The 54863-nt window shown below is 44.6% G+C and overlaps 1 protein-coding gene across 2 annotated transcripts; it reads left to right on the top strand.

Annotated features, from left to right (window-relative positions):
* The first annotated feature begins 7141 nt into the window (after window positions 1-7141).
* Window positions 7142-43224, top strand: man2a2 (mannosidase, alpha, class 2A, member 2). Of its 2 annotated transcripts, XM_078532345.1 has the most exons (23): window positions 7142-7494; window positions 12233-12487; window positions 15226-15370; window positions 16347-16518; window positions 16990-17117; window positions 18445-18618; window positions 18872-19058; window positions 20525-20702; window positions 21196-21398; window positions 25086-25268; window positions 25859-25973; window positions 26933-27000; window positions 27095-27260; window positions 28104-28340; window positions 28754-28876; window positions 29716-29830; window positions 32615-32748; window positions 34324-34465; window positions 35303-35436; window positions 36612-36692; window positions 38372-38566; window positions 39662-39772; window positions 40779-43224. In XM_078532345.1, exons 1-23 carry the CDS (start codon window positions 7309-7311, stop codon window positions 40926-40928), a joined length of 3582 nt encoding a protein of 1193 aa, XP_078388471.1. In that variant the 5' UTR covers window positions 7142-7308; the 3' UTR covers window positions 40929-43224. The 2 variants fall into 2 exon arrangements, with proteins under 2 accessions (XP_078388471.1, XP_078388472.1); XM_078532346.1 differs by lacking the exon at window positions 36612-36692 and having other exon boundaries at window positions 7144-7494.
* The last annotated feature ends 11639 nt before the right edge of the window (window positions 43225-54863 follow it).

Below are 54863 nucleotides of genomic sequence, written 5' to 3'. Positions count from 1 at the left end.
CCAGTTCAGTGTCCAGGTTTTTTAAAATGTCCAATTTTCCTTTAACCTTCAAACTCTTGATAATGCATCCGCGAACAGGTTTTCTCCACCAGCAACTTAAATGGTTGTAATAATAGACTCCATCTGAAAAGTCTTGCACTTTTGTCTCGAAACTTGTCCAAAAACTTCAAAGGATTGTGGTCTGTATAAACAATTGTTTCAGATGGATTGTTTGCTACATAAATTTCAAAATACTGCAACGCTAACACCAAACCCAAGGTCTCTTTTTCGATCATTGAATATCTTCTCTGTTGTACATTCAGCCTCCATGAAAAATACCCTGTCGGTTTTTCAATTTAAAGTGTCATCTTCTTGTAACAGTACGGCCCCAATGACTATATCACTTGTGTCAATGGTCAATTTAAATTGCTTAGCATTACTGGATACTGCCAAAACTGGTGTCACAGTTAATACAGTTTTCAAACTATCAAATGACTTCTGGCACTCTAGTGTCTATTGAAACTTCTTGTTCCTTTTTAATAGTTCAGTCAGTGGAGCAACCACACTGCTAAAATTTGGTACAAATTTCCAGTAAAGCCCACTCATGCCCAGAAATCCCAAAACTTCTCGTTTTGTTGTAGGCACTAGGAAATCCATGATAGCCTTGGCTTTCACATCTCTCGGAGCCACCTTACCATGTCCAATGGTATGGCCTAGATACATAACTTGCGCTTTTGCAAATTCACTTTTAGCCAAGTTCATCACCAAATTAGCTTCTGGTAATTGAGTAAATTATTCTTCCAGATGCTGTAAATGCTCCTTCCACGTAGGACTGAAAACTATTAGATTGTCAATATAAACAGCACAATTGCTTAGGCCTGCAATTACTTTGTCAGTCTTTGAAATGTCACAGGTGGATTCTTCATACCAAATGGCATGACTTTAAACTGATATAGTCCACTTGGCGTTACAAAAGCCAATATCTCCTTTGCTCTATCTGACAACGGTACCTGCCAATATCCTGTTAGCAAGTCAATTTTTGTGATAAATTTCAATTGTCCCACTTTCTCAATGCAATCTTCCAATCATGGTGTAGGATATGAATCTGCTTTTGTCACCACATTCACCTTTCGATAGTCCACACACAAGCTTTGTGTTCCATCTGGTTTGGCACAATAGGCAAACTCCAGTTACTGCAACTAGACTCAGTGATATCATTTTGAAGCATGAAGTCAATTTCTTTTTGTACTTGTGATAACCTTGCCGGATTTAATCTATAAGGATGTTGCCTTATGGAAGATGAAACCTGTTCAGACACATCATGTATAGCTAAATCTTTCTTCTCCAATTTATTTCCACAAATAGGTTTGTGTGACTGCAATAGCTTTTCCAAATCACTTTGACACTTGTTTGGAAGGTAACTCAATATTTCATTTAAACTTTCAAGTATCCCCTCATTATCCAATTTGATTAGAAGAAATTCAATTTCAGAGCCCTGCACTTCCACCTCTTTCTCATCATCCACCATCATTAATACTTCTTCTTGTTCCTCTTTCCTGTCAAAGAACTCTTTAAGCATATTTACATGACACACCCTCTGCTTCTTTCTTCTATCTGGAGTATTTATTAAATAATTTACTTCACTCAATTTATTTTCAATCCTGTAAGGCCCACTAAATCTTGCATTTAATGAATCACCTAGTACTGGTAACAAAACTAGTACTTTTTTTCCAGAAACAAAACTGTGAGCTTTAGCTTTTTTATCTGCCTTCACTTTCCTCACTTGCTGTGATATCTTTAAATGTACCCTGGCCAACTCACATGCTCTGCTCAATCTTTCCCTGAAATTTGATACGTAATCCAGGAGAATAGTTTCTGAATCTTGACTTACCAATTTCTCAAGGATCAATGTCAGTGGTCCCCTTACTTCATGACCATAAACTAGTTCAAAACAGCTAAAACCAGTAGATGCATTAGGAGCGTCCCTAATAGCAAATAATAAGAATGGAATTCCCCTATCCGAATCCTGTGGATAATCCTGACAGTAAGCTTTCATCATGAGTTTTAAAATTTGATGCCATCTTTCCAAAGTTCCTTGTGACTCCAGATGAGCAGTCCATGTCCAAATTCAGCAAGACCTGGACAATATCCAGCCTTGGACTGACAAGTGGCAAGTAACATTCGCACCACACAAGTGTCAGGCAATGACCATCTCCAACAAGAGAGAATCCAGTCATCGCCCCTTAATGTTCAATGGCATTACAATCACTGAAACCCCCAGTATCAACATCCTGGGGGTTACCATTGACCAGAAACTGAACTGGACTAGCCATATAAATACTGTGGCTACAAGAGCAGGTCAGAGGCTAGGAATCGTGTGACGAATAACACCTCCTGACTCTCCAAAGCCTGTCCACCATCTACAAGGCACAAGTCAGGAATGTGATGGTATACTCTCCACTTGCCTGGATGAGTGCAGCTCCTACAACACTGAAGAAGCAGGACACCGTCCAAGACTAAGCAGTCCGCTTGATTGGCACCCCATCCACAAAAATTCACTTCTTCCACCACCGATGCTCAGTAGCAGCAGTGTGTACCATCTATGAGATGCACTGCAGGAATTCACCAAGGCTCCTTAGACAGCACCTTCCAAACCCATGATCACTACCACCTAGAAGGACAAGGGCTGCAGATAGATAGGAACACCGCCACTTGTAAGTTCCCCTCCAAGTCACTCACCATCCTGACTTGGAAATATATCGCCATTCCTTCACTGTCGCTGGGTCAAAATCCTGGAACTCCCTCCCTAACAGCACTGTGGGTGTACCTACACCACATGGACTGCAGCGGTTCAAGAAGGCAGCTCACCACCATCTTCTCAAGGGCAACTAGGGATGGGCAATAAATGGTGACCCAGCCAGCGAAGCCCACATCCTGTGAATAAATAAAAAAATTTTAAATGATAAGCTGTTAACTCAAACTATTTTATCCCCAAATTGTTCATTACCTCCTTAAATAGCTGTGACATGAAATTTGAAACCTTTCTGATTTTATTTCTTTAGGTAAGCCATATCTTGTAAAAAAATTAATTAGTTCCTTCACAATCTTCTTGGTTGTAATATTTCTTAGAGATATCGCTTCAAGAAACCTGGTAGACACATCCATTATTGTCAGTAAGTAATAACTTCCCCTTTTAGTTTGAGGGTGGGGTCCTACACAATCAATCTTAACCCAGTAAAACGTTGTTCAAATGCTGGTATTGGGATTAAAGGCGCCGACTTAATCACTGCTTATGGTTTCCCTGTTACTTGACATGTATGACAGGCTCTGCAGAACTTGACTACACCCCTATGTAATCCTGGCCAAAAAAATACCTCTTATCTTTTCCTGTGTTTTACTAATTTCTAAATTTCTCCCTCCCTCCATTGGAATATCTTGAACAATCCTTAGAATCTCATTTCTATACCCTAATGGGATAACAATCTGATGCACCTCACTCCAGCTTTCATTTGCTGAGATATGATCCGGCCTCCATTTTCTCTTTAAGATATCTCCCTTAAGGTAATAACATACTGGAATAAATTTTGCTTCTGTTTCTGAATAAGCTTTCTGATATAACTATTTTAATTACAAATCATTTTTCTGACCTCCTTGAGTTAAACACTTCAGCTGAATTGTCCTGTAGTCTTTCCTCCTGAACAATGTTATCAAACACAGTGCCAGCTAATTGGATTTTAGCACCTTTTTGCCTTTGAACTGCCTTGCCTGCCCTTGTTGTTTTTCTGGTTTCAATCTACAATCCTGAGATCTCGTTACCACACAATCTGGAAACAATCCAAAATGCTTCTTCTGTAACACCTCTGTTGAAAACACTTCTACTGGCTGCTCAACTACCATAGGCATCACCCACATTTGTGACCCAGCTGTATCATTACCCAGAATAAACTGAACCCCTGCAATGGGCAATTGTTCCACTACTCCAACATTAACTTCACCTGTCCTCCATTTGCTCTTTAAATTTACCTTCCACAATGGAATAGATTTAGCATCTCCATGAACTTCACTTACTATCACCTGCTCCTGCAATACTCCCTCTGAACAACAAATATCACTATCCCACCACATTAACGATTTACTAGCCCATGTCTCTATCCTTTTCCAATTTAAAAGGGTGACAATAAAAGGTTTAGTTCTATGAACTAACTCATAATCACAGCCATCTCTGCTGCTTGTCTTATAGTTTGAACCCTCTGTTCCTCCACATGATTTCTCACTACCGAAGGGATTCAGTCTTTAAATTCTTCCAAAAGAATTACTTCCTCAAGAACTGAATATGTTGTCTTTATTTTTAATGCCCTTATCCACCGGTCAAAATTATTTTGTTTTACTCTCTCAAACTCAATACAAGTTTGCCCAGGCTGTTCTCTCATATTCCTAAATTTCTGCCTGTATGCCTCAGGAACCAACTCATATGCACTCAAAATAACCTTTTTCACCATATCATAATTCACCGATACTTCTTCAGACAACAAAGCATATACCTCATGCGCTCTACCCAGCAACTTAGACTGTAAAAATACCGTCCAGTACTCCTGTGGCCATTTCACCTGTTCAGCTAGCTTCTCAAGTGAAATAAAGAATGCTTCAATATCTTTTTCTTCAAACTTCGGAAGAGCTTCTACAAATTTAAATATCCCTCTACTGAGTTTTAGGTTGAAGGTTTCTTCATCATCAGAACTCTCCTCAGAATCTGAGGTCTCTTTTTTAACATCCAGCCCTTTGAGTTGATGTTCTCTGTCTCTTTCCTTGCTTCTCTCTTCCATAGCTAACTTTTCTCTCTGGAGGTCAAGTTTTCGCATTCCCATATCTTTTGAAATAATCTTTCTTTTTCCCTTTCTTGTTCTGCTGCCCCTAATTCCAGTTTTTTTTCAATTCCTTTGCTTGTTCAAATTCAAGCTTCTTCATTTCAAGCTGAAGTCTCACTACCTCCAGCTGTGACTCACTAGCGTCAGGTATCACTTCCAACTTCAAATGCTGTGATATCACTTCAATTATATCTGCTTTCCTAGCCCCTGCAGGTAACCCCAATTTTAACTTATCTGCCAACTCTGTTAACTTATCCTTGGATACTTTTTGTAACCCAATCAGTCATAACTTCTGCTCCCAGACAAGTCTTAGCAATTGCCAAAGTCATCTTGCAGTCTCACCACTTCTAAAAATACCTCACCAACTCCTGAATTCAAAGTGCTTCTCATAGTCGCAATCTTGAGACTCACCAATCAAGGAATTACAAATATTATCCCGCCAAGAGCCCCCAATTGTCCTGACACAGCAGTTGGCAAAGGCTGAGTTATTTAAAATCCCTGAGGGAAACTTTAAACAACTGTCATAACCTATATTTTCAATTGGTATGTTTGAGATGCATCTCTGAATTCAGGAATAAAACCACCAAGCCTCAACAGATTTTTTTATATACATTAAATTAAACATTTATTAACTTAACAAGAAATTCAACACATACATGTGACTACAAATTACTACCACAGTAACTTTTAAGCAAATCCCCAAATTAATCACTCCCAGGTAAATCTTCACCAAAGCAACAAAAACCCACAGACTTTAAACAGACACCAGACAAAGTACATTTGGTGGGAGTGTCATTTTAATGTGACAAAATACATCCGCAGTTATCCTTAGAAATATGATCAAAAGATTTTTTAAAAGGAACATTAAATGTATGAGTTTAAAATGGTGATTGAATTAGGTGGACTCACTTTGGTCCAAATATCCTTGCTTTCTAACTTTGCTTCACTGAAAGACAACATTTGGTTCTGTGTGCATTGCTACAGGAGATTGATTAGTATATGTATATTCACCCAATTCAAAAGCTTCTATGAACTACAGCATTGGGCATCCGACAGAAAAGACCTCTGCAAGTCAACACAAGTCCTAGTGTACGTAGCAGTAATTGTCACCACACTCCTGTACTGCAGTGAAACCTGGATGTCGCATATGTGACACATAAGAATGCTTGAGAAATTCCATCATTCATGCCTCCACCACATCCTCTGAATTCAATGGTATGACCATCGAATAAACACTGGTGTCCTTCTTGAAGCCAGTTCCAAAAGCATTCAGGCAAAACTCCTGCAAAATCAACTTCAGTGGACTGGACACTGTATCCAGCTGTCCAAAAAGCATTTCCCTGCCAGGGCCTGTTTTTTCTAATCTCAAATGGGCAGTGTTCCAGGGGAGGACAAAGAAAATTCTTCAAATGCTGTACCTGAAGCACGGCAGCATTCGCATGACTGGGAGGAGCTTGCTCCCAATCGTTCAAAATGGCAACAACTTGCCCATCAAGCTGCATCACACTTTGAGTCGCAACATCTTAATGTTGAGGTAGAGAAGGAAAGAAAAGGAAGCAAATCCTGCACTCTGGATCCCAATACCTCATGGGATGTCTTGCCTCTTGTGCCCAAAGATCTGTGGGTCAAGAGTCAGCCTGTTCAGTCACATGAAGACCCATGGCAGGAACTTGCAACCTTGCCATCCTCGGATCTAAGGTCAGCCCCAACGATGATGATTCACCCAATCGTGCACAGCGGGCACTGGCCATGGCTCAATGGGTAGGACTCTTGCTTCTCAGTCAGAACATCATGGGTTCAGAGACTTGAACAGAAAATCCACGCTAATACTCCCAGTGCAGCACCGAGGGAGTGTTACACTGTCAGAGGTGCCACTTTATCAGTGCCATCAGGTGAGACATTAAACAAGGGCTCCTCTGCAGATGGATATGGTATCCCATGGCATCGTTATCCTGACATTGTCTCAGCAAAAATCATTTTTAATAAATATCGGGCTACTTTTACATGGTTATATTGGGATTTGCTGTGTGTAAATACTTCTTTTAGCTGAAGAATGCTTTGGGATGGCCTGAGGTGGTGCCAGGCATTCGAGGGACGTGGTCCATTCAGCGATGGGGGGGGGAGGGGCTGCCGTCTGCTCCTCCAAGCCGCTAGGGGCGCTGTAGCGAGTCCGCCCACTGCGCAGTCTCGGTGCCGGGCCCGCTGACTGCGCAATCTCGGTGCCGGGCCCGCTGACTGCGCAGACTCGGTGCCGGGCCCGCTCACGGTGCAGGGTTGCTGAGCTCAGGAGAGTCTTCGGCTGCCCGGCTTTCCCCCCCGCCAGGCCGTCCCCGAGGCCGGGTCTGTCCGAGCCCCCCCGAGGCCGGGTCGCTGTTAACAGGAGAGGAGCCTAGTGCCCCGGCCTCGAGCTGTCGGGGAGCCCAGGGGCGATCGGAGCCATGTCCCTGCGCGGCCCGGGGCTGGGATGCGGCCGCTGAGGCCGACCCCCGGGAGCGCGGGGCCTCGGGACACCCGCAGGATGAAGCTCAAGAAGCAGGTGACGGTTTGCGGCGGCGCCATTTTCTGCGTGGCGGTCTTCTCGCTTTACCTGATGCTGGACCGGGTGCAGCACGATCCGGAGCGGAGGCAGAGCGGAGTCAGCTTCCCCCGGGTAAGAGTAACACTGGGAGGGGGGGTGGGTGAGAGACCCCCTGGGTGGGGGGGGGCAGGTGAGAGACCCCCTGGGTGGGGGGGGGCAGGTGAGAGACCCCCTGGGTGGGGGGGGGCAGGTGAGAGACCCCCTGGGTGGGGGGGGCAGGTGAGAGACCCCCTGGGTGGGGGGGGCAGTTGAGAGACCCCCTGGGTGGGGGGGGGGGGGCAGGTGAGAGACCCCCTGGGTGGGGGGGGGGGGCAGGTGAGAGACCCCCTGGGTGGGGGGGGGGGCAGGTGAGAGACCCCCTGGGTGGGGGGGGGGGGCTGGTGAGAGACCCCCTGGGTGGGGGGGGGGGGGGCTGGTGAGAGACCCCCTGGCTGGGGGGGGGGGGTTGAGAGACCCCCTGGGTGGAGGGTGGGGGGAGGTGAGAGACCCGGGGGCGGGGGCGGGGTAAGGGAGGGAGAGATCCTGGGGCGGGTGATGAGGAAGGAAGAGATCAGGGGGGAGAGGAGGGGGGGTGGTGAGGGCTGGAGAGACCCCGGAGTGGGGAGTAAGGAGGTAGTGATCCTGGAGGGGGACAGGGTGCAACCCCGGAGAGACCCCGGGGGAGAGGGAGGGAGGGAGAGACCCCGGGGAGAGGGAGGGAGGGAGGGAGAGACCCCGGGGGAGAGGGAGGGAGGGACCCCGGGGGAGAGGGAGGGAGGGAGAGACCCCGGGGGAGAGGGTGGGAGGGAGAGACCCCGGGGGAGAGGGAGGGAGGGAGAGACCCCGGGGGAGAGGGAGGGAGGGAGAGACCCCGGGGGAGAGGGAGGGAGGGAGAGACCCCGGGGGAGAGGGAGGGAGGGAGAGACCCCGGGGGAGAGGGAGGGAGGGAGAGACCCCGGGGGAGAGGGAGGGAGGGAGAGACCCCGGGGGAGAGGGAGGGAGGGAGAGACCCCGGGGGAGAGGGAGGGAGGGAGGGAGAGACCCCGGGGGAGAGGGAGGGAGGGAGGGAGAGACCCCGGGGGAGAGGGAGGGAGGGAGGGAGAGACCCCGGGGGAGAGGGAGGGAGGGAGGGAGAGACCCCGGGGGAGAGGGAGGGAGGGAGGGAGAGACCCCGGGGGAGAGGGAGGGAGGGAGGGAGAGACCCCGGGGGAGAGGGAGGGAGGGAGGGAGAGACCCCGGGGGAGAGGGAGGGAGGGAGAGACCCCGGGGGAGAGGGAGGGAGGGAGAGACCCCGGGGGAGAGGGAGGGAGGGAGAGACCCCGGGGGAGAGGGAGGGAGGGAGAGACACTGGGGGTGAGGGAGAGGGAGGGAGAGACACTGGGGGTGAGGGAGAGGGAGGGAGCGACACTGGGGGTGGGGGAGAGGGAGGGAGGGAGGGAAAGACCCCGGTTGCAGTGGGGGGGAGGAAATGGACGGAGGACCTGGGGGGGTTGTTGGGAGAGAAGAAGTGAAACCCTGGGGACGGGGTGGAGAGATCTCTTTCTCCCCTGAACCTCCGGGTGCTATAAGCAATTCTATACCTCTGCCTGTGGCGCTGAACAACACAGTCCAAGGATTGAACCTGTGTGTGACTAAGTGCTGATTATGTGGGCCGTTTATCCTTGAATCTCGCCTCTGAACTTGTGAACAAACTCTTTATACTGAATGGACAAAAGAGTTGGTCCATCGCTGATGTAGTGACACAATCACTAGCAGGTGAATAAATCTCCTGTCTTTAAGTAGATACGATGGAGTTCTTAGTTTATAAAAGCATTCTTGGATGTACTGTTTATGTGCTACATGTAGTGTGCATAGTGTGATCCATATACCCAGTGCTATTCATTCCAATGTAATAGTGTATAATGAATCTAAATTCTCCTTTCCTTACGTGATTTTCACCCCTCTTCCTCCCGGAATCTTTCTGTGCTGCGCTTTTGGGACCACCCTCCTGTACCTTGTCTAAGTGACCACTCTGTGTGAGCTGACAGTAAGTGTAGGCAGACTGATTGAGTGGGGAATGTCACAACACAGGAGTTGCTGAATAACCCAGACTAGTTTGTTGATTATCTCTGCTCCCTGCAAGTGTGATGAGGTTAGTTTTCATGCCAGACCAGGAGTTGGGTGTTCTACTTCATATGGCTTAGTGCTGCACCAGACGTCCCTTTACTGCTTATGCTGATGCCCAGTATTAAATTCCAGGCTCAGTATTTGATTATTCTGGTGCTTGATTTAATAAATTCATTCCTCGTAAGTGTGCAGCCTTCGCCTTTTACTGTCACAGTCCCTTTTCATACTGGCTTTCTGTGATTAAAAACCTTTGTGCAAGTTTGAGTAATCATACAGTGCAGATTTTTTAAATAGCAAATAGGTGGGGATAATAATGGGCTGGGCGGGGAAATTAGTGGTTAACATGACTGCTCCTCGTACTGCCCGATATTTGGATAAACTGGTCATGGAGAGAAACTCATCGGTCAGCTGAGATGCATCTCTATGTATCAGATATACAGAGCATTAGTCTATTTAAAGTACTGTCAGAATCCTGTGAGCTGCATTGTCCTTTCTCCTATCAGAACACCTATTTGTGATTACCTCCCCAGGGAAGCTTGTCTGACCTTTAGTTAGTTTTGGTAGCTAACTGATTGTGTTCTCCAAAGTGCTGCCCACTTATTGAATCATAGAATGATACAGCACAGAACGAAGCCCATTGTGTCTGTTTGAAAGAACTGTGCAATTAGCTGAGCTGATGAGCCAATGCTCATAGTGCAGAGAGTTATTAAGAGTAGAAGTTCAGAATGGATATGTGTGGTGGTGAGGAGATTAAGGGAGGTAAGGAAAGTTTTGAACCCCAGAGTGAGTGAACCAATACAGAATGCAGGGATATTTGGAGCACAGCATATGTGAGGGAGGATCCTGGTCATGATGTGCATTACTACATGCTAGGGTCATTGTAGATAAGTTAACATCACATAATAGAAGCCATTGAGATTTTCTGTTTCCATGCTGCAGAAACCTGTGAATAATGAATGACCATATAGTCTAGGCTCTAGGCTAGTGGTGGGCTCCTCTGATTAAAACCATATCTTTCATTTTATACTTTTCGAGCTGTAGTGTCTTATTCTTGAAGCGGCTGTAGATGTTTTCCATGCCAATTATGGCCTGTTGCCAAGTGTCAGCCAATGACACTTGGCCAACAATTTATTTCAAGGTCTTAAAATACAATGTCAGGATCCGGATATGGTTTACATAGACAAGTGTGCAGGGTTTCAGTGAGACCGCATCTGGGGCACTGTGTGCAGTTTTGGTCTCCACGTTTAAGAAAGAATATGCTTGCATTGGACGCGGTACAGCAAATGTTCTCTAAATTGGCCCCTGGGATGAGGGGGTTATCCTATGATGAAAGGCTGAGTAAATTGTATCTATTTTCTCTGGAGTTGAGAAGAGTGAGAGGTGATCTCATTGAAACCTACAAAATTCTGAAGGGATTGATTGTTTCCGCTGGTCGGGAATCTAAAACACAGGGCCGCGGTCTCAGGATAAGGGCCAATCATTTAGGACTGTGATGAGAAATTCCTTTACTCAAAGGGTTGTGAAGCTTTGGAATTCTCTGCCCCAGAGGGGTGTGAATGCTCCATCATTGAATACATTTAAGGCTGGAATAGACAGATTTTTGGTGTCTCAGGAAACCAAGGTTTATGGGGAGTGGGCAGGAAAATGGAGTTGAAGCCCAAGATCAGCCATAACCTTATTGAATGATGGAGTGGGCTCAATGGACCAAAGGGTCAACTCCTCCTATTTCTTCTGTTCTTGAGTAATTAAACTGCATTTAGCTGGCAGGATGACTAATCTAATAATTATTAACAGCAAATCAAATAAGTGTCAGATTTTTCAAAATGAATTGCATACGGTCACACTGGGTAAATTTTCATTTTAAGATGGATGTTTTATTGCAAAAACTGCCTGGTCATAGACATTTCTACAGGTTAAAAAAGTGCTTTTCTTCAGGAGAGTTTTCTAGCACTAGAGTGACTAGCCGTCCGAAAGGAAGATAAAGTTGTAGCTAGAAGAAAGGAAGAGAGAGCCTGTGCAAGGGACAAATCATTAAATCTGGGCCGCAAACCTTGGTTTATGAAGACGATGGAGAATGGGCCAAGATTCATTACTTTTAATTTAAAAAAAACTAAACAAAATAGATTCTGCATTGTATCCTTTTTAGGGAGCTTGGATGATTCTAAGGACAATAGTATTGTATAATGTAATTTATGGCCTATTCTGCTGAGGTACACTTGTGTGCCTTTAATGCTGCAGAGTCTAATTGGTGTTAAGTGAGTCTCAGGTCATTCGGCGTTTAATTGTTGCCTCCTGTGGAGTAAACTGCAGATTGGGAAATGCTTGTAAATTTCAGGTGCCCGGCCAAAGCACCCCGCATTAAATAAAGCTTACATGAGGGTAAAATGTTTCGAAACTGACTGACTATCTTGTCTTCTCTTTAAATGAGTATTGGACCTGATGCTTGCATAGAGTTCTGCATTTCCACCCAGAGAATGACATGCTGCAAGCAGTACACCTTGGATCCATGGGCTTTGTATTGTTTTGCCCAGGCCCAACTATCAGACCAGTATCTGAGCCCTTAAAGAGTTATCAATTATTATTTTAGGAGTCATTTTGGGTAGTTGTCCAATAGATTTTACTTTTGGCCATTCTGAGTGCCAGCAAATTAGGAGGGTAAAACTGGAGTCGAATCCTTAACAGTGCAACGTTTCTTTTCTTCCCCCTTTTTGTTTTTTCTATGCAGAGTCAAATCTCGGTGCTGCAGAATCGCATTGAGCAGCTGGAGCAGCTTTTGGAAGAAAATCACCAAATAATCAGCCACATCAAGGACTCTGTGCTGGAGCTGACGGAGAATGCAGGCGGCCTCCCAGGCCTGCTCGCTTACCAGGGAAATGGCTCTTGGGCTTTACCCACGGACAATCAGCAGACATTTCTCTCTGTGTCACCTCAGGATTGCCAGTTTGCCCTTGGGAATAAAGGGCAAAAAACAGACCTACAGGTAGGGAAACCTGATGAAACAGTGATCCGCTAGGCTGTGTCTGCTAATCTGCATGGATCAATGGCACCATCTTTTATCTAAAGCCTTTTTGACAAGATAAGATTCTGATTACGAAGGGGGAGAGAATCGTCTTAATTTAAAACTGACAGCATTCAATGTGACTGCAATATTTTATCCAGGTTTCATAATCTCTTATTCTCTCCACTCCACCTCATTCCCACCCCCTCTCCCCTTTGGGCCTCTCCTGAAAGGCCTGACTAATGCTGCAGTGCAGTTATCTGGTTCAGACACCTCCATGCCCCTGGCAACCAGCCATTCTTCCATTGTGCTGCATGAAATGGTGATTTGTGAAGTTGTAAATATGGCAAGGAAGCAGATTGCTGGTAATGTTTTGGGTGGGAGCCTTAAATGCCAGCTTGGTGCAGTTGGTAGCAATGTAAGGAAGGTCATGGGCTTGAGCCCCACTCCAGGATTTGGACACAATCCAGGCTGACATTTCAGTGCAGTATTGAGGGAGTGCTGCACTGACAGGTTCTCTCTTCTGAATGAGACATTAAACTGAGACCCTGTCTACTTCATCAGTTGTGCGTAAAAGATCCTCAAGAGTAGGGGTTCTGTTCTCCTGGCCAGCATGCATCCTTTGACCAACGCTGCCGAAACAGATTATTAATGCTATTTATGGGGTCACTACTGTGTGCTACATGACTGCCATGTTTATTTACGTAAGTGACTACAATTCAAAAGTAGTCCATTGATTGAAAAGCACATTGAGGATGTGAAAAATTATGTGTAAGTACAAGTTCTTATTTTGAAGGCTATGAAAGGGCTTCCATTGCCTCCCAAAACCACAAGGAAGATAACCTTCCACACCAAAAGCTAACCTGCGTTTCCTGCCTTTCAGCTTTTATAGTTTGGACTATTCTTCCAGTGTCTGGTGCCCCAGGTAAAATGTTCTCAAAGTACAGCGGTGTTATTTGAGACATAATATTCAGGCTTAGATTTGGTGCAGCGGAGAGCAAGACTGACTCCTAATACAGAAGTATTGGGGTAGGGGAGTGGATTGCTCGTGGAATGTGGGATTTTCTGTCCTTGAAGGGGATGAATGAGAGGTGACTGCCAATGTTCCCTCTAATTTCTCTTTGCTTTGAGTGTTTGTTGTACTGCTCGACTCCTTTAAATTGCTTTTCAGCCGTGCATGCTTGCATCTTAAAGGGAACCATTGGTTGTGAGCGACCTGCTTGTACTATACACGGTAAGTTCCGGATTGTTGTGCCGCACTGCGCTGCTTAGAGGAAGCATTAGTGACTAAAGTAAAACCATACAGGAAAAGTAAATTCTAAATGCAAATACAAATTAATGGGGCACAGGTTTAATCAGCCAAAGGCAAATTTAATACTACCATCCCTTACAGTAATGATCAACATATGGAATGGGTCTGCAGGTGGGCAAAGGAGACAAAGAGCATGGGTTCAATAAAGCAACTATCTCTCTTCAGAGCTCTAACACTGAACGGCAATGTCATGGGAACATCACCTCTATCCTCCACTCAAAGTCTAGCACCATACTGATTTGTACATCACCATTCATTTATCATCACTGCATCAATATCTGGAAATTTGTTCTTTGTTGCCAATGTGGCAGCATCATGACCACAAGGCCTGCAGAAGACCAAAGAGCCCACCACCACTACTACCTCACACCTGCAATAAAAATGGCCCTGCCAGAACCCACTCCCCAACAACAGAACTATTTACAAAAGGAAATACAATAACTGCATTTGTATTGGAGGGACTGTTATTTCTTCTGCATGGATGAACAGAAGTTTTCCTGATCCATTTCTATTTTGTGATAGTGTGAATACATTATACCCCTGTATCATCATTTACAGTAAATCATCCAAATAACTTGCTCTCTGACGCAGAAGAAAGTGACCATGATAGCCAAGCATTTCGAAGGAACACAATTTGTTACTTGTTTGTCATCAGATCACCTGATTCAAATGATGTAATCCCTGTGCTCCTGGATCTTGGGATCAGTTCTGCATTTCATGTAGACACTGGTTTTGTGAAGTGAGGTCTGGGTGTCTCTGTTTGAAATTTCTGCATCATGCAGCATATGCGCATTTACTGAACCAAGTTGTTTGTGGCATTAGATATTTAAAATTTTTTTAAAAATCAATAAATGCTGACCATCTGAAATAAAAGCAGTCAATGCTACGAGTTCACAAGATGTCCTTCAGCATATAACCAGTCCTGGCAAGGTTCTGCACCTGTCTTTTCTGATTCTGATGATCAACTCTTTTAATTTTCAGCATTTTCTGTGATTTATTCATTAAAGACAAGCTCGAGATAAGACTAATAACCCAGTGTATCATAAACTTGTCCTTTGGGAAGCAGGAACTTCAAAACTGCTCGATGTTTTGATTTTAAATTGTAATTAGTGCTGCCTTCCGGGTGCTGCTTTTATTTGGAATTATTATCTCTCAGTGCAAGTTTAAAATATGCATTCAGAATTATCAAAGTCAACCTTGCCGTGTTCTGAAGACATGTAATCAGTGTTGGTAATTGGGATTAATGTACTCACTCAGTAACCGGATCCTGCTGGAATGTGTGGCTTGAGGCTAGAATGATGAATTCTGTAGTGGACTGGTCACTGTTATCAAGTTTGGGCAGTCCAAGCTCGTCCACCCATGTTTCCTTTGAACTCCTTGGTAAATTCCTGCTGTTTTGCTCTGACAGATGCTGGACGTTTATTCACTCTTGAAGTTTGATAACGTGGACGGTGGCGCTTGGAAGCAAGGTTTTGAGATCACATACGACGAGCACGAGTGGGACAATGACCCGTTACAGGTGTATGTGGTTCCCCACTCCCACAACGATCCAGGTGAGAGGAACACTGGGAGCTCTATTTGGGGACGTATAGTATAGGAGGGAAAATGGGTTTCAGGGGTCCCCCAGCATTGATTTTATGAAGAACTCACTGTGGCTTTGCATTTAATGCATTTTTATAGGTGTGTAACATATCTGGTGGCTTTATAAAAACGTGCTAGAATAATCGGTTAATTATTCTCATTTCAAGTCGTGATCCCTGCAAGTTTGGTTTGTGACCAAGTTTAATGAGGAGATTGTAAATTTTGCAGTCAACTAGCCTGTGTAGCCATGGCTGTTTTTAATATTGATTTTACTCCTGGTGTTTTGTCAGTCTTGTCGAGCTGCTAGCAACACAGGCCTAGACTCACTATATTCACATTCAGCACCAGCCTAGACTCACTATGTTCACATTTAGCATCAGCCTAGACTCACTAGATTCACATTCAGCACCAGCCTAGATTCACTATATTCACATTCAGCACCAGCCTAGACTCACTAGATTCACAGTGCCTAGCTGTTCGGGAGACCTGTTTTCTTTTAACTCCCTCTTGAGTCAGAGGTCATGGGTTCAAGCCCCTCCCAGGACATCAGTACAATCTCTGCAGACAGCCCAGTGCAGTATGAGGGAGTGCTGCAATGCTCATCTTTCAGCTGAGAACTTAAACTGAGATCCTCACCGCCTCTTCTGTTGGTTCTGATGGATGTCAGATATCTCATGACACTGTTAATGAGGGGGATTAAGCTGCCAATTCTGATGTCTGGGCCGTCATTGCTCCCTCAACCAACACGACAGTAACTGACCATTCATCTAGCTGCAGTTTGTGGGATCTTTCTCCATTCAGGTTGGCTGCTATGTGCATCTATTATAGCAACATTGACTGCACTCCTGGAAACCCCTTGCCTGTAAAATACTCATGATTGTTTCAGAGAGATGTGAAATGGTGTCAAGTATTAAGACCCTGAAGGTTGTAACTCTTGTTTCTGTCTAGGCTGGATAAAGACATTTGACAAATATTACCAGGACCAGACACAGCATATTTTGAATAACATGCTGCTGAAACTGCAGGAGGACCCGAAACGTCGCTTTATCTGGGCAGAGATCTCCTTCTTCTCCAAATGGTGGGACAACATTGACACTCAGAAAAGAGCTGCCATCCGCAGGTATGCTATGAGGCTTCACTTAAATAAGGCACTGGCACATGCCAGAAGGGATTCCACAGGCCCAAGTTCCCCCTCCTATACTGTACCCAAATAGACAATCATCAAGCCAAGACTGAGTGCCAGCAGGCTACTGATCTATAGAAGCATGACAAATCAGCGTTCTGGTCTGGGTGCCTGTTCCAGCAGAGGTTGCTGGAGGCTGGTCAGATATTTTTCAGTTTTTTCCCATCTCCCCTTCCTTTGGGCGCTGGGACCATTTGTCATCAGAATTCAGAAGCATCATCAGTTTTATCACCTTGCTAAAGCAAAATGGGATGTTGATGGTCTTTAATCTTGGCAACGAGCTTCACTGTAGGTGTCCATTAACTCACTTGTATTGGGCAGCTCTTCAGTTATAGCTTAAGTTTAACGGGTGCAGTGTCTGAGTGGCCGACATTGAGCTGAATGTGTGTTGTTTGGTTTGGTCACCAGGCTGGCAGCTAATGGTCAGTTGGAGTTTGTGACAGGAGGCTGGGTAATGACAGATGAAGCCAACTCGCACTATTTTGCAATGATTGACCAGCTAATCGAAGGACATCAGTGGATGGAGAAAAATATTGGTAAGAGTCCAGGCTGACTAGCCTTGAAGTTGATGCTTTAGGGATTTGAGGATTTTTTTTCTTTGCTGAAAACTTTGCTCATGAAGATATGGAGTATTCTGAAATGAAATGTTTTCCCATTGTCACCATTAAACTTTATATGATCAAGTATTGCCCATACAGACAGTAAAGTTCTCTCTACACTGTCCTCTTCTATCCCATCAAACACTCCCAGGACCGGTACAGCACGGGGTTAGATACAGAGTAAAGCTGCCTGTACACTGTCCCCATCAAACACTCCCAGGACAGGTACAGTACGGGGTTAGATACAGAGTAAAGCTCCCTCTACGCTGTCCCCACTAAACACTCCCAGGACAGGTACAGTACGGGGTTAGATACAGAGTAAAGCTCCCTCTACGCTGTCCCCACTAAACACTCCCAGGACAGGTACAGCACGGGGTTAGATACAGAGTAAAGCTCCCTCTACACTGTCCCCATCAAACACTCCCAGGGCAAGTACAGCACAGGGTTAGATACAGAATAAAGTTCCCTCTACACTGTCCCCATCAAACACTCCCAGGACAGGTACAGCACGGAATTAGATACAGAGTAAAGCTCCCTCTACACTGTCCCCATCAAACACTCCCAGGGCAAGTACAGCACGGAGTTAGATACAGAGTAAAGCTCCCTCTACACTGTCCCCATCAAACACTCCCAGGGCAAGTACAGCACGGAGTTAGATACAGAGTAAAGCTCCCTGGACGTTGCCACAAATTTGATGGTTTTATGTAAGATTTACCATTTACTACATTAGTTGCCTTTTGGTGTTTCAAGTCAGATTATCAATTCAGGCGCACCTTTGAGTAATGAACCTATGGTTACAGTCCATTCACGTGAGAACTTTGCAGATCAGGCTGGATTGGAACCGGTTCTGGGGGTGGTAGTTAAAGACCTGGAAATCACCACCGGTTCCTCGTGAGGAGCTACTGATGCTGCACAGTCAAATTGCATTTATAAGCTCATAAAGGAGGTGTGGATGCTAGAGGGTACATGAGGCACCACATTCGGTATCTGCAGCAGAGGAGGAGAGCATGTTTGTTGGTGGGGTGGAGTGAAGCAGATAATTAATTTCTAAAGTACATTTGAAACCCCAAGCTTCCATTACTGTAGACTGAAGTCAGACTTGTGTTTTTAAACTCTGAATATTAATTAAGGAGTGTTAGTGATTTTGTATCTTTGCGCACTCCTGGAACATGCAATGCAGCGTCCTTGTTACTCTCTGCTTGGGTTTTATTTCTTTCGATGTGATGTTCACCCTATTGTATGTTCCTACTTCTCACATTTACAGGAGTGATTCCAAAATCGGGCTGGGCAATTGATCCCTTTGGACACAGCTCAACCATGTCCTATTTGTTGAAACGAGCCAACCTAACCAGCATGCTGATCCAGCGAGTGCATTACTCCATCAAAAAACACTTTGCAGCTACTAAAAATCTGGAATTCATGTGGAGACAGACCTGGGGTAGGTGAGAGCAGCTTGTACGGAAGTCATGTGAATGCTGAAAACATGAAATAAGCACACACTTGGTCCATAGCTGCTGAAAAAGGAGCTATCTCTCTTCCAGCTGCTGAGCTGATCTAGGCATTTCCTACATGGTGCACAACCAGCGGAAGTGAGAACAATCCAGATAATTGTTAATGTGACTCCTTAACAGATCTGTATTGATTTCTGACTAAAATAAGTATTTTGCTTTGCTCCCTACGCCTTGTTCTAGATACTGACTCGAGCACAGATATCTTCTGTCACCTAATGCCTTTCTACAGTTACGACGTCCCTCATACCTGTGGGCCTGACCCTAAAATCTGCTGCCAGTTTGACTTCAGGCGCCTCCCTGGGGGCCGCATCAGCTGTCCGTGGAAAGTCCCGCCTAAACCAATAACCAATGTCAATGTGGCGGAGAGGTAGGTATTGGTCACATGGGCCTCTATTGATTTCTCTCTCACCACTCATAGGATCAGGCTTTAATTTTGTCTGTTTGAGGGATGCACTTAAATTAGATCGGCAGTAGTCAGCCTTTTACTGGTATTTGTGTTTCTTGCCCTTACCTGAGCTGTACCTGCTAGTCATTCATGTCTGTGAGCACTAGTCTGTCAGTTTTAACTTGGGTTATGGTTGGATGAGTTTAGATGGTTGGGGTGCTTCTTGTATTTGTGTTGCGCAATCTTCATCATGCGAGGACTGGGTTCTTTTTGAATGTTTGAAACTCTCCGTGTGTTTTGGTGCTGAATCTCCTAAGATGTTGGTTGTTACTGCACTGCACTAGGAAGTTCTTCACCTGACCAACTTGTGGGACAGACATCTTGGAGGAAAGAAGGGGTAGCATTGGAGGTAAAAGTCCCTGCAATAATTAAAGAGCCAGTTGGATGTTATGATGGAATGACAAACTATTGATGGATGAGCTTAGTTGGGTGGAATAGTCTGCTTTGTTGTATCTCTCTTGTGCAGTCTTGGTCAGTTTTCACACTTGCCAACAACCTGAAGTGGAAACTCTGCTTGATTGTTTTTTTTCTCTCTCCCTTTAACTCCACCCAGAGTCATTGAGGCCAGTTGTCGGATTCTGCTATCCTGGTTCAGATCAGCTAATGCTGCACAGATCAGTCGATTGTGGGATCTTCCTGTCCTAAGTTCCATTGACTCACTGGAAGATGTGTTTTTGTATTTTCCTATTTTTGTTTTGCTGGTGATATTCTAGATGTACAAGTCCCATGGCTGTAAGTAGGGAGTCAAATTCAAATGTCTTCAAGTATGCCGTACTGGGCTCCACACTATAGGAAGTTGAGGCTTTAGAGAGGTTATAGCTCAGATTCACTAAGGTACAACCTGGTATCTTAATATAAGGATATATAAGAAAAAAATGGAAGTTTTGCAAAATTATAGCTTGAGAATAATGCAGATTGTAGGGGCAATATAATAGAAGTGTTTCAATAATTTAGGACAGAGTAGATAGAAGCAAAGTGTTTCCAGTAGGTGAAGGTTCTAGGACCAGGGGGCATTGGTAAAAGATTAAATGCAAGATATGAGCAAGGGTGACTTCCTTACAGAGAGTTGTGAGGCTGTGAAATTCACCTAGAATTAGTGACTGAGGTAAAAACTGTCTGTTAAAGAATATATTGGTTGAGCGTCAAAAAATAGGTTGTCAGGATATACGAACAACGTGAGTAAATGTGATTAGAGCTGTGATTACCCACTAGGAGGGTAAAGGACTGGTTGGGTTGAATGGCCTGATACTGTAGTAAGTTTCCTTTTCTATGAGGAAAAACTCAGTCGATCGATACACTCTAATTTGTTTGCTGCTGATGAAATACTAGGTTTGTTCCACGTCTGTTTGGTTCTCTCTCGCTACAGATTTTTCTCTCTCTCTTCTTAGGGCAAATTTGCTCTTGGATCAATACAGGAAAAAGTCCAAGCTGTATAAGAGCAAAGTGGTTTTGATTCCTGTGGGAGATGATTTTCGTTATGACAATGCTCTGGAGTGGGACCAGCAGTTCCAGAATTATGCAAAACTTTTTGACTACATGAACTCTCACCCAGAGCTTCACGTGCAAGTAAGTCAGTAAGTGCTGTGTCTCGAGAGGAAAAATCTGGCTGTCTAGATTCCAGTAGTTCAGTAGCAAAGCCTCTGAGCTGCACACACCAGGAAGGCGTCTGCTTTGATCTGCAGTCTGTGCTAAGCTGGCTGACCAGGGCAGCAGATGAGGAAACAGTTCATTGCAGTGTCCTCTGGACTAGGCAAGGAAAAATGCTGGGATTTTCACTTTGCAGCTTTTTGGGGAGAAGCTTGGAAGTCCATGGACCAGTTAGGCTCAGCTGTGATTTCTTCCATATTTGAATATCCCCCCCCACCATGACTCGTACATATATAATGGTTGCTGGGAAAGGTGCTGGAGGGCAACTGTGGAAAAAGCACCCCAGTAGGAAGTAAGTGTCTTGGGAAGTGTGAGAAAAATATTGAGGAAAAGCTGGGGAGGGAAGGAAGCTTTGCGTTCAGTGTCTAGGTTTATCTCCTAGATATGTTCTGAATGTCCATTTGTTTTTCAGGTGCAGTTTGGGACACTATCTGAGTACTTTGATGCTGTCTATAAGAAGTACGGTGTCAGCCCTGGTAGCAAGCCTCCATCCTACCCAGCCCTCAGTGGGGACTTCTTTACCTACGCTGACCGTGAGGACCATTATTGGAGTGGATATTTTACCTCCAGGCCTTTCTATAAGAATCTAGACAGAGTGCTGGAATCACATCTCAGGTAAGGAGCCTCCAGTTCGTTTAAGCAGGGGCCGTGTTTGTCAGCAGGAGTCTTCACGTTCTATCTTAGTGTAAAAAAATAAGGACGTAGAAAAGTTACGGCGCAGAAAGAGGCTATTCAGCCAACCCATCGTGTCTGCGCCGGCCGAAAAGAGAGACAAGAAACTAGCCGCTCATTTTAACCCCTTTTTCCAGCACCTGGTCCGTGGCCTTGCAGGTTACAGCGCTTCAGATGCAGATCCAGGTACCTTATAAATGAGTTGAGCATTTCAGCCTCAATCACCAATGTAAGCAGTGAATTCCAGATGCCCACCACCCTCTGAGTGAAAAAATGTTTCCTCATGTCCCCTCTAATCCTTCTACCAATCACCTAAAATCTTTGCCCCCTTGTAATTGACCACCCGGCTAGGGGAAACAAGTCTTTCCTGTCTACCCTATATAGGCCCCTCATAATTTTATACACCTCAATTGGGTCTACCCTTAAGCCGCCTCTGTTCTAAGGAAAACAACCCTAGCCTATCCAATCTCTCCTCATAGCTGCAATTTTCAGCCCTAGCAGCATTCTTGTAAGTCTCCTCTGTACTCTCTCCAGAGCAATTCCTTCCTGTAATGTGGTGACCAAAACTGTACACAAAATTCCAGTTGTGGCCTAACTAGCGTTTTATACAGTTCCTCCATAAAGCATCCCTGCTTTTGTATTCAATACCTCGCCCAATAAAGGAAAGCACTCCATTTGCTTTCTTGACCAACTCACCCACCTGTCCTGTCACCTTCAAGGACCTATGGACATACACTCCAGGGCCTCTCACTTCCTCAACACCTCTCAATAACTTCCTGTTTATTGAGTATCCCCTTGCATTTGGGAAGGGCAAACAAAGCATTACCTCACATTTTTCCGTATTGAATTTAATTTGCCACTTCTCCACCCACTTAGCCAAGCCATTGATATTCTGGAGTCGACAGTTATCCTCGTCACTATCAACTACACGGCCAATTTTTGTATCACCTGCAAGTTTCCCAATCATGCCTCCCATATTTAAGTCTAAATCATTAATATATACAACAAACAGCAAGGGTCCCAACACTGAGCCCTGTGGAACACTACTGGAAACCATTTTCCATTCGCAAAAACATCCATTGGCCCTTTGTTTCCTGTCACTGAGCCAATTTTAGATCCAACCTGTAGATGTAGACAACATCCACTGCACTACCCTCACCACTCCTCCTTGTTACTTCCTCAAAAATTCTACTATTAGTAAGACATGATCTTCCCCTAACAAAACCATGCTGACTATCCCTGATCAATCTGTGCCTTTCTAAATGACTGTTTACCTGTGTCTCAGCATCGTTTCCAATAATTTGCCTAACGCCGAAGTCAGACTGAGCAGCCTATAATTTTCTGACCTATCCCTTGCATCCTTTTAAAATATTGGTACAACGCTCACAGACCTCCAATCCTCTGGGACCTCGCCTGTATCTAGTGAGGATTGGGAAATAATCCTCAGAGCATCTGCTATTTCCTCCCTGGCTTTTTTCAGCCTGGGATACAATCCATCTGGCCCTGGTGATTTATCCACCTTCAAGGATGCCAGTCTCTCCAGTACATCCTCTCTTTTTATGCTTATTGTATCTAATATTTCACACTCCTCCTCTTTGACTAGAATGTCTGCATCATCCCTCCTTAGTGAAGACAGAGATAAAGTGCTCATTGAGAGCCCTGCCCACATCTTCTGCATCAACTCTCATTGAAACCTGCAAAATACTTAAAGGAATAGACAGGGTAGATACAGGCAAGATGTTTCCCCTGGTTGGGGAGTCTAGAACCAGGGGACACAATTTCAAAATAAGGGGGAAGTCACTTAGGACTGAGATGAGGAGAAACTTCTTTACTCAGAGGGCTGTGAATCTTTGGAATGCTCTACCCCAGAGGGCCGTGGAAGCTCAAGTTATTGAGTATGTTTAAGGTAGACATTGATAGATTTCTGATCAACAATAACATAAAGGGTTATGGGGATAGTGTGAATAAAAGGCATTGAAGTGATCAATCATGATTGTATTGAATGGTGGAGCAGGCTTGATGGGCTGAATAGCCTTCTCCTGTTCCTATGTTCCGAACCCACAAGTTACCATGTGCATCTCTGATAAGCCCTGCCTTAATGACACAGGTGGATAAGGTAGTCAGGAAGGCATATGGCATGCTTGCCTTCATTGGCAGGGGTATTGAGTATAAAAGCTGGGAAGTCATGCTGCAGCTGTATAGAACCTTGGTTAGGCTGCACTTGGAAATATTGCGTGCAGTTCTGGCCGCCACATTACCAGAAGGATGTGGAGGCGTTGGAGAGGGTGCAGAGGAGGTTTACCAGGATGCTGCCTGGTCTGGAGGTTATTAGCTATGAGGAGAGGTTGGAGAAACTCGGATTGTTCTCACTAAAGCGACGGAGAATGAGGGGCGACTTGATAGAAGTTTCCAAAATTATGAGTGGCATGGACAGAGTAGATAGTCAGAAGCTTTTTCCCAGGGTGGAAGAGTCAATTACTAGGGGACATAGATTTAAGATGAGAGGAAAAAACTACAGAGGAGATGTGCGGGGCAAGTTTTTTATGCAGAGGGTAGTGAGTGTCTGGAATTCACTGCCAGAGGAGGTGGTGGAAGCAGGTACGATAGCGGTGTTTAAGAGGCAGCTTGACAAATACATGAATAGGATGGGAATAGAGGGATATGTTTTAGTTGACGGGCAATATGATCGGCGCAGGCTTGGAGGGCCGAAGGGCCTGTTCCTGTGCTGTACTTTTCTTTGTCCTTTAACCTTAGTTGTTCTCTTGCTCTTAATGTACTGGTGAAACATTGAGGATTTTCTTTGATTTTTACCTGCCAATATTTTTTCATATCCTCTCTTTGCTTTCCTAATTTCCATTTTTACTTCACCCCTGTGCTTTCTATACTCCTCTAGGCTTTCTACAGTATTTAAGTCTTATGTGGTCTTGAGAAAAATAATACAATTAAAGTATAAACGAGTCTTAAGTACAAGAGTTATCAATAAAAGGCAAAATAAGAAACAAGAGGACAGAGATGGATAGGTGCGGAATAATAGAAAGTTAGTGAAGGAGGGAGAGTCAGGACATTTTATTGTTAAATGAACAATGGCATAGGAGTTTGGGCGCTCTCATTTAGGAATAATGCCAAGCCCATAGAAAGGGTGCAAGAGATATATACCGGGGGAGAGGGGTTTTAGTTATGAGGGGAGGCCAAAGAGATTTGGGCTGCTTTCAGTAGAGCAGTGAATGCTAAGAAAAGGTTTGATAGAGATGTTCAGAGTTGTGAGGACTTTCAATTAGTTAAATCAGGAAAAATCTATTCCCATTGTTTGGCTAGTCAGAGAACTGCAATTTCAGATCACCAAAAGAATGGAAGAAGTTAGAATTTTTTTTTCGGCGGAGGACTGTTAGAATGGTGGAAGTAGAGTAACTTTTAAAGCAGGAAATGGATAAATATTTTACAAAGATAGATATCAGAGAGCAATAGGGGGGGTCAGGATAATGCATTGGGATTCAGCCCTGAGAGCTGGTACAAGTACAGTGAGCTGAATGAAGTCCTTCTGTAAAATTCTGAGATCAACTATTGTGCACTGGTATTTTTATTAAATGACCTTTGCTGGAATTCTGTAAAAAACCTGTCATTTTATTGCAGAGCAGCTGAGATCCTCTACAGCCTGGCCCTGAATCACGCCCGACGCTCCGGTGCAATCAGTAAATACCCGACTTCTGACTATAGTTCGCTAACAGAAGCTCGCCGGAACATAGGCTTGTTCCAGCACCACGATGCCATCACTGGCACCTCAAAAGAAGTGGTGGTCGTTGACTATGGGATTCGGTATGTGTTGCTATGAGCCTCTAAGGACTGAACTAAGATCCCAATTAGTATAATGTCAGCTGATTATCTTTATTTGGGTTAGTGTATCGCTGTGCTTTAAACCTAACTACCAAGAAATCCATACAAATAGAGTTACTGTTGGCCTGCTATGGAGTGTGAACAGGGGCAGGTTTGCAAAAGCTGAAGCTTTGGGGACCCTTCAGTATAAGATGAATGGAGAGCAGGGTTGGAGATGAATGCACCCAGCTCACTTTACTTTCATAGAACCCCACACCCATTCCCTGGCTGAGGAACAAACTCTGCTGCTTTGCTTTTGGTATTTATTTTCACATAAATGTTGCTGTGGTTTATGGAGACTACTGAAACCTTATTTCAGCAGTTTAGCACTGCCAAGTAGACCCAGTGGGTTTTATGTACAGTTCATGCTCCTTATGCTAAACATGAGGCTCCTGGAGAGACGTGATGAGAAGCTGTATAAACACAAGGCTTTGGGAGCGGGGAGGGGATGTGATGGGGCATTGTATAAACATGGAAGTTTCAGGGGCTGTGATAGGTGCCGTTTAAACACGAGACCCTTTTTCTCCTTTCAGACTCTTTCACTCCCTTATGAACTTGAAACGAGTGATAATTAATGCAGCTCACTTCTTAGTACTCCAGGACAAGAACAACTACAAATATGACCAGTCGTCACTTTTCTTGCAGATGGTAAATTAACTTTTGATATTTATTAAATACATCATTATCCCTATTAAAACCAAAACTATATAATGAGCTATTTCTAAGGACAGAACTGAGCAGAGGGAATCTATCCTTTAGCCATTATCTTATCCATTCCCAGGCTGAGTGCGGTGCCCCAGAAATCAGTGTTGGATTCAGAAATAAAATGCAAATTGGTCCAAATAAGTTTGAAACTTGGTAATGCTTTACAGCGTCCCACCCTTCAAAAGGACACAGCTCCCTTGTGCACATTAAATAGGCTTCCATTCAGAGGCTATTGGCCTGGAGTCTGGGTCTGAAATAGTGTGCAGACAGGAGGGAGTGGCACATGTTCATGAAATCCGACCTGGAGTCTGTCACAGTTACATAAGCTCAATAGCTCTACTTTTAAGTTATAACTAGTGATTATGTTAGCCTTACTCAGAAACATAAGAAATAGGAGCAGAAGTAGACCATTCGGTCCCTCAAGCCTGCCCTGCCATTCAACAGGATCACGGCTGATCTGACTCAGGCCTCAACTCCTCCTTTGTGCCAGCTTCTCGTAGCCCTCGACTCCCGATATTTCAAAAGTCTATCTACCTAATTACTTTCAGTGATCTAGCCTCCATGCCTCTCTGGGGTAGAGAATCCCAGATGTTCGCTCCCCTCTGGGAGAAGAAATTCCTTTGCATCTCAGTTTTAAATGAGTGACCCCTTATCCTGTAACTATGTCCCCTAGTTCGAGATTCCCCCACTAGTGGAAACACCTTCTCAACATCTACCCTGTCAAGCTCCCTCAGAATCTTGTACGTTTCAATAAGATCACCCCTCATATCCTTCTAAACTCTAATGCATAAAGGCCTAACCTGTTTAGCCGTACTTGATAAGTCAACCCCTTCATCCCAGCAATCAGCCGAGTGAATCTCTTTTGAACTTTATGAATTATAATGTCTCGATTTTAATTTCAGGATGACAAACGGCAAAATCATGATGCATTACCAGAGAAAGTGGTGATAAAGCTGGAGTCTCTTCCCAGGTATAACTATTTTTACAATAATTAAACCAGTGTAAACTTGTATTTTGTATGTAAATCTTGAGCTTTTGAAGCACCTTCCATGTTATTTTCCCAGATACGTGGTTGTGTTTAACCCCATTGATCAAGAACGTCCCTGTGTGATTTCTGTTCTCGCTACCTCACCCCAGGTCAGGGTTACGTTAACTGATGGAAGCAGTCTGCCCACGCAGATCAGTGCTGTGTGGAAATCACCAACAGATATGGTAACCGACATATACCAGGTACTGAAGAGAATGCTGAGCTGCATGAATTTAATTACAATTCTGTGTTGATGCAGGAATTTCAGTAAAGTGTAATAGTCGGTGTGAGAATACTGTGTTCTCTTGGATGTAGAAGCACAGATATTGATTCTGCGCCCCCCCCCCCCACCCCAAACTTGGGTTCAAGAGATTTTGCATTGGCACTAGGGTAGAGGACTTTTGGTTGTAGTGTCTACTTGACCACTCTTACACTTAAGTCAAAGTTGTAAGTTCCAACCTCACTCTAAATTTGAGCACCTAATTTAGGTTGACAAATTACATTATCAAGAAAAGCTTCAATTGAGACCCTCTCTGTCTGTTCCGATGAATGTTAAAAACCCTGGGGCAGTACTTGCAGAAGAGGAGGGAATTCTCCTGGATCCAATGTTCATCCTTCAGCCAACGGCACTATAAACTGATTATCTCTCCAGCTATTTCTAGTGTTTGTGGAGTCTTGCTGTGTGTTAATTGCTAACATTATGAAGCAAAAGCAATTACTTGACTGTGGAGCACTATGGGATGTACTGAGGACACAATACATTATAAAAATGCAAGCTCACTCTTTGAGCCTGTCAATGGTGAGATTAGTTCTGAAGCCATTGTTAGTCTATGACTTAAGTATATTCCTTTATTTCTCTTCCCACTCATTGAACATGACTTATTGGTACCAATACACTAAATAATTTAGTGACACCACTGGTTATCTACACTATGTAGTGTAAACTCAGTTCACACAAGGATGATGAATGTGCCCCTTTATTCAATATGACATTTTTTTTCTCTCTGAAGTCTTTGTTATGATATCTGTTCTCTCTTTCACTGCAGATCTCCTTTGTTGCTCGACTCTCTGCGCTGGGACTTGCTGTGTTCCAGCTGACTGAATCATTTAACTACCGTGCGTCGGTGAAATCCAATGTGGTCATCTATCTGCGCAATAGAGATGTAGCTGTGAGTAAGAAGGAGCCGTTTAGCGTAAAGATCCTGGAATCCTTGACTGATGATTTCTTCATCGAGAATCAGCACATGCAAGTGTGGTTTAACGGAGTAACAGGATTAATGGAGGTAGGAATGCTGAATATCACCATGACACAAGTTACCCAGGAACAATCCACCCGGTTGTACACATGCCCTCCTTGTGTGCAGACATATTTGTGGAGAGTTACTAAACTCTTTAAATTTGGTCGCTTTTGCCTCAATTGAGATAACTCTGGCAACCTGGGCCGCAAGCTTTATTTTCTGCATCCAAAAGTTATATTTGTTGTGTGTGGAAAAGCTTGTATCACAAAGCTTGGCTGAAAAATAGAAAGTGACAGTTTTACACAGTTTCAAGTTGCAGGATGTGGAGTGGGAGTAGGTTTAAACCTTTATATAATTTGTAATTTCACTTTTAGAATTCTGTGCACGTTTAGGTAGAAGATAACCACATTGGTTTATTTGCTTCCTTATTTTGCTCAGTAATGCTGTTTACTTTTCAGAGCATCAAGCGGAAAGACGACCAACAGAAGCAGAAGGTGCGGATGGAGTTTGTGTGGTACGGGACACGACCGTTTAAGGATAAGAGTGGAGCGTATCTCTTCCTACCTGACGGTGACGCTAAAGTATGGAGCTTTATAACAGCAGCTTTCAAACTCTTCTGTGGGCGGGGTGGGGGCGTAGGGGCTTGTGCACTTGTTGGGATACCTCGTACGTGTTGACAGACTCCAGGGGATCCCCTGTGCTGATGTCTAGACAACACTGCTCAAAGCAGAATGCTGCCGTCGTTGCAGGAAGCATGTTTTTATTAAGTGCAAAAGTGCCAGTGAATGAACGATTACAGAAATTTGCTGAGCAGAAAGCTGATTACTTAATGGATCCCTGGAGTGGTTCTAGAGTTGTGGAAAAGAAAAATTGTGTTCTTTCCCTCGTATCGTTTAAAAACTGGAAAATTGAAGTGCAAAGCACATGTGCTTTGCTGAATCACTTGTGGTTTTGTCATTTCTAAGCAGCATTTAATGGGCTTCTGAGGCACATAAACCACCAAGCTTCCTGCACTCTATATACCGTGAACTCGTTGGCCTCAACAGCAGCCTGAGTTAGAGACCAGGGGTCTTATTGCCATCTACTGTACCAATGAAAAGTGTCACCAGCTGGGTTGCCCCTCAGTTGAATAGCCTGTCTCACTTGCTGTCAAGTGCTGTGCTTGGTTAATGAGAAAGCTATTGGAAATGTACCCCAACAAAGAGAACCTTTTTGTGAATGAAGGAATTCGGGGGGGAAGGAAAGTATGAATGTTTCTCTCTATTTTGTATGGGGAAGGGGGAAGTAACAGCCCTATGCTAATCCCGAGCCTGAACAATACTTTATAGCGATGGAGAATAATGCAAAGGGTATTGTAACGTGGTGCACATCTGGTCTAATTTGTTTTACTAAGTGGCTGCACATGTTTATCTGTTTTCAGGCCTACATTTCCAAACAGGCTGCGATCACTCGTGTTACCAAAGGTCCATTGTTCTCTGAAGTTGTTAGCTTCTATCAACACTTCCACCAGATAGTTCGCCTCTACAATTTGCCAGGTAACAGTAGCTTTCTTTACCCTTAACAGCAATAATTTCCCTGGGGTGTGCTTGGAGGAGGAGCAGTAAATGCTAAGCAAATGACTGACTGCACTGTACATGAGACTCTGGAGGAGAGGGGAGTGGTACTGAGGCAAAGTGATTTAGGAAAAGAATGCCCCAAGTGTAGGGTCGGTGGGGTTGGCCTCTACACTGATAGAGCTGTGTGGGAAGTGGGAGAAACTCACAGTAAGATAAAGTAGGAGCAATAGTAGCTGCGTGCAGAGATCTGCTGTGGACAATGGAAAGATTTGTGGTTCAAGATTTAAAGCAGCTGCATTCGAGGACAGCAAAGTTAGCGAGGGTGGATTTAGAACATAGCTGAGAGTTTACAGCTGGAACTGTGCGCTCATTGTCATATAATCAGTAGCAGGTTCACGCCATCTTTTTCTATTTGATGTGTGGCTATGTGCTGAGATTCTTGCTGAGTTCTACACTTTGATAATTAAAGTGTTATTAGAGTTGCAGTTGCATCTACAAAACAACAGTGGCTGCACTTCAAAAGTAATTCATAGGGTGTAAAGCACTTGGGGAGTTGGGTGGTGCTGTATGAATGCAAATTGTTTCTTTCTCACTGATGATCCGTGAGATTATTGCACTGAGCACAGTCAGCTTGACTGTTGTGCACCCTCTGCTTGTAAATTTGAGTTTCAGTGGATAGTATTTTTTCCTAATTCAGAAGGTTGTGAGTTTGGACATTTCTCCAGGAACCTGAGCACAAAATCCAGACTGGCATTCCAGTGCCGTAATGAGGGAGTGCTGTACTTTCAGAGGTGCCATCTTTTGGAGAGAGTGCATTATCCAGCCACCACATTATAGTCATTGTTACTTTGTAGGGAAGCATCGATGCCAATTTGCACTCAGCAAGGTTCCACAAATAGCTGATAAGATAAATGGCCAGTTGGTATGTTTTGTGATACTGGTTGAGGGAGAAATGTTGGCTCGAGCACCAGGAGAATTTTTTGCTCTTTCACTAGTGCTGTGACATCTGCATCTAACTGACAAACTGAGCCTTAAAGTCTCATCTGAATAACAGTCTCCGGCTGTGTAGGGTTTAAGTATCAGCCTAGATTATGTGCTTGCGTCCTGGACTAGGCTTTGTATGCGCAGCAACAGGTGAGAGGGGTGTTAATGTCATGTCAATTACCTTGTTAAGGTTTATGTCATGTCAATTACACTAAGGCTAAGAGAAACAGGCAACGGGTATTAATTGTCTTTGAGCACATATAAATAGGGGGTAGCTGGGACACTACTGGGTTGAGTGAGAGGAAAACTGAGAGACTGAAAATGTCAATAAATTCTCTCAAAGAAAAGTTCTGTGTCTTGGTTTCAGCTTCACCAACCGGCTTAGATCCTGTTATCAAGGGTTGCCGTTGAACTGCACTCTCATAGCAAATATAAATAAATATATAAAGATAAATCAAGAAACTGGCGAGGCAATGTCAACCTTGATCTTTTAAAAAAAACCTGTAGTTTGTCAGAGAAAAGGTAGATTGAGGGAGATGAGTAGTTCTGTTGTTGTGGGAAAGAATGAGAAGGGGCCGGGGATTTGGGAGGCAAAGGTAAAGCTAATCCAGCAACTGAAACATTCTGTACCAAAGGCTTGGCAATCAACAAGCGATAAACTGCCTGACATTGTAATCAGTATCCTTGGATCTTATTGGTCAATATTATAGCATTTATTTGAGATAATGCCATGACATTACTGCTTGACCTTCCAGTAAGTTGATGCATAGTTAATCTGGCCTTTGCATGCTGTATCTGTTTACTTTTATTTTTCTCTCTTTTCACCCCCCCACCACGTCACTATGATTTAACCCCATCGCTCCTGAAGATGTCTAGCTGTGTGATATTTTATATATGTGTATGCTAGGCACTTTTTTGGTGTGTATGATGCTGGCAATTCAGCATTTATTGCTTGTCCTTATTTGGACTGACAACTTAGTAGTTTGCTCAGCTATGTCAGAGTACGTTTGAAATCTTGTACAGACCATCCCAGTAAGGGCAGCAAATTCCCTTCCCTGAAGAGTGAAATGAGCTTGATGGGTTTTAAATTCAATTTGGCAACGTTTATGATCATTTTTCAATTGTCGGATCCCTTAAATTTTGTTTCACAACTTGGGTTTGTTAGTATAATACTCAACATTGGTGTGCCCATCACCGCTTAGCTTGAACTGTCACACTTCGACATCTACACACAGCCCTTTCTGCAAGGGGCACTGAATAGTGACGAGGCGCAAGAGGGGGCGGTTTTAGTGCCATTGTTGCCTATTGTTGCTGGATTAGCTTTATCTCTGCCTCCCAAATCCCCAGACCTACACACTCCTCCCTCTCAGCATCCTGATCAGGAGTTGGGAATTGCGAAGAGTGAACCTTGTAGAGCACAAATGAAGGCTCATGTATAAAGCTAATGCAGTTCTTGGGTGCTGACATGGCAAGCAATTCATTTTGCTTTGAAGATCCACTACCAGTGTTGTGCATGTGTAATAGGTAAAGACTTTCAATCTACCCCAGATCAGGACCAGTTTGATTTGTTGCTTTGAGTAATGTGTTTCTGATTCTCTAGAAATGCTGACCACTGAAAGTGAACTTGGGCGGATAGCTGAGTCAGATAGCCTGATTTAAGAAAAGGCATTGCTGGTTTGATGGCTTCACTAACTTCCATCCTCCCTCCCTTGACTGGTAATATGTTCTGTTAAAAGCGACTCCGTGATAATCTGCCTGTGCGCGCTCTTATGCTGACAGGAGTTGAGGGGCTTTCGTTGGATGTTTCCATTGTTGTTGACATTCACAACCAGATCAACCGGGAGTTGGCGATGAGGCTGTCCACTGATATTGAAAGCGGAGACACGTTCTTCACCGATTTGAATGGGTTTCAGGTAACTCTTTCTAAAATTACTTCAGAGGATTGTAGGTTCCCTCCACCCCCCCTGAGAAGTTCAGTCTGGTGGGTGGGAGGAGACAAAAAGAGAGGGTAATGTTCAAAAGGAAAAGACTCCAGCCTTGAACTTGACTGTAAGCTGATGCTCCAGTGCAGTGACCTTCAGAGGGTGCATTAAACTGAGGCCCTGCTTGCCTGTTTCGGAGGTTAACAATCCTGTTACATTATTTCAAGAAGAGCAGGAAGGTCTCCTGCCTCCCTGGCCAGCAATTAACTAATAATACTAAAATCAGATTAACTATTTACTCATTTTGTTGCTGTTTGGGGCCATTGCGTGTTTACATGTCACCTCACTCATAATTCATTAAGACATTGCTATGTGGTATTCCATAAATATAAGTGTATTCATTTTCTAATGGATCTCTCGTCAGGTCAAGATCAACAAGAGCATAAGAAATGGGAGCAAGAGTAAACCATATGGTTCCTCAAGTCCACTCCACCATTACTATGATTATGGCTGATCTTCAGCTTCAACTCTGCTTTCCTGGCTGCTCCCCATATCCCTTGATTTTCTGAGAAATCAAAAATTTGTCTATCTTAGCCTTGAATATAGTCAACGATGGAGCATCCGCAATCCTCTGGGGTGGAAAATTCCTAAGATTCGCAATCCTGAATTAACAAATTTCTCCTCTTAGTCCTAAATAATTGACCCCTTACCCTGAGGCTGTGCTGCCATATTCTATATTCCTCAGGCAGGGGAAACAACCTCTCTCTCTCTCTACCCTGTCAAGCCCCTTCAGAATCTTGTATAGTCAATGAAATCGCCCCTCATTCTTTTAAACTCGAAAGAACATAGGCCCAATTTTCCTCACCCTGTCATAAAACTACCCTTTCATCCCAGGAACCGATCTAGTGAACCTCGGTTGTACTGCCTCCAAGGCAAGTATATCCTTCCTCAGATATGGCATTTGGGTGAAGTGGTGTTCGAGGGTGGGAGACAATTTGCTGGAGAGTCTACAGATGTAATCAGTCCCTTTATTAAGTTTGTTCAGTTTTCTTCCTAAGTCCACATTTGTAATGGAAATTGGTGATGTAAACCTTTTTGTCCTGTAATTGCACCCTCCTGACAGTGGTGGCGTACAGCACTCTGATTAGTGACAAGTTTACTTAGACAGTTTTCAGTATAAATATGGTTGGTGTTATTTATAATGGAAAGGACACACAGATGCAAGATTTTAATATATTACAGAGTATCTATACATGTTTAATATTGGTGATTCAGTCCCATGGACACCAGCCATTTACCACGTTGCTGACCTGATGGACTAACTCTGTTGGGTAAACCCTGACTGCACTTTGGAAATAGAAGCCACTTGAATTTTGAGGGAAAAAATATTGGGACCGAAGTACTATCAGTGATGGAGTGGTGGGGAGGCGGGGTGTGCCTGAAGTTAGTTCACATGACATTAAGAGCGTATTTGATCCTAGACAGTGTGCTGTATTTTCTAAACGAGGAAATCTTTATGCAGCGTTATGGATCCGTGTTCTGTACCGTTTTCATTCTTTTCCGTAGATTCAACCGAGAAAATATTTTCAGAAACTGCCGCTTCAGGCTAACTTCTACCCAATGTCGGCCATGTCCTACATTCAGGATGATCATTTCCGCCTGACGCTGCACGCTGCACAATCTCTGGGTGTGTCGAGCATTCACAGTGGTAAGAGGCCTGTCTGGGTCCTAATTGATCATTTGCTGATGGCGCCTCCTGCAGTAATTGTCCCCCCCCCCCCCCCCAAACGCCATGACAATGAGAAGAATGCGAGCTTTGTGCTTTTGGCGCTGCCCTCGGAGTGGGAACAGCCCAAGCGTTGCCAGAGGCCACTCTCGGGGCTTTCTGTTCTCTTCATTCCCTCTAATGTTGCTCATGTAATGATGTAGGTGTTTGGGGATGATTGGTATCCTGCAGCCTTACAGTTTAGACAGCAACCAGCCAGCTACATGCTTTATGTTGGAGAGTCTTTTTGCTGTAAGTCTTGGACAGGGAGGCGAGGTGACCAGTTATAGTTACCTCTCATTTAACTATATTTAACGAGCGCGTACCTTCTCTGTACAGACCGGGGAAGCGGCAGATTCCATCCGCTTTCCACATTGAGTTGGCTGTCCCTCAGCCAGGGCCATGAGCAGCAGTGACATTGAGAAATGGAGAGTTGTAAAATGCCCCAGCCTTCCTGCTGTCCGGTGACTCAGTCCTGGGAGTGCACATATGAGTGAATATTGAGTAAGGCCAGGATTGGTCTCAGGAAGTCCCCCGTGCTTGCTGAGACCTGCTGACGAGGTTTGTGCATCAATAATAACCACTGAGGGTGTTAGTGGAGAGTGACCCCCACTGTTGGAGCTAAAGCCCAGCATCCTCAGGAGATTTCCAGTAAGCCCCAGCTTCCCTGAGGGGAAAGGAAAAATAACAAAAAAAAAAACTACGCAAACCTCACTAAGCACAGTTATTTCAAAGACTTCTGCTAAAGATTGAATGGATTTCTTCCCCTTTCATTGCCAGGTCAATTGGAGGTTATTCTGGATCGCCGCCTCATGCAGGATGATAACCGGGGCTTGGGCCAAGGGCTGAAGGACAATAAAGTGACCTGCAACAGATTCCGTATCTTGCTGGAGAAGAGGGCGACATCAAACAAAGTATTTAATCATTTTTAAACCCGCTTCTTTGTATGTGATCTGTTGTCTCCGTGTTTTATGTACTGGGGAGTGTAGAGCTATAAGTTTAAAAGAGTGTTTTCTCTCAATGGCAGATTGGTTAAAAGCACCATCAGATGTGCTGCTTAACCCTTGCAGCGAGAGATCTCGGGTTTGACTCCTGTCTGGGCTGAACTAGCTGATCGCGCTTGGGGTTTCACTGTCCCAGGGTGAGGGCGGGAGAGGGGGGTTGGTTATATCAGCCAGGTCCTCCCTTCTGTGGCCCTGTGACTCCCACTGAAAAGTGTGTATTACAGGTGAGGTCAGGATTGGGCTCCGTTGTGATGCTTGCCTACAGCCAAATAGCCAGCCTTCCCCCCCCCACCACTGAGCACTGGCACTTGGAAGATTCCAGAGGGCTGAGGTAGCCTACTGGAGTGTACCCCAGCAAGAAACAAGAGCTCCTGTGGAGCTGGTGAGGGTGCAGGTGTGGTTAAAGGAGGAAAGAATTGGGCTGATGGTTTGGAGTTCTCTTACCCCTTCCCCCTCTTGCTTTCCCCTCTCACCATTTCCCCCCCAACTCCCCAGCTGTCCCCCTCCACCGTCCCCTCTCTCTGTTGATGTGTCAGTTGAAATAGTTTATGAGATAAAGCGACACATTTTCCATTACTGTTATGAAACCAGTGCTCAGTTGGGGAGTGAACTTGTGTCTTTTTGTCCTGTCACTGAGGCCTAGATTTAGGGCCTTTGCCTGGAGTGTGGGACATGCTAGGTTGAAGGGAGAAGCTGAGTGAAATGGAGAAGGAATGGTTCGGTAATGCTGAGTGGAAGATTAAAGGAGGTGAGGAGTTCATGGTTTTTCAAAATTGGGGTCGAGTTAAGGTTAGAAACAACACAACTAGGAATGTTGGGAGGGAGCAGTGTTTTGTGGGAACTGTCTGTATTTCAAACCTTCCCAGACAGCAGGTCTAGAATTGGGAACCTTGGGGTTACAGATACACATTCCAACTATGTGGTGATGTTTGTGTGTGTCTGTCTGTCTGTCTGTGTCCGTGTGCGCGCGCGCACATATATAATTAATTCTGTGTTTGTGAGGTATGAATGGCTGTACTTGCCCGTTTGCTATACTGCATTCCTTCATGTTCATCGTTTTCTTCATTCCCATTGCTCCTCTTCAGCACATTGGTTTTCTGTCAAAGCTGCACTCCATGTTACAGACACTCGCAGCCTCCATCTTTTCCAGGACGAGCACCCATGAGGTAACCTTTTAGAGAGGGGGTGGGGTCAAAGGGTAATCCGAAAATTAACTTTGACCTCCTCCGTGCTGTGAGTCATAGCTGCAGTGAGACGTAGCCAGTAGCTGTTTGTCTGTCTGTCTGTCTGAAAGCTTTGTAATCTGTCTTGTTTCAATCACCAACCAGCAGTTCTCCTGGGTTTGGGAGGGATATCAGTCAGGGCTACGGTCCCTGATTGCTGTCCAGTGACTCTTGCTGAAAAGTGGGAGTGTGTGAAAGACTGGTAAGGACAGCAGTGGGGTTGTCTGTGATCCAGATGAATGTTCCCATCTTTAAGGCTGTCCATTTGACTAGAGGGCTGCTGCTGACCCTGGAACTGTACCCCAATAATGAGCCTTTCAGTAGGGAGAAAGCTGACAAAAAAAATAAACGCCTCACAGTACAATATTAGTGACTCTCAAGCTGTGTGTAGGTGTTGCCCCAATACAGCCGTCATTTTGCCCACCTCTGACATTCCCCAGAACTGCCCGTGTGACTCTGGCCCTTGTGGCGCGCCAGCAAAACAGCCAAGTTTTCTTGGTTAAAGGTATGTCCGTAATAGTGCAAAATCACTAATCAGTTTGTGGCCCTGGACAATGTTAGTGAGTAGATGCATCTGTGCTTCATGTCAGGAGCGTAGCAGGCTCAGAAGTGTCCTGTTCCACGTTGCAGTGCCCAGTGACGACAAACCTGCTCCTGTTATACGCTGAGCAGTTTCCTAGAAACTAGACGCTAATAGTCAGCCAGAATGCACACCATGTCATCTTGCTTCTGTTTGAGTACACTCTGCTTGCGGGAAAGCTCCAGCCTAGTAAACCCTCTATTCTCTATGGTTGGGACTGACTGGCTATCTGCTCTGGTATTTTTTTTGTTCAACAACTCCCCCTGGTGGTTCAGTAGGTGATTACAACCAGTGACCAATGCAGCTCTGAGGCATTAAGACGGCCTCTGCTGCTGTGTTAGCTAATCTCAGTCCATGTGGTGCTTGGCCCACTACAGTTAGCCCTTTGTCTTCCTGAGCTGGGGAAAGGGAGAAAAACCAGCCAAGGCTCCTGATCCTGGACACTAGCCATTGAGTACTTGGTGTGGATATTGAATGAGGGCAAGATCAGACTTTACTAGGATGGCTGCATCTAATAGTCTTTCAGCACTTACTATGGAGATTTTGGATGTCCATACTATGCCATGTCAGTGAGCCCATCAGCTCTGCCAATCCAGCCACTAAAGTCTAGGCTATTCCTCCCTGCTAGTGGGCCTAGAAATTTGCAAACGGATGTACTTGGTGCTGTTCCCCTTATTAACAGAGAAATCTGAAACCAGAACTCTAATATCTCTTTAGTATCTGCAACTTGCTTATCTGGGCATTGGTGGGGGTAGGGATTTAAACTGTGCATGTGGTCTCTCGGGGTGCCCAGGTTTGTGTACAGCATTCCTGGGTTTAGGTGTGGCCTGGTGCTCAGATGGCCAAGTAGATTAATGAGCCCATGGGACTGAAAGCCTATCAGTGTGGGGTCCTCCGGAGACAAAGTGGGGGATTTGGTGCAGGAATGGGTTCAGAAGTGTTAAAATGCTCAGGTCCACCTTCTCTACAGCCTCTTGCCTAACTGGGTGAACTCTGTGATCTACAGCAGACTGAGAGGCTTTCTTTATTTCTCTTGCTGCAGGTGCAGGACAGTCGACCCGTGAGCTTTCCCTCTCTGCTCAGTCACATGACCTCAATGCACGTAAACCACGAGGTCCTGGCAATGCCGGTTAGCCCACGGCCGCACAATGTTCCGCCCATCAGAACCTGGCATCCACTTTCAACCCCGATACCCTGCGACTTCCACATGCTGAACATGAGAACGCTGCAGTCTGAGGTGAGAAGTTACGGTGGGGAAGCGATGCACGCCGTGCTGCCGCTTAGTTAATTTCACTCTTACACCACGATGCACGTGACTGACACAGTTCCTGCCCACCCAGCCACCCTGTCCACCAGGGCATTGGTTTGCAGAGTTTCCCAGCCCCCGGCAGCAGACCCAGCTCCTCTGAAGGACGGAGGTGGTGCATTGCCGAGTCTGCCAGAGCGATTGCTTGGTTCTTGAAGTGCTCTTTGTCCTCTGGAAGTTGCCTACCACCCAAAGCAGCTTAGCAAACCTTCCCCACTCCTACCCAGATACTTAAGGCATTTGTCATTAGACAACTTGACAGGTCAATTTTTAAAAATTAATTTTAAGCGATCTGGGCATCCCTGGCAGGGGGACTATTTATTGCCTGTCCCTAATTGCTTTAACTGTGCGGCTTGCTAGGCTATTTCAGAGAGCAAGTAAGAGTTGGCCTCAAAGCTGTGGGTCTGGAGTCACACACAGGCCGGACTGGGCAAAGACGACAGATTTCCTCCCTGAGAGAGCACTAATAAACCAGATGGGTTTATATGACAATACAGTAGTTAAATGGTTAAATTGCAGATGCTAACTTTTTATTTCAGATTTTATTCAGTAGCTGAATTTAAATTCCCAGCTGCCATGGTGGGTCGTTGATCTCATGCCCCTGGATCTTTATTCCTAGCCTCTGGATTACTGCTCCAGTAGCATAACCAGCCTGTTTGATGCTCGTTCAGCAGGTAACAGGGTGAGTAACACCACTCACTGTGAAATGTGAACGTGCACCCGGCCACCATTCTGTGAACCACTGTAGACAGGCCCCGAGCCACCAGTTGGTTCTGCGAGTTGGAAATATGCTGCTTTAGCTGGAGCCCGTTACCCTCCTGCAGCCCAGTCATGTTAAGCATCAAATGCTGGATGTCTTGGCTTTTCATACCTGGCTCCAGGTAACTCCTTTCAGCAGTGATGGTTTCCTTCACCAGTGGAACTGAATCATTGTCATTATTGTGGAATAGATCTCAGGCTGCTCTATATCGAATTGTAACTCAGCTGCCTGAACGATTCCTCTCTCCCTCTCATTTTACACTGCAGGTGGTCTCAGCCCCTGGGCTAGAGATGGCGTTAATTCTTCATCGGAAAGGGTTTGACTGTGGGCTGGAGGCCAAGAGCCTGGGCTTCAACTGCACTACTACCCTGGGAAAGGTATGAAACACAGGAAGATCTGACACTGAGCTTAAAATAATTAGATGGTTTTTTGTTTTTATTTGACGTGGGTTTGTCAAGGTGAGTAAGGCTGTTCAGAGACATTTACGGCACAGAAAGAGGCCATTCAGACCATCGAGCCTATACTGGCTCTCTATGAAGCAATCCAGCCAGTCCCAGCCCTTTGCCTGGAACCCTGCAAGTTTATTTCCTTTGTGCCCATCCAATTCCCCTTTGGAACCATTGGTCATTGCTTCCAACACCCCCCTAGGAGCGAATTCCAGGCTATGACCACGTGCTGCGTTTTAAAAAAAAACAATTTTCTTCCTCACATTCCCCTGCATCCCTTGCCCATAATCTTTTATCTATGTGCCCTAGTCTATATACTATCATGTACCATGTTGACTAAAGAGGCGAATCTTCAAGAAGCAGTGTTATGCAATTGCCTGTTTGTATCAGCATGATACCTCCATTTAAAGAACAGAGGTCATGTGACCTTATTGTGTATTTGGTTCACATGGGGAGATGAGGGTTCTCCCAGTAACTCGCCTAGACCTGCATGGCCTCTTGTGGATCTGCCTCGTTCAGGCCAGAAGAATCCTTGGTTTGATTTTTCCCACCAGCCTGGTAAGATGCTGGAGCTTAGAAAGAGAAAAAAAAGGATCAGGCAGGGATTCCTGCTCCTGAGTGTTGGTCAGTGCCTCTACCTGCAAATGCACAAGTATGGATTTCAGCCAAGGGCTGGGTTGGGCTGTTCTGCCCAAGCACTCGTGCGTAGGCCTGTACATGAAGGTGGAGAGTGAGCGATGGTCTGTGAAACCGTACAAGAGCTGGTACCATCAGAAAAGAAAGAGAGGATTAAAAAAATTAGCCTGACATGCAACTTACCAAACCACACCAGCACATTTGTTAGGCTCACGTAAATCATGATAATTCTGTCTAGATGCTTGACTTGGAACAAAAAGTTGATTGCAACATAACGTGGGCCCTTCTCTTTCTGTTCCAGCTATCATTGGAGGGTCTGTTTCAGGGCCTGGATGTCCGGAGTGTGCAACCGATGTCTTTGTCCCTCCTGTATCCCACCGAGCCTTTCAACAGTAGCCTCGTCTCCATGAGACCGATGGAGATTTCCACGTTCCGCATCCGTCTGGTTTGAATAAATTCCCGACAGCGGTTCCTGCCTTGGAGCTGGGGGTTGAGATAGCAACCAGTTAACAACAGGAAGTGTTGGCTTTTCGATCCATAAACCCCAGGGGGTGGGGGGGGTGGGGGAAGGTGGGGCAGACATGGTCAGCGCTGAGAAAGGTGGAACTGACGACAAATCTACTCGAGTCTGAGTTTGTAAATCATGGACTTCAAATTGCGAGTGCAGTGAAAGCACAGCAATACCACCCCGAGCAACGCACTTTTAAAAGAAAAATAAAGCTCTAGGTACAGTTTGTGCATATACCACTACAATGTATGTGAATTTATCACTTTTATAAGCAGCCCTGATTTCATTGTCAATTCATAACCTTGAAAGCAAGGAAATAGAGTCCTTGGGATCCAAAGGGCAGGGCTTTGTACGTGACACAAAAATCAAGTGTGTAAGAACGGAGACGAGTGTGAATGTTACACTAGTGTGCACAGGCATTGAAGCAGTCTGTGCATTCAAAATCATTCAGTGGCCTAGCCTGCAAACCAGGCTGAGCAAGCAAAGAAAACCAGTATTCTGACCTGACTGATGTGTAGTTAGTGTGTTCGTAAACGTTGCAGCAAGGCTGGCAATGAATTTCTCAGTGAAGGACCTTAACACTTGAAAGTGGGATGGGTAGCCTTGTCGAAAGTGTTTTTTCTGTTGCAGATGGATGTAACAGCAAGTGAACCTAAACTCTATATTAGCCAGGGACTGTTGCTTTCTGGTACATTTTTGTGTAAATTTCTTGGAGCCAATGCCGTGGTCGGTTGACCTTTAGTTTTGAAGTTCTTTCAGGATTTTCCTCCCTAACCATGACTGAACCCACAGCTGTACCAGAACATTTAAACACCCTGGCTTCATTCATACACATCTCTTAGGGTATTTGTGCAATAATCTGTAGTTTTGCTGCGTGTTCCAAACTTAGTGATGGGAAGAGTCACTTTGAAGTGGGGATGTCACAATATTTACATCGCAATGTTAAGATCCGCAGAGATCTGATTGGAGATACAAGCTGTAAATGCACAGCGGATGTGATTGAGGGAATACAGGTCAGTGTTCGGGGAAGTTTATGCCACCGCTATCAAAGTTCTCCATCTGAAACATTCCTTCCTGGTGCTGAAGGGGCCATTGCGCATTTCCAACATTTCTTGGTCCAGTTTTGACCATTCAGAGCTGCTGTTTCAATGCAGTATGATCAGATTCATCTAACACGTCCAGTACAGTAACTTTGAAATTGACAGAAACAGTTACCTTGTGACATTTCTGACGGTTTACCTTTTTTTTTAGATAAAAGAAGGAAGTTAACTGCATTGGCGATAATCACTTGGTTATCTTTTAAAAGAATGTTAATAGCAACAGTGGAACTTTTGGATAACTGGCTATTTGGGAATTCCTGGCATAAAATAAGGAAAATCCCACGTGAAAGTTTTGGAAAAAGCATGGAATAATTAGGCCTGAAATTGAAATTGCTACAGTTAAGTTAAACAGTTTATTAAATTGTAAATTTTTCATGTTCTGAGTAAAATATCAGCGTCAAAATGAACCTATGTGTATTGGCAATAATTTAATCTAATAATGTGAAACAAGAGCCTTTTCGGTGTACTGATCACAACCATTCTTTCAGCTGTGATTTCAGTTAAGTTTAACAGTGGGTATGTGCGATTTTCGTGTGCCTACTTGAGCTGTGGGTAAAGTACCAGCGAGACAGCCATAGACTCTGTCCTTCCAAACCAGGCCATGTTTGGGGGAAACATTTTGAGCCTTACAGCACTGCGGGGAGGAACGAGGGCTACAGGGCTGTCACAGGTGATCAGTGCAGCTTGTAGATATGAATTAAGAGTAACATACAAGTCTTATTGACTTGTATGTTCCCATCATGTCAAGCACTAGATGTAAAAGCAATTGCAGATTGTTTGCTATTGTCAGTTGTTCCTATTGTGACATCCTTAGTTTTTGGGGTATTATTTTATAGAAATCTAATACTGTATTTAACTAGATTCAATGGTACATGTTCCCTCCATAAACTGCCTCCTATCCATCAGGTTCAACTGTGCTCCATCTGTAAAAGTTCACTGATCCTGACAGAATCAGACCTGGCGTGTCTCCACGGCTTACAATGTTGCCTGAATTTGGAGAATAATCAATTGCCAGATATCAGAACATCAGTTCTGGAGGTGGGGTGGGGTGGGGGTGGTGGGGGGAAGGGGAAGAAAAACACAGCTACTGTAAATTCTAAACTTGAACAAGTCATCAAATAAAACATTACAGAAACCAATCTGTGTTGTGAACTGTAAGCTTCTGTTCTGTGTACACATGGGTTTGGAGACACTGCGAGCAGCGGCTTGAATAACAAAAGAGAATTACTGCGGGTTGCTGGAAATCTGTCATAAAACCAGAAAATACTGGGAATACTCAGCAGGTCAGGCAGCTTCTGTGGACAGAGAAACAGTTGATGTTTCAAGTTCTGATGAAAGGCTACTGACCTGAAACATTAACACCTTTTCCATAGATGCTGCCTGACCTGTCGAGTATTTGCAGCATTTTCTGTCTCTGTTGTAGCTGGAGTAACTTTCAGCACATGGGTTTATACCAGTTATATTTTTCCCTCTAGTTCTTGCCACAGAGAATGAAGAGTCTGAGTTCCATCCTCAAGCTCTACTGTATTAGCTGAGGTCAAGCAGAGCCCAACTATTGGTTACTTTTATCCCCATGATTGGAAAGGAGGTAAAAATCAACCATGGTTCCTACTTGTACTGACCATTCAGTGACCTATTGTACTGTGTGTCTATTCATGTGTTGGATGAGGGCAGGGTTGAATTTAACTGTAATACCTCCAACGTTCACTGTCTGCAATCATGGGTGAACAGGCAGATAGTGAAAAATTTGGAGAGAGCATGAGTCTAGTAATATTGCATTTATTGGTAAATATTCAGCAGGCATAAACCAGTTCTTTCTGCAGACCTTTTTACGCTTTTTAATTGTCACTTAGATAATGAATATCCATTTGTAGCATATTCACAGTAAACAAATCAACAGCTAGTGTGGTACAAATTAATATTTATTGTCCCTGTCTGGAATATTTCTCAGCATTGAGCTAATTGCCGGCTTCTTTTTCTTAATGCCTTACAGTGATTTATTGGACAACATGGACAGTAGTTTAATCAACTCAATGCCAGATTGCAGATCCCCACACAAAATTAAAAACAAAACCTCACCGCTGTGTTGATTTGTACTTTACCTGACAGCCCTGTGTCAGCGCTGATGTATTGGCTAAAATTTCCATCCATCTCAGACCGGCTTGCCTCGATGCTCAATACATATCAATGAGCAGCAGCAACCCTGGGCACTGATGAGCGGCTCCGATCGAGCACTTAACACATTAAATACCGACACTTAAACCAGGATTGGACTGCTTATTTTGTGATAGTTTATCATCACACATTGAGTTTCGCCTATAAACAGGAATGCCATCCAGCTAACTGTTTTGCAACAACTGATCAAATGCTAATTGGTTTTCACGGGAACAGAATTTAACATTTTGCAATCTAATTTGGAAATATTCTCGAAGGAATCAACTCTCAAAGTGCTGACTCCTCTCTCTTCCACTGATGCCTGACCTATTGAATATTTCCCCTAGCATTGTTTTATTACTCTTGAATGGCTCCTTCCATCTACCTCCTGCCAAGTTCAATGATGCTTATTTACCCTTGAGATGGTTTTTCTGCACACCAGCTGCATCTTGCATTCACCATTTTCTGTCTATTTACGCTTCATAACATTTGCTCCAAGGTATTTATCCAGCTCTTGTTCAAAACAAAAACTGAGCCACTCCTACTTTATTGCCACTGTGTTAGTCTGCTCATTGCAAAAGCTTTCAAACCCTGAACCCCCCAACACTGTTGAAGGGTCATGAGGACTCGAAACGTCAACTTTGCTCTTCTCTGCAGATGCTGCCAGACCTGCCGAGTTTTTCCAGGTATTTCTGTTTTTGTTTTGGATTCCCAGCATCCGCAGTTTTTTGTTCTTACCACCCACCCCCAGGCTGTTTATCACAATGAACTGCTTAAATTGTAGATCTATCTCCATGCTTTGTTTTGAATGGGGAGCAGGAATTTAGGCTGATAATTACCCCCTCTCACCAGGAGGAACTGTTTTTATATTCATTCACGGGTTAGGGTGTCGCTGGCAAGGCTATTGCCCATCCCTTCGTTCGTCTTGAGAAGGCTGTGGTGAGCTAACTACTTGAATTACTGCAGTCTCTGTGGTGTAGGTACACCCAAAGTGCTGTTAAGGTGGGAGTTCCAGAATTTTGACCCAGTAACGATGAAGGAATGCCGATATATTACCAAGTCAGGGAGACGTGTGATTTTCAGGCAGCTTGCTGTACATCTTTAACACTCAATGACTGAGCACCCCCAGCCCTCTGGAATGCAACTTCAAAAAGATCCTCAACCCTCTGAGTGAACAAATTTCTCATGTCAGTCCTAAATAGCTGATACCTTATTCTGAGAATAAGACTTAAAAGTTCTAAACTCTCCAGCTGGGGAAACAGTTATTATTGAATCTGCTTCCACCACCCTTTTCAGGCAGTGCCTTCCAGATCATAACTCTCTGTGTAAAACTTACAATCTTCTCAAGCTCTATATCTTAGCCTTTGCCCTCCACCCTGAACGCACTGCGTTTAAAAATAATTCCTCATGTTGCCTCTGGTTCTTCTGTCAATCACAAATCTATATCCTCTGGTTATTGTTCCTCTGTCATTGGAAACTGTTTCTCTTTATTGTCCTCAACTAACACCCAAGTTCCTGGATAGGAACCCAGATTTGGAACACTGGCTGCTTTGTCCCCTCCCTAATCTGATCAAATGGAGTCCCCTAACATCACATCAGATAACTCAGCAGATGCCAGGAGTGGGGAAAGGATTTCCTCGGTCAGTAATGATGTACACTGCAGAGAAGGACTCTTTTTTCCCCCCACCCACCCCCCTTTGTTTCCCCAGCTGAGAAGCCTTGAATAGGGGTCGTATAAGGGACTGGCTATTTAGGACTGAGGTGAGAAATTTGTTCATTCAGGGTCGTGAGTTTCTATTCCAAAGGGCTGTGGATGCTCAGTCATTAGATATTTTCAAAACCAAAATCAATAGATTCTTGGACACTAGGGGAATCGAGGGATATGGAAGATAGGTCAGGAAAGTGTGGATATGGAAGGTCACCCATAATCGTTGAGTCGCAGCAGAACAGGCTTGAGGCTCTACTGCTCCTATTCCTTATGTTCTAACTTTCAAAAGAGAAATGGATAAATACTTGGAGGGAAAAAAAATACAGAGCCATAGGGGAAAAGTAAGGGAGTGAGACTAAATGGATAGCTGTTGCAACTAGTCAGTGCAGAAGCAATGGGTTAAGTGGTCTCCTGTGCTGTATCATATGCTTCTATGATAGGATTGGCTTTTGCTGTACTATTGCCTTGGTGGAATATCCTCTTGACACTATTTTGTCTTGCATATTAGTAATGACTATTTGGGTGAGTGTCTGGAAAATCTATCCAGCAAGAGTCAGCACTTACAGGAGAGGAAGGAAACTGACAGGGGTGTGAAAAATTGATGTACAATTATGAGGATCTTGCAGCGGAATTGCTCCCAAATCACAAAGCCTTAATGATCCAACCTATTTGCTCAGAATACTTGGCAATCTGATGTCAGACATGTAGGTCGTTGTCTGTACTATTTTGTTTGAGCCTGCGGTTAGTTCAAAGGAAATGAAATGCATAACTTAAATTTCTTTCATTCCTCTTTTAAATCAGCACCAATCGCGCTGTCAACCTTTTGACATGTAAAGAAGTCAGTGCAATAGGTTAGACAGACACTTAATAAACAGGTGAAATGGAGATCTAGAATTTTCTCTAGGAAAAATAAAAGCTATGGGGTCTAAAGAGTACTTGTGTGTATTACATGGAAGCTAGAATACAGAAACAGCCTACTTGGTTCAACTGACCTGTGCCAGTGTTAATACTCAATACAAGCCTCCAACCACACTTTATTGCTTCTCCAAACTGTTCTTCATCCCTCTATTCCCTTCTGCATACAATCTGCTTCAACCACTCCATGCAACATCGAGTTACACATTCTCACCACTCTCCATGTAAAGAAATTCTTCCTAAGTTCTTTGACCTGTTGGTGACTATCGTGTATTTAGACCCATGTTGTTCTGGACTCCCGCATAAGTGGAAGCACCCCCACATTTGCTGTGTTGAACCCCAGCACAAATTTAAAGACCTCTATCAGTTCTTTTTTCCAATGCTGTATCATATTGAAAAAAATTTAGATGTTTTATATAATGTTAGTGCATATTGTCAGCTTTGGCTCTGAGTAGCATTCCTGGTTTCTGATTCTAGTCTCACTCCAGGACTTGAGCACCAAAATCTACCCTGACGCTGCAGTGTACTGAGGAAGTGCTGCATTGTCAGATGTGCTGTCTTTCAGATTAGACGTAAAATCAAGGCCCCTTCTTCCCTCCCAGGTGGATGTAAGAGATCCCATGGCACTATTTCAAAGAAATGGGGAGTTATCCACAGAGTCCTTGCCAATATTTATTCTTCACAAAAATAGATTATCTGGTCATTATCATTGTTTGTGGGAACTTACTGTGTACAAATTGGTTACCATGTTTCCTACATTACAATAGTGACTACGCTTCAAAAGTACTTTTTTCATTCATTCGTGGGATATGGGCTTCATTGGCTAGGCCAACATTTGTTACCCATCCTTAATTACCCTTGAGAAGATGGTGGTGAGCTGCCTTCTTGAACCACTGCAGTCCATGTGGTGTAGGTACACCCACAGTGCTGTTAGGGAGGGAGTTCCAGGATTTTGACCCAGCAACAGTGAAGGAACAGCGATATATTTCCAAGTCAGGATGGTCAGTGGCTTGGAGGGGAATTTCCAGGCGGTGGTGTTCCCATCTATCTGCTGCTTTTGTCCTTCTAGATGGTAGAGATCGTGGGTTTGGAAGGTGCTGTCAAAGGAGCCTTGGTGAATTCCTGCAGTACGTCTTGTAGATGGTACACACTGCTGCTACTGTGTAGAGGTGGTGGAGAGAGTGAATGTTTAAGGTTGTGGTGGGGTGCTAATCAAGTGGGCTGCTTTGTCTTGGATGTTGTCAAGCTTCTTGAGTGTTGTTGGAGCTGCACTCATCCAGGCAAGTGGAAAGTATTCCATCTCTAAATGGGCTCTATGTTAATTGCCAGTGAGTCCAAGCCCAGAGCTCCAATTCATCAGTGGATGTGAGAATTGAAAAATTGCTACACTGGCCTACTCCTCCTATTTCTTATGTCTTGTGGAAATTCCCGTAACGGAAAAGATAGGTTAATATCCCCTAGAATGTTAAAATAATGCATTAACAACTTGTTAAAATGGTAAGCTAAGCATTTTCACACCAGCGTGTTCATGTATCAGTTACTAATGTCCCACAGAATGAGGTCCACTTAGTTTTCTCATAACATGGGTCGCATCCCGTTGAAGACCCCATTGCTAACCCTTTCTCTGCCGGCTGTACCCTTACCTCCCTGTGTTCACCATATAGTGAGCACTTAATATCGACCAAGATAAGAGACCCAGTCCCTGCTCCTATGCATATTGTTGGGAACAAAGCCTGGGAGTGAAATTGCATGCGTTGTAGTGCAGTGGTTCTGTATATTTGATTTGGCGGCGATCTAGAATTGATTTTTTTTAAAAGCAGGAAAGTAAAGATTTTTTTTAAAAAAACAAAAAGCTCTATATTGCAATCCAAAGGCATTTGATGTATTTACCTAAGATAAAAGCAAAAATAAAAACAAAATACTGCGGATGCTGGAAACCTGAAACAAAAAAACAGAAAATGCTGGAGAAACTAATCAGGTCTGGCAACATCTATGGAGAGAGAAACAGGGATAACGTTTTGAGTCCGTGTGACTCTTCTTCAGATGCTGTTAGACCTGCTGAGTTTTTCCAGCGTTTTCTGTTTTTGTTGTGATGTATTTACTTCCTGTGTTGCACACAAGCTACAGCCAGGACAGGGGGAAACTCAAGCAACTTCAGACCATGGGCTCTGTCCTCCATTTTGGTAATTTTTTCCCCAAACCCCTCCCCCCACAGGGCCCAGTCTGTTCTTATGTTTTTCTTTCAGAAAATGCTAACCCTTGTTCTGCTATTAACACATTCTGCTTAACTGATTTTTATGCCACTGTTAGCACCTGCTTTAGCCTTTAACAATATCATTAACACTCCCTTTGTCCCGTGTCCATGACATCTTTGTCAATTTCTCCTGAGCTCCCACCTATCGCTGACCTGTTTTGCTCCACCCCTTCTTAAACTGTATAAAATCCATCACATTTCAACTTCTCTTTAGCTCTGAAGAAGTCATACGGACTGGAAAATGTTATCTGTTTCTCTCTCCATTGATGCTGAGAACTGCTCAGAACTGCTGAGTTTTTCCAGCATTTTCTGTTTTTATTTGAAACTCAAACGCCTAGTTTCCTGACCAATTTCTGCTCAATTTATATTTTAAATATATACTTAATTTATAGTCTTGGAGGTTTACTGCACAGAAAAAGGCCCTTCAGCCCATCGAGTCTGCGCCGGTCAAACAAGTACCTAACTATTCTAATCCCATTTTCCAGCACTAGACCCATAGCCTTGTATGCCATGACATCACAAGTGCACATCCAAATACTTCTTAAATATTATGAGGGTTTCTGCCTCTACCACCCTTCCAGGCAGAGAGTTCCAGATTCCCACCACCCTCTGGGTGAAAAAATTCTTCCTCACATCCCCTCTAAACCTCCTGCCCCTTACCTTAAATCTATGCCCCCTTGTTATTGATCCCTCCACCAAGGGGAAAAGTTCCTTCCTGTGTACCCTATCTCTGCCCCTCATAATTTTATACACCTCAATCATGTCCCCCCCTCAATCTCCTCTGCTCCAAGGAAAATAACCCCAGTCTATCCAAGCTCTCCTCATAACTAAAACTCTCCAGCCCAGGCAACATCCTGGTAAATCTCCTCTGCACTCTCTCTAGTGTAATCACATCCTTCCTATAATGCGGATTCCAGAACTGCACGCAATATTCTAGCTGTGGTCTAACCAGCGTTTTATACAGTTCCAGCATAACCTGCCTGCCCTTATATTCTATGCCTCGGCTAATAAAGGCAAGTATCCCATATGTCTTCTTAACCACCTTATCTACCTGTCCCACTACCTTAAGGGACCGGTGGACATGCACACCAAGGTCCCTCTGATCTTCGGTACTTCCCAGGGTCCTACCGTTCATCGTGTATCCCCATGCCTTGTTTGTCCTATAGTAATAATAAATTAGCACTCTGAAAGGTCTCGAGGATTTCAATGACTTGTTTCCCAGTGCATGCTATTTAGGCAAAATGTACAGCGCAGTGTGCTACTGATCCACACGGGCTGCACCTGACACCTGGGCAAGGGATAGGGCAAGAACAATTGGCCTCAGGACCTTTGGGCTAGGGATGGGAAATATCGCCCGGGACTCCCACGCCTGATTGCTGTCCAGTGAGTTGGAAAGCGTCGGTTATGAAAATCGGGTGCGGACTCTCATGGTTCAATAGCCCGGCTGCTACAGTCTGACAGACTGAAGAAAGGGATCACCTGGGGTGGGGGTGGGGGTGGGGGTGGGGGGGAGGCTGGTAACTGATGATGGCCGTGAAACTGGGGAGTTCAATTGATGGGCAGAGGTGGAATGAGGGATGGTGTTTAGAGCTGAAAGCAGGTTGGGGGTCGGGGGAAGAAATAGTGATGTGAGGTTTAATTGGAGAATGGCTCAATATTTCCATCACACGGCAGTTGTGTGTCTCCTTGGTGCACGCAATGTAACAATTACTGACACAGAACAAGCCGTAAGGGACAGCAAGTTTGAACCAGAATCTTGAAAGGATGGTTTCAGATCCTGAAATAAATTCATCCCATGATCACAATTAACCCAGATACGTGAGAGGGGGTAAAAACAACATAACCGGCTGGAGACTAAAATATATATATTCTTTTAAAAATGTCACCTGGGCCAGAAATGGGGGCAGTATATATTTCCATCTTGATGGCCTGTGATGCTCCTGCAGTCGAATAGTATCTGCCGCCAAGAAAGGACAAGGTTACCATCGTAATGAAAGTTCACGAATTCCTCGTCTGCCTCAACATGAATTGGGTGAATTCCGTTCAATGTTAATTCAGCCCATATTGGCACGGGGTGTGGGGAGGACCTGTTTTGGAATATTTGGATTCGATGTAAAATGATAAACCCTGGGAATGAATGGGAACTCAGGCTGGGTGAGAGGCGTAGCTGAGCGATGGCTGCCAAGGGACTGAGTCAATCGCGTGGAAATGTAATTAGAACATTCCCTCCGGCCAAGGGGATCTTCCAATTGCAAATCGACCTAAACATAATATTGCAATTTATCATTTAATATATAAAAAAAAAATAGCCCAGTCTCAGCGCAGGATGTACTTTAAAATGCACCCGGTCGGATCAGAGGGGAACGTGAGGATCTAGACCGAAAACAGTAGCTCCACCTCACCCAGCAGTGCCCAGCTGAAGAGTTAGAATGCAGACTGCTTAAAGGTAAGGACCGGTGTGGAATAGAGCTATTATCAACTGCAGAGAGGAGATATTTAGTTATGCCAAGCAGCGCTCAAACTCCAGCACAGACAGACCATTCGAACAAAAGCAGTCGAGCGCATTTTTTAAAATTTAATTATTATTATTAGATTTTACGAACGGAATTCCTTCCCTGCACGCAGCGAGCGACCTGGGTGATCTTACCTGAAGCAGGTAAGGGAAACCTCGAGAAAGGGGCTTGCGGTTTAATCTGACTTTATTCGCTCTACGATTAATTCCTCGCCAGCCCCCACCTTGTGAGATGAATTCCGTGTATTGTTCACTCGTATGGCCGTGGGGCTTTTTTTATTTTATGTTAAATGTTTGGATTCGGTGTCAAAATGATAAACCCTTAACTACAGTGACAAGCAGGTCACTGGAACCATCGTCTTATTTAAAAAACCGTCCAAGGTAGCGTTGCCTGGTCAGGACTCGAACTCAAAGCTGCCCAGGAAACACCGAGCGTGCCCACTCCCCCGGTTCAGTGAGTCCGCTGGAAGGTGCAGGTGATGATGTGGTGGGGCTGTGATGCTCCTGCAGTCGAATAGCATCCTCCCCCCACCACCCCCGGTCTCACAGGCTCTATTGTGCTGAGTTTGATACAGACCCCTTCGTAAATTTTAAATCCCCACCCCCCCCCACTTCACAATTTTTTCATATTCTTCATACGCAAATTAACTTCAATCCAAGCGCACAACTGCTTCCCCACCCCTCCACCCCCACCTCTGTTTATCCTAGTTACATTTTCGGGGAAAAAAATTCAACTTTTTGATAGCTTTGCAAGAACTTCCTTTATTGCTACTGGTTGGCGCCAGAGATTTCTCCAGCAGCCTAATTCTGAAATAAACTCTGGTAACACTGGGAGTTGCACTCAGGTTTGAACAATTTCATTGATTATATTACAGCAATGTATTCTTTTAAGATCTTAGGCTGTGAATTTTATTTATAGCTTTCAAACTTAAATAGTGAGGGATCCAGTCTGCATGGAAATTGTATGAAATTCCTGACCACGTTTACAGTGGAAATTTCATATGTAAACATGTCACACTGTAAGGTACCTTCCCACCAGAGGAGATGCTACAGTGCCATCACTGTTTGGGGGCAGGGGTTGTGACAAGTTTACATAGGTAATTTCCATGATAAATATATTGATGTAGGAATTTACAGCAGAAGCAATTTACATTTACAAAAATATTAAAAATAAAATAGAATGTATGATTTTAAAATGGGGACTGAATTATATCTACATGCCCTGGGCTAATTATCCAAAGGTGTCTCACCCTACCACCGACAGACAAAACAATTTTGACTCCCCAAATGCAATATCATGAAAGATCAACTAAGTATACATTAAAATTATGATCGGTCTGGGATATAAAGGTTAGTTCTACAGATTACACCTTAAGTAAAATCCATTAAGAATAATTCCTTCACATTCCCTTTTCTCCTGAAGATGTGACCCTGTACACCATCAGTCTCCTCCCTCAACTAGCCATTCTTTCATGAGAGCTTAAACTGATTACTGACAGGCCATTTGACTAGGCTGGGCATCTCAGCTGTTCTTACCCAATGTCTTATCTCTTCTCTCTCTCCCAGCTATCTCTCCCCTCTCTGTTCTTTCTTGGTTCTTTTTTCTCTTCCTCTTTTCTTTTCATTCGATTTCACCTGTGTGTGTGTGTGTGTGTGTGGGTCAGAGAGAGTGTGTCTTTGAGTGTGTGAGGGGGAGAGAGAGAGTGTGTCTGTGAGTGTGTGGGGATGTGAGAGAGTGTGTCTGTGAGTGTGTGGGGGAGTGGGAGAGTGTGTCTGTGATTGTGTGGGAGAGTGAGAGAGTGTGTCTGTGAGTGTGTGTGGGAGTGAGAGAGTGTGCCTGTGAGTGTGTGGGGGAGTGAGAGAGTGTGTCTGTGAGTATGTGTGGGACTGAGAGAGTGTGTCTGTGAGTGTGAGTGGATGAGTGAAAGAGGGTGTCTGTGAGTGTGTGGGGGACTGAGAGATTGTGGCAGTGAGTTTGTGAGGGAGTGAGTGAGTGTGTCTGTGAATGTGTGGGGGACTGAGAGATTGTGTGAGTGAGTTTGTGAGGGAGGTAGAGAGTGTGTCTGTGAGTGTATGGGGGACTGAGAGAGTGTATCTGTGAGTGCGTGGGGGAGTGAGAGAGTGTGTCTGTGAGTGTGTGGGGGGGTGAGAAAGTGTTTCAGTGAGTGTGTGAGGGAGTGATAGAGTGTGTCTGTGAGTGTGTGGGGGACTGAGAGATTGTGTCAGTGAGTGTGTCGCGGTGAGTGAGAGAGTGTGTATGTGAGTGCGTGTGGGAGTGAGAGAGTGTGTCTGTGAGTGTGTGGGGGTGTGAGAGAGTGTGTCTGTGAGTGTGTGTGAGGGAGTGCGAGAGTGTGTCTGTGACTGTGTGGGGGGGAATAGGAGAGTGTGTCTGTGAGTGTGTGGGGCAGTGAGAGAGTGTGTCTGTGAGTGTGTGGTGGAGTGTGAGTGTGTGTGTGTGAGTGTGTGTGGGAGTGAGAGAGTGTGTCTGTGAGTGTGTGGGGGAGTGAGAGACTGTGTCTGTGAGTGTGTGAGGGAGTGAGAGAGTGTGTCTGTGAGTGTGTGGGGGAGTGAGAGAGTGTGTCGGTGAGTGTGTGGGGGAGTGAGAGAGTGTGTCTGTGAGTGTGTTTGGGGACTGAGTGAGTATGTATGTGAGTGTGAGGGGGAGTGAGAGAGTGTGTGTGTGAGTGTGTGGGGGAGTGAGAGAGTGTGTCGGTGAGTGTGTGGTGCAGTGAGAGAGTGTGTCTGTGTGTTTGTGGGGGAGTGAGAGAGTGTGTTTGTGAGTGTGTGTGGGGGCGTTAGAGACTGTGTCTGTGAGTGTGTGGGGGAGAGTAAGTGAGTGTGTATGTGAGTGTGTGGCGGAGTGAGAGAGTGTGTCTTTGAGTATGACGGGGAGTGAGAGTTTGTGTCTGTGAGTGTCTGCGGGAGTGAGAGAGTGTGTCTGTGAGTGTGTGGGGGAGTGAGAGAGTGTGTCTGTGAGTGAAAGGTGGAGTGAGAGAACGTGTCTGTGATTGTGACGGGGAGTGAGGGATTGTGTTTGTGAGTGTGTGTGGGCCAGTGAGAGAGTGTGTTTGTGAGTGTGTGTGGGGGAGTTAGAGACTGTGTCTGTGAATGTGTGGGGGAGTGACAGAGTGTGTCTATGAGTGTGTGAGGGTGTGAGCGAGTGTGTCTGTGAGTGTGAGAGGGAGTGAGAGTGTGTGTCTGTGAGTCTGTGGGGGAGTTTAAGAGTGTGTCTGTG

The sequence above is a fragment of the Cetorhinus maximus genome, chromosome 30, assembly GCF_964194155.1.
Source record: "Cetorhinus maximus chromosome 30, sCetMax3.hap1.1, whole genome shotgun sequence".
NCBI lineage: Eukaryota > Metazoa > Chordata > Chondrichthyes > Lamniformes > Cetorhinidae > Cetorhinus > Cetorhinus maximus.
This window is presented reverse-complemented; position numbering and strand designations above follow the sequence as displayed.

Coding starts and splice junctions, on each gene's coding strand:
- man2a2 (XM_078532345.1), top strand. CDS start 7,309: ATGCGGCCGCTGAGGCCGACCCCCGGGAGCGCGGGGCCTCGGGACACC. Junction 25,974..26,932: donor CGTCACTTTTCTTGCAGATG/GTAAATTAACTT, acceptor TTTTAATTTCAG/GATGACAAACGGCAAAATCA. Junction 39,773..40,778: donor GCACTACTACCCTGGGAAAG/GTATGAAACACA, acceptor TTTCTGTTCCAG/CTATCATTGGAGGGTCTGTT.